A 71,859-nucleotide genomic window follows, 5' to 3' on the forward strand; every position below is an offset into this window, starting at 1 on the left:
AAAACGCTGTTATGTCCCGGGACCGGTACGTGTGCGCGTTAAGGGGTATGTCATGAAATGAGAGCATAAATAAATAAATGTGTCACGAAATATGTTTTTCGTTGCTTATTTATTTATTTCATTTTGTCCGTAACATTCCTGCAAACCGTCATGAAATACGGCTTGAAATAAAACTGTCACTTTCACTCGTCAAAGTTGAGAGGGTGGGCTCTAACATGCCTTCTAGTTACTGATTGGTGAATCGATAGCACAAGAATTAATTAGAAAAATGCTTACTACTGCCGATGAAATGGATTCTGCCGAAGATATTACGTATTTCAGAGAGAGAATTGAAGATTTATCGGAAGAAATTACAATGTTGGCGGCCCTTTTAGACTCCGATATAGATGAAACTGTTTTTGAAATTATCGAAGAACAGGTGGAATGGACTCTACTACACTCCAGTTCAGGTGACAAAGTTCCCTGCTCTGGACGTCCATCCTTTGACATTCCAGCTGAGTCAATTGAACACCTTCTGTTATGCGGTTTAAAAGTACAACAGATTGCAGATCTATATGGTGTATCGGAGAAGACGATCACAAGGCGAATGAGCCAGTTTGATATACGGTAAGCTGCAACGGCTGTATTAGTTTAGGTACTTTGAAATGGAATGCCCAAAGCAGCGCCAACTAATATTTTGAACTGAACAACTTTACCACTGATCAGAGCTGTACAGTTGTTTGAAAAAGTAGCTGCGAATATGCAATTGACTTTATACTCGTAAAACAAGGGTCAAATACTCAGTTCTAAAAGGGCCGCCAACATTGTAATTTCTTCCGATAAATCTTCAATTCTCTCTGAAATACGTAATATCTTCGGTAGAATCCATTTCATCGGCAGTAGTAAGCATTTTTCTAATTAATTCTTGTGCTATCGATTCACCAATCAGTAACTAGAAGGCGTGTTAGAGCCCACCCTCTCAACTTTGACGAGTGAAAGTGACAGTTTTATTTCAAGCCGTATTTCATGACGGTTTGCAGGAATGTTACGGATTAAAATGAAATAAATAAATAAGCAACGAAAAACATATTTCGTGACACATTTATTTATTTATGCTCTCATTTCATGACATATTTATTTATTAAGGCTGTCATTTCATGACACATTTATTTATTTATGCTCACATTTCACAGTACTTTTATTTATTTACGCATTTATTTATTTATTTCATTTTGTCCGAAATATTCCTCCATACTCACTGACCTTCATTCCTCTCCTCTCTAGAGCATATCTCCACCTCTCCGGGGTCTCCTCAACATGCTCCCTACTATCGCTACAAATCACAATGTCACCAGCAAACATCATAGTCCACGAGGATTCCTATCAAATCTCATCTGTCAACCTTTTCATCACCATTGCAAATAAGAAAGAGCTCAGAGCCAATCCCTGATGTAATCCCACCTCCACCTTGAATGCATCCATCACTCCTACCGTAGACCTCACCACAGTCACACTTCCCTCGTACATATCCTGTACAACTCTTACGTACTTCTCTGCCACTCCTGACTTCCTCATACAATACCACAGCTCCTCTCGAGGCACCCTGTCATATGCTTTCTCCAGGTCCACAAAGACGCAATGCAACACCTTCTGGCCTTCTCTAAGCTTCTCCATCAACATCCTCAGAGCAAACATTGCATCTGTGGTGCTCTTTCTTGGCATGAAACCATACTGCTGCTCACTACAAATCTGTCATAGGGTGGTAGGGATTGACAATGCCCTTCTGGGACTCTACGTTGGACTAAGTGGATCAGACTCTGGAAGAATAAATCAACTTAAAGCCTCTAAAAAAACAGAAAATGTTCACTTTTTTACATGTATAAACTAGTCAAAATTAAAGCACTTTTACATGGGTAGGAGCTGCTGAGCAGTTTAAGATCACACCTTCTCCCCTTAACTGTTCTTCAGTTCTGACCAAAACAAGATGTGTTACGAGATAATTCAAATCATTCTTATACAGTGAACTTTCACATACAAGTGCAGAGCAGTGTTCTTATGTGATGTGAGAGAGCTGCACTTTCACTCTCTTGGGATTGTTCAGCTACAAAGAAAGCACACTTTCCTACAAACAAAAGTCAGAAAAATTCAGGATCAGCTGAATGTCAACTGCCCTAACATGCACATCTCATATCTGATGTGAAAAGAAGTCTTTATACTGTAAGTGCTTGTTTCCTCTAATGCACACAGTCTGTCCCCAGCAGGGCTGCTTCTGTCTTTCAGTTCCGTCACGAATGCAGCGCCCAAAAGGGGGGCCACTTCTGAAGAAGATGCTTTTGAATTTTATTAAATCTGTAGCAGTTTTGGAAGATTAATTAGTTTTATTTGTTGTTGCTAAACCTGCTTCTGCAACTCCAACATAAAGTGTGCTTAGAAAAGAACTGTTTTTTTAAATGAACTTGTGCCTAGAATGCAACACTGCACCCCAGTGTGGTTATGTCCGTGTTCACCCTGTGATGGACGGGCACTGTTCAGGGATTACTCCTGCCTTGTGCCCTGTGCTTTTGGGACAGGCTCTGGCCTCTATTGTGACCCTGTGCAGGATTAAGTGGGCTTAGAAAATGGCATGGTATGTTATACACAACTAAACATCTACAGTATTACAATGCCTATGAAAATTATTTTCTTCTTTGAAAACTTTTAGCACATGCCCCTGCCCTGGATAAGCTTGTTAAGAGAATAGATGGATGGAAAAAATAGCAAAATAACAGGAAATAACTGAAAACCACAATGTCAAACCAAACAACTTCAAGTATTGTCTTTAGTACTAGGGTGTTATAGAGTGTTAGCCATTATGAAGGCAAGCAAAATTACACCTTTTATTGGCTAACTAAAAAGATTACTGATGTAATCAGTCTTGTCTGAAGAAGGGGCCTGAGTTGCCTCATAAGCTTGCATATTGTAATCTGTTCAGTTAGCCAATGAAAGGCGTCATTTTGCGTGGCTTCTCATTACAGTATTGTCTTTGAAATACGTAAAGTGATTATAAAAAAATATTCATCCCTTGGAAGTTTTCACATTTTTTTGTTATACAACATTGAATAACAGTGAACTTAATTTTCCTTTTTTGATATTGATCAACAGATAAAGATTCTTTAATGTCAAAGAGAAAAGAGGTCCCTATAAGTGGTTTAAATGAATTACAAACACCATCCATCCATCCATTATCCAACCCGCTATATCCTAACTACAGGGTCACAAACACGAAACATAAAATAATTTACCACGCAAGTATTTACCCCATTCAAGTCAGTATTTAGTAGATGCACTTTAGGCAGTGTCACACAAATGGACAGGAGACATAAAAAGGTTTAGGGCAGCCACCTGTATATTATGTCCTGGCTGAAAAAAGGATTGGATTTTGTGGAGTTATTCAAAGTCCAAAACAGAGCTGATGACATGTGGCAATGATGGAAGCTTTAAAGGTCCGGAAAGGGAGTGACGTCATCCTGGAAGGCGGAACCAGAAGTGACGTCATCACAGGTGCCAGAACCAGAAGTGATGTGATCATGGAGGGAGGAAACCAGAAGTTTTGCCATCACGGGCACTGGAAATAAAAGTTACGTCTTCTGGGCAGGAAGTGATGTCATCCCGGGCACCAGAACCTTGTGGAATTTCCTGTCAATGGTCTGCAGAGGATTGAAAGGAAAAGTCAGTGCACCTTGCCACCCATACACGGAATTGTCACTATTCGAGCCCTTTAGCTGCTTCCCATGCACACGTGTGTGACAGCAGCCATGACAGCCTTGAGTCTGTTCGCGCAGGTCTCCATCAGCTTTGCACAGCTGGGCACTGCCATTTTTCTTGTTTGCAGAACTACTCAAGCTCTGTCACATTGGGTAGAGATTGTGAGTGGACAGCCTACTTCAAGTCCAGCCACAGTTTCCTAATTGGATTGAGACTGGACTCTGACTCAGCCACTCCTAGGACGTTGACTTTGTTGTTTTTAAGCCATTCCTGTGTGTAGGGTTGCCGTCCTCAAAAAATTTCCAGCCCAAGGACAACTCAAAACACACATAGTTAAGCAAGAATCCAGTATACACATTGACACACAGAAAACTCTGGGTCCTTCTCAGAGATTTGGGAGCGAGAGAGAGGATATACCATTGAAGAGTGAAGGGGGAGTCCCCCTTGGAGAGTGATTAGGTAGGTTCAAAATCTGAAGAGTGCAGGGGGTGGCAATCCCTAATAGGTAAAAGCGTGCTAATTGAGGAGGTTTAAAACAAACCCAGAATACTATGTTGTTTTAAAAAAGAGAAGCAAAAAAAAGACACAACCTGCGAAAGGCCATTTCTCTTTATGGGTACCAATCAAAAATAATGCAATTGGCTGGGAAAACCACAGATCTGGCAACATTGATCGACTGAAAGCCAGAAGTCTATGTGACCATCATCATCAAGTCCTTCCATGAGAACCCTAAATACAAAGAGGACTGTTTCATTTATGTTAGGTAGAATGCCCAGAGGGGACTGGGCAGTCTCATGGTCTGGAATCCCTACAGATTTTATTTTTTTTCTCTAGCCGTCTGGAATTTTTTTTTTGTTTTTTCTGTCCACCCTGGCCATCGGATCTTACTCTTATTCTATGTTAATTAATGTTTACTTATTTTATTTTTTACTGTGTCTTTTATTTTTCTATTCTTCATTTTGTAAAGCACTTTGAGCTACATTTTTTGTATGAAAATGTGCTATATAAGTAAATGTTGTTGTTGTTGTTGTCTGTGTAGCTTTGGCTTTAGGTTTTGAGCTTTTGTCTTGCTGGAAAACAAATGTCCTCCCAAGGCACAGGTTTCTTTCAGACTGCATCATTTTCCCCACAGAAGCCTTCCAATGCTTGCTGCAGAGAAACATTCCCACAGCATGATGCGGCCACTATCATGTTTCACGGTAGGGATGGTGTGTTTTTGATGATGTGCAGTGTTTGGCTAATGCCAAAAAGTTCAATTTTGGACTCATCAGACCATATAACCTTCTTCCAGCAGACGTCAGAGTCTCCCATGAGTCATCTGGCAATTTCTAGCTGTGTTTTTAATAGTGGCATCTCTTCCATAGAGCAGTCTAGACAACAGTTGTTGTGTACACAGTCTCTCCAAACTTGGATATTTTCTGGTCTCCATCCCCTGACTTGTGCTTTTCAGTCACCTTTTCATTGGGCTGTTTGGAAGAGTTGGTTTGAGTTTATTTTGTAGGTTAGGTTGCTGTTGTCTGTGTTCTTTGTGATATGTTTGTAATGCTACAGTATGTCGAGGTCTCTCCGTAAAACCTGCTGACAAACCTAATTTAACTTTTGGGATAATAAAATAAAATAAAATGGAATTGAATTGAATTGATACTGTGTGGGATTACATTTATATGCTTTAAGTTACACGGCATTAATCAATGGCATTAAAAGGACAATTAGAATAAACAAAGGCCACCTGGGCATGCAAGATAAGACTTTGCAAGCAAACTATTGTGCAAAGTGAAAATGGGCCCCATAAGTCTGATCTGGGCGTGAGTAATCTGCTAAGATAAAATGTGGCAATGATGTGCTTTAAAAAAGGAACTTGGTGTGAGGCAAAATTTTAGAAAACCAGTAACTTTTAAATCACATACTGTATGCTGATCACAAAAGGTGTAAGCAATGTATGAATCAATCTTTTTATATGTTAAAATTGTATAACCACGAATCAGCTCATCTCATCCATCCATTCATTCATTATCCGACCCGCTATATCCTAACTACAGGGTCACAGGGGTCTGCTGGAGCCAATCCTAACCAACACAGGGCACAAGTCAGGAAAGAAACCCTGGGCAGGGCGCCAGCCCACCGCAGATCTCATCTCATGTACCCTAAAAGATATAAAAATATATGAATTGCTTTCCTCTGGAGAAACTCTGATCAGCTTGCTGAAAGGAGGTGCTCCCTCTTCAAAGAGAAAATTAAAGACACAATGAATAAGATTCCTCCTGCCTGGATCCTCACTTAAAGAAGTCCTAATTGAGTACAAGATTTCTTTCTTTAATACAAGGGGTTTGCCCCTGCTCGCTTGCTAAATGGCCTGCACTACATGCCAGCCACTTCACGCCTCCGCCGCCGCGTATGTGGATTTCACTTTCAACAATCAACAAATCTTTTAATTCTTGCGGATACGCCACTTCATTGGGAAGAAACACTATTTTTCCCTGATGGCAACATGAATTAGACGATCTACAAGTCTCTGGCTTAAAGTTTAAATCAGAACAATATATTCAATCTCTTTTTGCTGTTCTGTTATTTCACAGAGTAATAATTTCCGTTTATTTGCGCTAATATGATCTTTATTATCATTTTTTGAGACTTTCATTTTACTACTTTCATTATCTCTAACCTGCTCTGCATGTGCATTGCGCCAACGTTTTTGAATTCTTTATGACATTCTACTTTGTTATCTACTCTTTGTCTTTTATTTCAAAATCAATCAAATCAATCAAAATCTTTATTGTCATTCTAGCAATGAGATATTGTACAATGAAATTTTTATAAAAATAAAAACAAAAACAAAACACAATTACTCAAGTTACAACTAAAATAAATGAATAAAATAAGTATCCAAAATTGCCCATAACAGCAGAACAATGTTTTCCACTCATACATACATTATATTGCACTTGCCCTTTATCTAATGTTAACTTAGAGCTGTATTGTAAACATGAGAGTGTATTATATTGTAAACATGAAGGTACATTCAGTCGGATTGACCACTTAGCAGCATTCAGCATGGTGATGGCTGAAGGACAAAAACTGTTTCTCAGTCTATTTGTCTTAGTCTTTATGGATCTGAAATGTCTGCCTGAAGGCAGGCGTTCAAACAATGCATGTCCTGGGTGTGATAGGTCCTGAAGAATTTTCTTGACGTTCCTGAGACAACAGGAACTATGTAGTTCATCTAGTGAGGGGAGAGGACAGCCGACTATCCACTGGGCGACCTTAATGACCCTGTGGAGCTCTTTCTTCTGTGCTACTGTGCAGCTGGAAAACCACACACAGAGACAGTAGACCAGGATGTTCTCTGCGGTGCAGCAGTAAAAAGACACCAGCAGTTTCTCAGGGATGTTGTTCTTTCTGAGCACCCTCAGGAAGTGGAGCATCTTTTGGGCCTTTTTCACTACCTCAACAGTGAGTGTTCTTCAGACCAAGTCCTCCTTAATGGTGACTCTCAAGAACCGGAAGTCTGAGACCATCTCCACACAGTCCCCATTGATGATGAGTGGCTGGATTTTGTCTGCCTTTTTCCTGAAGTCCATGATGAGCTCCTTGGTCTTGGCTGTATTTAGGAGCAAGTTGTTATTCCGACACCATCTTGCCAGCTGCTCCACTTCATCCCTGTAGGCGGACTCATCCCCCCCAGAGATGAGCCCTACTACCATGGTATCATCAGCGAACATAACAATGGTGTTACTGTAGTGGGCAGGAATGCAATCATGAGTGTAGAGGGTATAGAGCAGGGGGCTCAGCACACAGCCCTGTGGGGAGCCAGTGCTGAGGCTGATGGGTGTGGAGAAGTAGGGGCCCACTCTAACCCTCTGAGTGTGATCACTCTGGAAGTCCTTGATCCAAAGGCAGGTGGAGTATGAAAGTCCTATGTCTGAAAGTTTGGTCACCAGTCTGTGCGGTAAGATGGTATTAAAGGCAGAGCTGAAGTCTATGAAAAGCAGCCATGCGTAGCGCCCCTGCTGCTCCAGACGGGACAGAACAGCATGGAGAACAGTGGCCACGGTGTCCTCTGTAGACCTGTTTGTTCTGTAGGCAAACTGGTGCAGATCAAGCATGGGAGGCATGAATGACATGATTTGGTTCCTGATGAGCTTCTCGAAGCACTTCATAACCACAGGGGTCAGTGCAGCTGGCCTGTAGTCATTAAGACTGGTGATGGTCTGTTTCTTGGCCACAGGCACTATGACAGAGGATTTCAGGCAGGATGGCACAGTGGACTGAGACAGAGACTGGTTGAATATCCTGGTGAAGACCCTAGCCAGTTGGTCTGCACAGTCTTTCAGCACACATCCTGAGATGTCATCAGGTCCAGCTGGCTTTCGTGGGTTGACAGCCTACAGCATCTGTCTCACCTTGTACTCCCCCACCGTGAAGATGGTGCTGTTGTTGGTATCTGGATGGGGTCTGGCAATTTCTGGTGGATCCACTTCAAACCGGGCAAAGTAGTGGTTCAGTTCCTCACATTCGCTCAGCCAAATAAATAATAATAATAAATTACCTCCCACAGCTCTGGGACTGGTCCTGTAAGTGGTCAAATCTGGACACCCATCCACACTTGCCTGCTGTTGTTGCTATCAAGTTTCCTCAATCTTCCTTTTATAGTCTGACTTGGCCTCTCGGATGCCCCTCTTTAGGTTGGCACGGGCTGTGCTGCAGAGACCCTTGTCACCAGACCTGAAGGCAGTGTTCCCATCTTTCAACAGCCTCTGGACTTCCCTGGTCATCCAGGGCTTCTGATTGGGGTAGACTCGGATATGTTTATCCACTGTGACAATGTCTGTGCAGTTCTTAATATAGCACAGTGCACTGTCACTAAACACTTCAAGGTCTGGGTATTCAAAGATGTCCCAGTTAGTCCTACTGAAACAGTCCTGCAGCTGCTCAGAGGCTCCATCTGGCCAAGTTTTAACTGTCCTTGTGCTGATAGGAGCAGTTTTCCTAAGTGGATTGTATGCTGGGATTAAAAATAGTGACGTGTGGTCAGATTGTCCCAGGTGAGGTAGCGGTGTAGCCCTGTAGCCCTGTTTAATGTTTGTATAGACTTTATCCAATGTGTTATCTCTTCTGGTGGCACACTTGACGTGCTGATGGAATTTAGGGAGAACAGGTTTTAAATCCACATGGTTAAAGTCCCCAGCAACGACATACACAGCATCAGGGTGTTTGGTTAGCTGAATGCTAATACTACAGTGTAAACGTTCAATAGCTGAGTTTGCAATAGTATCTGGTGCTATGTAAACAGCAGTAATCAAGACCACAGTAAACTCTCTAGGGAGATATATGGGTCTGCACCTAACAGTCACATACTCCAGGTTCGGGGAGCATATTTGCACACCAGTTATTATTTACGTACACACACAGCCCCCCTCCTCTGCTCTTACCGGAGTCACTGATCCTGTCATGGCGCTGTGCAGTGTAGCCTGTTAGCTGGATAGCAGAGTCCGGGATCAATGAATGAAGCCAGGATTCTGTGATCAACAGAACGCAACTGTTTTTTATGATGTTATTTGTTGCCACCTGTAGCCTCAGTTCATCAATTTTGTTGACGAGAGATCTGGCATTGGTGAGAAAAACACTGGGGAGCGGTGGTTTAACAGGCTGCCTAAGTAACCTTGCTAAACGTGCCGGCCCTGCAGCCTCGCTTCTGTTACCTACCCGCGGGGATGATAATCCACGGAGAGCTGGGACTCTTCGCTATGTCTGCCGGAATGTCGTGGGAGCTGAGAAATTCTGATGAAACACTCCCTTTCCTGTTGGCTGTGGATATTGTCAACTCAACAAAATGCAGGTAAAACAAGTAGTAGTACTAGCACACACATGCACACTAAACACTGGAATGAAGAGCACCGAGCCGCTGCTTCTGTGCGCGCCGCCATAACCGATTATTTCCGGCCCCAGGAACAGTTAAATGTCTTAGCACAAAATCTCGTCTCACGGGACATGAAAGTATCTCTCTGAGAAAGTCACGTCTCATCCCAGGCTAAAAAGTCTCATCTCATCCCAGGATTTTTTTATTATAATAGAGAGAGATGTATACAATTTATTTCTTCCACAGCATTTAACACCCAGTGTTAAGACTGTCCAGTTCCAGCTGGTGAGGGACACCAAGCTGATTGGGAATCTCAAGAGAAGTGAGGCAGATGAAGGTAGCTATGTCAGGTGGGACCACGTCCGGCCTGTTCCCATCTGTGTGGGACCCAAGACTCTGGAGGACGTGGCTGTCCCAGTTGAGGAATGAACCTGTATAGGTAGGGGAAGGCTTGTTTATTTGTTATTTTGGGGATAGGTGAGTTCGAGCCCCACCTCCATTTAATTGGGTGTTTAATGCTCCAGATAGGAAAAATGAGTGGCCTTGAGGCCTACTCTGAAGTCCTAGGGTTCAAGGCCCAAGCATATTTTAGAGGAAAAGTTCACAATTTCCTAGGTGTGGGTTCAAGGCCCAGCCTGTTAAAAGGCTGCAACCAGTGGGAGGGCAAATCCCACAGAAAAAAAGGGTAAATTACATTTTTTAAAAATTAATTAAAGGAACTTGTTGTCTTACTCAGATTAAGAAAATGCAGTATAATTGTAACAGCATTTGCAAAGCCAGTATGTGCAGGAACTGGTTTGAAGAAAAGGGGATTAGTAAAAGGAGCAGTTTACAGAAAAAGTCCTGCATAAAACCTTTAAGCTCAGTGACATGTCCAAGATTAGAGCAGAATTCTCCTAATTATAAAGCAGAAAGTATGGAAAGAGTGAAGATATTTTTAACACACTGTAATGGGGGAACTGACTAAATAAACAGATCTGAAATCGCAGTGAAATTGTGCAAGCGAAAAACGGGTACAGCAACAGAATAAGAGAATTTGAGAGGACATTTGAAAAGAATGAAAGGAGTAAAATGCTGCTTTAGTTGTTTTATAGGGTGACATATTTAAGGAAAAGTGCTTTGAGTGATTAGACGTGTTATAAGTATGCTAGATGTATCTGGAAAATGTCATTATGCCTAAGAATGATGTGTAAATGGGATTTCTTTGTCTAGAACGTACTAAACTGATCTTTCAAGCAATTGCTGAAAATATATATTGTGCTCACAAATTTCAAAATATCTCATGTAATTTTCCAGAGCTTGGAGTTAATTTGGGTTAAAAGTATGAGTTTTTGAATATATGTAATATTTGGTAAAATGAAAATGTCTCCACTTTGCTTATAAAAAGGTTTCGAAATGTGCAAAACATCTTTCCTTTAGACTGTAATCAAGTTTTAAGGAAAAATGCTTTTTTGATAATTAGAAAATACAAGGGAGACAGTTTATTTTATGAATAAAAATGCTACTGGAGTGTGTGTGTGTGAGGCTGCATATACACTGATGCCTTTGGGAAGTGCAAAATGTGCATTGAGTATAGATAATACTGGTATGTGTGTGTATATGTCAGCCTACTAATTAAATAGGTTCAAAAAGTGCATAGACAGAATATCAATGTTGCTTTAAATAATTTGAAACATCGTTGTTAGGTAATTTATGAACTATAAAGAAGGAGTAGTATGGTGGCACAATGATTATAACTGCTGCCCAGCAGTAGGAAATGTAGGTTCAAACTTGTATGTTTACTGCATAGACTTAGTATTTTCTCTCTGTGGTAGTGTAGATTCTTATTTTGATGCTCGCAGAAGTGATCGGGTTTGCATCATCACAGGGTGTTTGGTGTTTGCTTGTCCAGCTGCATTGAGATTGGATTGAAGTGAGAGTGGAGTTTGGAGGTAAACGTTTCAGCGCGTTTCCAATGCTTTTGAATTCTTGCTTTTAGGCAGTTAAATCATTCTTCTTTAGAGTTGTTTCTTTCTGCTTCTCTTGTACATTTGATTTGTTTCCAAACAGTGTTTAAGTAAATAGATGGCTTAACAAGCAGCAAATTACGGAAAAGTAAATGTAAGCGTGAGAGGCAAAGAGCGTGCAAATGCTCTAAATAGTGAGTACTGGAAATAATAAAACATGAATGAGTTTAAATGTCTTAAAAATAGTTTAAGTGACTTTGAGTATGTTATGTAGTATGTGAACGGGATCTCTGTGGCTGAAGTGTATTAAAAGAAGTACAGTAAGTCTCAAAATATGCTTGATTAAAGATAATGTGTGAAAATATGTGGTGTTACTTGAAAAGATGAAGCAATTGATAAAAGTATATTTTTTGTTCAAACTGAAAATATGATTAAGTGCAATAAAAAAGAAAGACTCCATATTTGGTCTAATGTGTGCACCACCTTCCTTTTGCCATACTTAAATGGAAGAAGGTTCTCTTGGTAATTTTGAAGTAAATTTAAAGTAAAAGGAGACATATTTTCTAAAATAGCAAGATAGCTAGCGATAAGTACTGGTCTCCAGTCTAGGTAGTATTTTAAATTAAGATATGCTTTACTAATAAGAATAGCGTGTAGATAATGAAGGGGAAAAATGTTAACTAATAAAAAAATTGACTGTGCTTTTTCTACAGAACCAACACTCTGGAAAAAATTTTTAAAAATCTCAGAAGACATCAACAAAAAGTATACTGTACATGAACAACTAGCCTTAGCAGGAAGTTACAGGTAAAAGAAATCAATGGTAATAAGCATAGATACTGTACATTATACATATACGATATCAGAACAAAAAAGCAGAAACTCCATTCTCAATAAGCAATGGTGTGATGTATCTAGATTTAGAATTATAAGGCATTTGATGCATGCCACATATTCATTTCTTTCCCCATTTACTCTTTGTTTATAAGTAATTTGTGTATTTTAAATGTGAAATACATTAAGGATGTTGAGGTTTTCATGACTACATAGCTGATGGACGGTTTGATTTCCTATAATTTGATGTCCTAATGAAACATTCCGGACACTCTGATAAAATTTTAAAGCCTACAGTAAAAATGTACATATTAATTTAATCAATTAAATAATAGCTTAAAGAAACATAACTGGGATATGTATAAAGAACCTTTCAGCTTTTAGATAACAAGTTAAAGGATGTTAATAGTGTATTTCAAGATAATTTCTGCTGATATAAATGACCTTTGAAAAACATTAAAGGACTTTATGTGGGAAATGATCAAATATATTTTAAATGAAACACCTTATTAGCACTAGACATAATGAAATATAAGTTTCTTTTGTAAATGATTTCAACTCTAAGATTACACATACTCGAAAAATATTCTGTAATGAGAAAAAAGGAAGCGTGGAGCCTATCTGTTCTAGTTTATTTTGATCTCATTTCTAAAAATAATTAGGAATTTACCAGTCCAGACTGTGGATTTCTTCCTTCAACTCCAGACGGATGGAGAAAAAAATAAAATCTGTAGGGATTCCAGACCATGAGACTGCCCAGTCCCCTCTGGGCATTCTACCTAACATAAATGAAACAGTCCTCTTTGGATTTAGGGTTCTCACGGAAGGACTTGATGATGATGGTCACGTAGACTTCTGGCTTTTGATCCATCCATCATTGTTGGAGTATCATAATGCTTTGAGTAGGTGGTGGTGGCGCAGGCCGCCACCACAAAGAAACCAGAATAAGAAACAGAAGAGAGAGTTGGGATCAGTACGGATTTTGGAGCCACCATGAATAGTTATTATGATGAATTGAACATACAGAGTATCAGTATTAAGTTAAAATGAAGTTATAAAAAGGCCATGTTAAAGTAATGTGTTTTCAGCAGTGTTTTAAAGTGCTCTACTGTATTAGCCTGGCGAATTCCTAATGGCAGGCTATTCCAGATTTTAGGTGCATAGCAGCAGAAGGCCGCCTCACCACTTCTTTTAAGTTTTGTTCTTGGAATTCTAAGGAGATACTTATTTGAGGATCTATGGTTACGATTTGGAATATAAGGTGTCAGACATTCCAATATATACGATGGGGCGAGATTATTTAAGGCTTTATAAACCATAAGCAGAATTTTAAAGTCAATTCTGAAAGACACAGGTAACCAGTGTAGTGACATCAAAACTGGAGAAATGTGCTCGGATTTTCGTTTCCTAGTTAGGATTCTAGCAGCTGCATTCTGCACTAGTTGTAAACGATTTATGTCTTTCTTGTTTAGTCCTGAGAGGAGTGCGTTACAGTAATCTAGTCGACTGAAAACAAAAGTGTGAATTAATTTCTCAGCATCTTTCAGTGATATAAGAGGTCTAAATTTAGCTATGTTTCTTAAGTGAAAAAATGCTGTCCTAGTGATCTGATTAATATGCGATTTAAAATTCAGATTACAGTCAACAATTCCCCCTAAGCTTTTTACCTCCGTCTTGACTTTTAATTCTAATGTATCCAGTTTATTTCTAATAGCCTCATTGTATCCATTATTGCCAATCACTAAGATTTCAGTTTTCTCTTTATTTAACTTGAGAAAGTTACTATTCATCCATTCTGAGATAGCAGTAAGACATTGTGCTAGTGAATCAAGAGAATCGGGGGCATCAGGTGCTATTGATAAGTACAGCTGTGTGTCATCAGCATAGCTGTGGTAGCTCACGTTATGCCCTGAGATAATCTGACCTAATGGAAGCATGTAGATTGAGAAGAGCAGCGGACCCAGGATAGAGCCTTGTGGAACACCATATCGGATATCCTGTGTCTTTGAGTTGTAATTACCACAACTAACAAAGACTAAACAAATAGTCTAAACATAGTAAAATAGACTAAACAAATATCCTGTCAATTTGTCTTTACTTAATGAAAAGTTGATCACAAAAAGAAATGTATGTGTTGAAGCCAAAACGAGAAACAAAAGCCATAGTCAAAAAATAACAGGAGCAAAAGTCAATACTGGAAAGGCGTTTCAAATCAGTTAAGGTCATAGTGAGAGATTTGAAATTGGTGTGTTATCCACAGCTTGGGTGAGGATGTGAACTCTTGGCTGACCATTTAATCTGTCACGTCAATACTCAAATGTCACAACTTCTGAGGAATTCTGAGGCAAACAACTCTGGCAGCTGCCTTATCAACAGGGGTCCCAAAATGGCAAATATCATGAAAAACAAAATGCCAACCTAGATATAATAAAATCATTTCAAATTTTATATAAATAGGGAATTTACAACACATTCAACAGCTCCCCAAAAAACAAAACAAGTTTCATATCTCAGAAATGGATCCAGATAAGACAGTAAAAGGTAAAAATAGAATCTAGTTCATAACATAAAAAATAATAAAAGTCAAATCAAAACAACAGCAGGACATGAAAGTAAAACTGAGTAATATAGCTTTCAAAACTTCACAAAAAATAGCAGGTCCAAAAGAAAAAAGTCTGAATTAGCATAAGCCTTCTTAATTCGGGGTGTTTATAAGAAATGTAATGATTTACTTCATGAGGTAGCAGTACATAATAAATAACAATAGTCATATTACAATATCTGAGATATTAAAATGTGTGCTTCAGTTTCATTATTTAAAGTCTAAATATTCTCAATTGTATTAGAAATTTGTCATTTTCACCCTCTAATAAATGCCAATGATTATTCACAGAGCTTGAAATGGTTTAAAATGGTACCCCACATGCTTATATGTTTGAAATGTGTGGAAGTGGGCCTTAGGGGACTACCAGTAGAGAATCAAACATCAAAAATATATTCATGATCAGCAACCTTGAAATAGCATGAAACGATACTCCACATGTTGATATTACCAAGGAAAGGAGTATCTGTGACCAGTCGAATCCCATCAGGGGGTTAACGCCTGGGTTCAACTGATGTTGGTATGCACAACTTCAAGTCCTTCTGATCCTTTTTGCTGAAGACACCTATTGTTTACTCTTTATCATAAGGATATAATTTCCTGCACAAAATATGGTCCAGAAATGGTCTAAAAGCTAAACATCTTGAATAACTGGACATCAAGTTGAATGGTACATCATATGTGGGGTTTTCTCATTCTGGTGAGTCAGGACAAAAAAAAAATCTGAAAGAAAAATGTACAAAGTATGTATCAGTGTATCAGTGTGCAGTGGTGGGCAGCAGTGAGGCGTCCCTGTCTTTCAGAGGGTGTTACCTTCCATAGGGAAATATCAACTATTTTTACACTTTGTTGGGCAGATGACATCTTCTGATTCTGGCCTTTCCTTGTGATGATATGGATTTCTCTTTAAATGCTTTTCAAGCTTTTGCTGCATTTCTCTGTGTAGATCTCTCTTTAAATGGGGGTTTTATTATTTGAGGAATTCCTTTTAAAAACTTAGAAAAGTATTTAAAGCCATCTTAAGACCAGTAAAAATAGTTACAATTTTACCATGAAACCATAATTGTGTTCTATGGGTGCTGCCATTTCGGGGCTCACTATGTTGACAGATGCCACAGTTTCAATATCTGGGTATCAGGATTGCATGACACTGTCTATGTAACTATTTTAAGGGTTGGGGTCTTGCACTTCCTGGTCATTTGACACTGGATAGTTACCGATGAATGAGCAAATGCATTTTGATCGTTTATTTGAGATCTATCCCTTGCTACAAATACTGACTATGAGTTTGGTTTGTTTTTTGGTTAACTTACTGTAGGAACTGGGATTGAATCCTCATTTATTTATAAATACTGCCTTCTTACAGAATCACTGATGGACAGGTGAGGTTGGCTCCTGCCATTATTTTACATGCAAAAGTAAGGACTTTGATGTGTTAATATGTCTCCTCTTTCTTTGGCATTTCTCCATTACACTTACAGTATACAAGTTGGTGGCTCCATTACACTTACAGTATACAAGTTGGTGGCAAAAATGGATCATCTTGATCTTAAAGGGTAAATCCCCTTTCATGAAGCAAGACTGCACTGCTATAAACTCCCCTGTGCTTCTAAACACCTCTTCACATTAATTGGAAAAAGACTAATAAACTCTTTTCTGTATCCCAGTAAACTGAAAAGAGAAACCCGTGTGACTCATTTCTGGAAGTGAAACGTGATTGTGAAATTAAAAGGCAGGTTTGTTTTTTTTCTTTCAAGGACCATACAATGTAACAAACTAGTCTACTGTATTATGTTTATATACAAGATCATTAGTTTGTTAATATCCACTTATTGCAGAATCTATTTTAATTCAAGTGATTGTGTTTTATTCTATTGACATCTTTCCATGGGTGCTGACGATTATGATTAGATAATCTATAAGTTGCATTTTATGACTTTAATTTTACTTTATTTTATTTTAAGTGTCAGACTGCCAAAAAACAGTCGGGATGTGAAATCTGTTAGGTGCTACTATTTCTAAATACAGTAGAGCAGAAGGGGAGTCCAGCCATAAGAACTCCCTGGTGGTAAGAACACTGGCAGTGTTAAAATCACCAGTGGTACAAGACCACCATCAACTGGGGTGGCTATGCCTAAATTTAATTGGACGATAAATAGGAAATGATTTCTCCTGAAAGCAAAATATGAAAGGAAAAAGAGTGGAACCATATAGTGAAGCTCTTCAAACAGAGGGGTGGCTCTTTGATTCTCACTGTGATGGGCAAACAGAGGGTGCTTACCCTGTGGTCTGTGTGTGAATCTCCAATAGGGCACTGTGCTGTAAAACAATGTCATCCTTTGCATGAGATGTAAAACTGAGGAAAGAAGATACTTGGGGTTCTTTCAAAAAAAGTATGGTGTTAACACAACTTGGTCATTCTTGCCTCCTAATCTTACATGTTTCTAATTGACTAACTATCTCTCTCACCACCTAATAGCTTTTGTGTGGTGAGCATACTGGCGCAAGAATGGCTGCTGTCTCATCGTCCAGCCCTTTGGAGTGCCTGTCCCCCTACATTCCAAGACATAACCTTAGATCTTCTAATAGTGGTCTTCTTATTCAGCTAAGCATAAAAGGAGTGCTAAAGTGGCCGTTTTCTATTATGCACCAAAGATCTGAAGTACTTTACTAATAGAGATACACCAGGCTAACATTGTGGATCCTTAAAAAAAAACTCCCATTTCTTTCATTTTAGTTGTGCTCCTAAAAGATTACACAGTACATGTACAGAATTATCATATTCTTCAAATGTTTGTACACTTTACTAATCTCTATAGTATTCTCTGCTTTCTTTTCTGGTTGTTCTGCGGTGGCGTTTTGTGCCACCACGACCACCTGAGATGTTCGAATGAAGGCGGATTCCCCAGCTGTGCTTGAGATCCACTGCACTGCATCTTGTGAAACAAAGCCTGGAAACAACAAGGAGTACTCAGGGACATGTATGTAAGGTGGAAAGAGCACTGGAGATGGGTGGTCTTTTGGCCTTATTACCCCTGTAGATTTTGCTTTAGTTCTCCAGCATATCTGGAGTTTTTATACTTTTCTTCTGCCCTCCTGGCCATCTGACCTTATCAACAGACTAAACTTTAGAGACTTATAAAAACAATATTATATACAGTATAAGGACTCTCTTCTTTGACTAATTCTATATATGTTATGTAAGCAAATATTGATTTATTTTGTGTTATTTTTTCATTGTCACACACTTGTGCATAGGAGGCAGCTAGAAGGACCAAAAGAAGGTAATTCCATGCCAGGCCAGGGGGTTGTGGGGTGCAATATCCCTTTCTCTTTTACCCCTGTAGACCAAACACGGGAAGTTCTACCTGGGAACGCTAACATCACTTCCGTCCCAGGCCTCGCTGACATCACTTCCTCTGACCTGCCTTAAAACCCAGTCAGCCTCCTTCTGTGAATCATTTCTGTTTCGGACTCAATCTGTACACTACTTTACCTACTATTTTCACTTTTTGCATCCTTTATTCAAGTATAGGGTTGGCTGCTCGAAACTTTTTTTACATGTCAAGGCGTATTATTTCACATCATTATTATTATTCTTACCTAATTTATTTTTTTTCTTGTAAATACTTTTTGACATTTTGTAAAGCACTTTGAGCTTCATCCTGTGTATGAAAATATGCTATAGAAATGCACTGTAAATGTTGTTGTTGCTGTGGAAACTGCACATTAATGGTAGCTGGAGTGATTCCCCACTTTCTCTGTAAAGCCCTTTGAATGAAGTAAAAAAGCAAGATACAGTATAAATGTCACAAATGAATTAACAAGTGTCATGGGGATGGCTGATGTAGGTTTCATGATTGCAGGAACAGATGGAGCCACTAGAGGGAGTTCACGGACTCCAGCCTAGCATTTCCTGTTCAGAGTGTAAAAGGTAAGAACAGGATGGAAAGTGGCCCCTACTGAGCCCTTGTGTATTCAGGTCCAGTGAGGCTATGGACGCTCCTTTATTGTCTACCTACTGTCTCCAATTTCTTGTATCGTTCTGTGACTTATCGTTTTGTTTTATAATAAAACCCTTTACTTTTGGTTACTTTGGCCTCCTTGTCAATGTTTGGGTCTGAGCTACAGTAGGTCCCCTTAAAAGTCACACAGTTTATTTCTGGCGTTTGAATTTGATCTGTTTTAGAGTTACTTTTGTTTCCTTAAGTCTCTTGAGCAGCACAACTCAATCTCATTGTCTGTGTTGCTGAACTTTGCATTGCGCTTGTTGAAGAGCACACTGCACCATGTTCTGTACATGTGACAATACTGACCCCATGACTCTATCACATTATGTAGTTACATTCCCCATTATTAGTATGGGTGGTGCAGCAGTTAGCACTGCCTTCTCAAAACTCCAGAGCCTTGATTTCAGACCATTGTCTGGATTTGTTTTTTTCTTTTGGTACTGAGGATTTCCTACCACAAGCCAAAGGTATACAGTCTTCTTTTCTTTGGTCTCTAAGGCCTTGTTCACACGGGCGTTAAAATCGAGCGTTTTTTTGCGTCAGAAGGTCCGTGAGCGGATCGAGCGCCGAGTGTTTTCTACACGTAGGAGTCAATGAGAGTGTTCACACGGGCTTTGGTGACGTGCGTTTGTCCGGCTGCGCGTTTATACGGCATCAAAAACGTTGCATGCAGCTTTTTCTTGGCGTTCAAAACCCAACGAACGCAAGGAAACCGCTTCTAGTTCGTTTTCTGCGCGTTTATTTTACGCTTCGGAGGAGCGGGGTGGGGGGGCATTTCAGCGCACACTCGACTACTGTTTCCTTACCTCAAAGTGACAAGTAGTCTCTCTTCGGGGCTAACACCAAGTCGCATATCGGTTGATCGGCGTGCAATGTGGCATTGCACCAGCTGCAGCAGACAATCAAAAGTGGAAACCGACGTCCGACTGTAATTAAAAAACTTGCGCGGAGATTTTCGCATTTCATAATAAAGCACAAAAAAAAACTTCCTTTAACCCGACGTTGTGCAGTCAGAGGATGAACCCAGTAGCGGCGGCGATTTTTTCTCTCCCTACGCCGCCGTATTACGAGTATTTTTAAAACAAGAAGATTAATATCTAACATAGCAAAATGGTCCATATTGAAAGGAGGCACCTCAAATAAAACGACAAGGGCTTTCATATCCAGTTCCCGACACTGCCTCCACAGGTTAACACACAAACTACAATTTGGGCTGCAGGCTGGCGTTAGACAGAGACAAACGAACGCCGGTGTAGAAGTCAATCGATCGCCACAACAAAATGCAACATAAACGTCTAGGACGTTCAGAGCAAGTTCGTTAATCCAAAAACTTAACGCCCGTGTGAACAAGGCCTTAGTCTTTCGACTGTAGAAGCACATCCTCCGATATCGTAATGATTCTCTTCCACTCTGTCCTGCTGCCCGCCAACCTTCTCACCTTCTGTATTGACTTTTGTGTCCAGTCTCTTATGTTGTCCATCCACTTACCTTGAAGTCAACCCCTGTTCCTTTGACCCTTTTTTTTGTTCCTTCTAGAGTCATTTTTGGCTACCATGAGCCCTCAATCCTTCCCACACGACCATAGTATGCCAGGAGTTTCTGCCTAATGTGAACTAGTGGTGTATGTGGAGCCTTTTCCAGACCTCCTTGCTTGCCACATGTTGTTTGTATGAGATATTTTGTGTTCATCTATTACCTTTCATTTTGAAGGCATTGATTCACTGTTCTGCTGCTTTGTTAGTGTCCATGTTTCACTGCAAAGGTGGCAAAAGACAGTATTACTGTTTGTATTAATCTCTTTTTGTTTTAGGTCCAATATCTTTACTTCATATAAGGTTTAGCAATTTTGTTACAGCTGCCAATTCCAGTCCTAGTCTTGACTTCATACTTTATTCATTTCACATCCTGCATCACTGGTGATGTAATTACTGAGGTCCTTAAATTGCTGAACTGCTTCAAGCTTGCTTTCCTCCACTATGATCTGCAGGCTTTCTGGTGTCTTTGTCAATGCCATGCATTTTATTTTGCTCACATTTATTTCCGACCCATGCTTTTTGACCACAGCTTCACTTACTGTTGTAATTTTCTGTAGGATTTGTTCATCTGTTGCTATTAAATTAAGTAATCTGTAAACCTTAGGGTGTTCATTTTTTGACTGCTGATCGGAGCCCCAATATCAGCCCCAAGATATACAGTACAATAGGCTAATTGGTGGGTATAAGTCGGTCCAGTATATGTGAGTGTGGCCTTTCGTGCATTGGCAGTGTTATAATTTCACCACAGTGAAAAATATTTTTCAGTATTATAAATTGACTGCGGTGGGTTGGCACCCTGCCCAGGATTGGTTCCTGACTTGTGCCCTGTGTTGGCTGGGATTGGCTCCAGCAGACCCCAGTGACCCTGTAGTTCGGATTCAGCGGGTTGGAATATGGATGGATTATAAATTGATAACTACTGGACAATTTGTAAGGTTTCTGAAACATAAGGACTTCAAATACGTCAACTAAGCACACATTCACTGCTAAACAACACTAGTAAACAGACTGACATCCATTAAACATTTTAATAGTAACCCTTTTGAAAATGTAAGAAAATTGTAGTACAAGGGACGTTCAAAAAGTTTCCACACTTTTTTTTTAACTCTATTAAGAATTTTAGAAACAAATGACATCACTTTCTACATAGTCACCTTCGTTTGCGATGCAATTTTCTCAGCGTTGTACAAACTTTTTAAAGCCCAATTAATACTTCATCCGCCATCACCATTTCCAATGAAAATATAAAAGTGCAGAAGCTTTTTGAACGTCCCTCATATCTGCCATCTCCCCCATTAACCACATGCCCAGTTATTTCTTAAACAGCTATTGTTTTCTGTTGTCATGTACCTCCAGATGAAAGGCCCATCTGCCCTTGGCCTCAGTTAACATTTATTATAGTGGTAAACTAAGTTTCTATATTTTTTAAACTAATTCACTTGCATGTATGCTAACCATGTAGAGTATGGACATGAAGCAGTGATGCAATGTTTATTGATTTACCAATGGCTGCAACATTATAGGGGAACTGTTTTATATTAAAAATAATTTCTCGAGCTCTATTTGAGCCCAATGCAGCTCCTTTAGGAGTTTTACAAATAGGTATGGCAGACACTGGGGAAATTACTTAAGAAACAGACCAATGACACTGTGCTACTAGGAACTTGGTCAGGTGGATTTCTATTGTGTGCCATCCTCTCCACATCCTCTTTTATCATAAGAAATATAAAAGGTTATCTGCCTGTTCACCTTACAGAAAGTACAACCAATATTCCCCCACCCACAAATTAGCTTACATGGTTAGATCAAATCTAAACTCTTCTAAATTCTTTCCAGTAGGGATAATTAGAGTGATAGCCACACCATTGTTTCTGTGGTGAAACACAATGATATAACTGATCTTTTTATCAAGTGCAGCTATCTCATGCTACTAAATGAGCATTCACATCAATCTAAGGTGCTGATCATTTTCTTTTCACGTCTCCTAAACTCTTGGATCTATCAATCAGTGTAACTATGTTTGTAGTAAGGCAGCAGATAGCTGTGCACTGTCAAAAAGCAGCTGGGGCTCAAAATCTCAAAGTGTTTATTTTTCAAAGACAGATCCTTCTCCCAATAAAATAAGCCTTTGAAGTTTTTCTCCTATGAAGATCTAGGACTAAGTTAGGACACTGTGTGTGAGCCTGAATCATAATTACAGCTTGACGTATACTAATGAGCCTCTGGTGACAGCGGTGCTCAACTTTAAAGCTCTAAAACGGAAAAATCTTGTAAATGTGTTACTTCACAAGCATGTTTGATGAGTGTTTGAACCTTGACCAGTGCTCAGCTAGGATTGGAGTGCCGCCTCTGGACCCTTACACCCAGTTTATATATCATCAACAACACAATGCATACTTACAGTATTATTGGACACATAGTCAAGAGATGCCTCAGTAGATTATCATCATCTCTCTTAAGTAATTAAAACTTATTAGCACTTTCAAATAAAAATAAAGTATAAAAGATTTAATGTCTTTCCATGCCTAAGCACTTTCCTACCTCAAAGGTTCAGACTTACCTCTGTAGTCATGAGCTTCTTTATGGAGTTAAAGGGTCAAGAACCCTTGGGTATATCTGATGTTATATATTATTTAAAACTGGAAAAAATCAAATTCTCACTTAGAGGATCTGTACAAAACTATTTCAAAACCTGGCAAGATCTGATAAATAACATTTTAGAATAAGCATTTAAATTGAGGAAGTGGATTCTCTCCCCTCTTTTTCAATTCTGTTTTTATTTATTTATTCAAATATTTTTACTATTATTAAAGTGCTACTCTGCTGACCTAGCTCTCTTTCCCATGGGTGGAGGTTGATTTGTTTCAAACCAGTTTTGTAAAACTTAACTTGGGATGGAATGTTTTTTAATTTTAGTAAAATAAAATATAAAAAAAGAACCCCTGGGTAGTTCCTGGGCTACGAACACTATATAATGAGCCACTGGGTGTCCTATGGAAATCCTTTGATGCCACCATCACTGCAGTTAAGCTTACCTCATCTTCTGCAAGCCTCTGTCTTATCTGGAATAACCTGACACATGGACATCTGGAGGGCTTTGGCAATAGTGTGGTCTTTTAAAGAATGGATTTCTTTTCATTTGACGCTCCCCTGCCCCTTAAAGACAAGGTGACCCCTTGTTATCCAAGGAACCTACCAAATGCCTGCCTGCCTATGCTTACCCATTTAGATATGATTAACTCTATAGTATACAGTATACCCAGCTGCCTGTGCCTACACATCTGACTGTCTGCAGCAACCTACATGTCTCTTTATTTCTGTACACCTATTTACTTATCAGTCTGTCTGCCTGTGTGTACTTGCTTTTCCACCAGGTCACCCACCTGGCCTAAATTTAATTTCTTGAGTCTAATGCTGATGGTCACATTCGCCATCTCCTCATGACCAAGTACTGGACTAAATGGGGGCACAGAAGCAGTAAAACTAGTGGGCTTCCCCCCCTGTCCTGCACTACGTGCCAGCCACATTCACCAAACAACAAATCTTTTAATTCTCGTGGATACGCTTCTTCATTGGGAAGAAACACTACTTTTTTTTTCCCTGATGGCAACATGAATTAGATGATCTACAAGTCCCCGACTTAAAGTTTAAATCCAAACAAATATATTCAATATCTTTTCGCTGTTCCGATATTTCACCGAGTAATAACTTCCATTTGTTTGCGCTAATGCGATCGTTACTATCATTTTTTTGAGACTTCTGAATTTTAGTACTTTCATTATCTCTAACCTGCTCTGCATGTGTATTGCCTTAAACATTTTTGAACCTCTTTACGACGTTCTACTTTGTCATCTACTCTTTGTCTTTTATTTCCGGCCCCGGGTGTGGTTAAATCTCTTGGCACAAAGTCCCGTCTCTTGGGCATGAAAGTATCTCTCTGAAAAAGTCTCATCTTGTCCCAGGCTAAAAAGTCTCGTCTCGTCCGAGGATTTTTTTATATAATAGAAAGATATTCTGACAGCACACACCCAGAGGTTAGAAAGGACTTACTTTTATGTCCTTCTGCTTCTGAAAAACTAATTACAAAAATCTAAGATGTAATTACATTAAAATTTGATCCAGAAACAAATATGCATTTTTACAAAGACAAAGATTTGAAAAAGGCTTTGTATCATCAACTGACATGAAAGGTGAACTTAAATTTTACCAAACTCTGTTTATACACTGCAAGCAGCTTTACTCTTCTGGCTTAAAGTTGTTGAAAAAAGAGATTTAATATTTTAAACTTAATTTAACAAGCAACCAGTATTTCAGGGTCTTCATTATATATTTAGTTTTCTAGAAGTTGTTTTCATAAGATTATAAATAAAGTAAAAAAGGTCAAGGAGAATTACTCATCGATCTAATGTTACATTTTTTCATTACTCCCTGCATTTACTCTTTACTTAGGATTTGGGAAGAATTAAACCTAAGAAGAATTAACAATTATTCATTAACATTAAAACCCAACAATGCATATTTTATTTTCTTTAATCTTGATGAAGGCTCTGCTTGATGTTGATGAATAATCTCTAAATTAAATTACCCTGAAAGTCTACAAGTATTAACCTAAATTCTTTCAAAATGTTCTGCATTACTTATCCCTTCTGTAATCCATTCTGACTCTTACATCATATAATTTAGTATACCTCTAACCATTAATCCATCAACCCATTTTTCTTGTTCTTTTGTCCAGCTCAGGGCTGCAAACAATAATTAACTATTCAGGAAGCCTCAGACAGTAAGTGGGAACCAACCCCAGAAGGACCGGCCATCTGTTTCAAATACATTCACTCACACTGGGCAGTCTGCAGTTGCCAATTTACCAATGAAAAGCTCATTTTTGTGGGATGTGTAATGACAAGAGAATCTGCAAAGTCCTCACATACAGTGACCAGGACAGAATTTTAACCCAGGACTCTAAAGCTGTGAATCAGTAGCAAAAATCACTATACTAACATGCCACTGTTGTATTTGGACTTAAATATTTCATATTTGCATAAATTGCAATTGGGGTGGCATAAAGTTACCATCTTATATGTAAACGTCTACACGTGGAAGTGTGTGTATCTGTCCGGCCTGGAATTGACAGGTGGAGTCAGGGTAAGGGCTCCGCCTCGAAGGAAACAGAAAACTCGCTTAGCCCGCTAATAACACAAGCAAGGAGAGCACATCAGCAAATCAAAACGTCATATTAAAGATAAAGTCGCTTAGCCACTAACATTGGCAAAAGAGTATGCTTTTTATTTCCCTCCCGCCGCTAATGCACAAGCGATGCGACCATGCCACCAAGAGGAGAGAGACGCACAGAGTAGTTCCTTTCAATTACCTGACATTTCTATGTTTCAATTTTTTTTCTGACAATTTCAATAGTTTCTAGGAACCCAGGCTTTTTACAGCATGGGCTTGCACAGCTAGTAACATATAATATGCAATACATATAATAAGATATACCGTATTTACGTGTGTACCACATGCGCATTTTTTCCCGAAAATTAGCATTAGAAAATCAGGTGTGCGTCAGACATGAGGAAATGTAATTCTGTAATGTTTACTTCTTCTGCTTGGGCTCGCTCACTAGCTCTAGCACTCACGCTCTCTCTCTCGTTCACTTGCTCACGCATTCGCGCTCTCTCTTGCTCGATTGCTCGTGCACTCGCACTCTCTCTCTCTTGCTCATTCGCTTGCTCACGCACTCGCGCTCTCTCTCTCTTTCGCTCGCGCACTTGCACTCTCTCTCTCTCACTCTCGCACAGTCGTGCTCTCTCTCTTTCTCACTCACGCTCTCGCGCTCTTTCTCACTCGTGCTCTCTCTCTCTAAACATTTCCTATACAATCACAACACGTGTTGTACACGGGGTAAAACGATTTTTGCGATTTTCTTTGTAAAAATTAGGGTGTGCATCTTACACGAGGGCGCATGGTACACGAGTAAATACGGTAATGTTATAACCTAAGATAAACAAAGACAAAGATTAAGAGTTGGGGATCCTTCCCATATATTGGATGTTCAAAATGAGGGTCAAAGTAGACATCTGACAAAACAAAATGGGTTCACTGTGTTTTTATGGAGTCGATCAAGGAAGTACCATTGATGGGGAGGAAATGATCAATAACAGATGTGAGGTTGAATGTAGCAGCCAGAGATGACGTCAGAAGTGGAGGGACGGAACTGAAGTCATCGGGATGAGAATGGAAGTGAGATACAGTAGTTACGCAGAGCCAGAAGTGAAGTCTTCTTTGTTGTGCGACATGGAGGTGCATATAGGAGCGTTACGTCTGGTATGAGCGTTTTTATTCTTGCTTCTTTCTGTAGACAAAAGGAGAATAAAGCAAGAATTAGTGCCCTGTTCCAATTCCCCATCTTTCATTCATTCAAGCCCCATCAAGCCCTTTGACACTAGGGGACACTATTCCACACGTGTGTGACATTGTATATATAAAAAATTGTATCTTAGAACAAAAATCAATTTGCATTAAGTATTCACCCTTTTAATATGACACATTTAAATCATTACTGAAGCAACCAATTGGCTTTAGAATTCACATAATTAGTTTAACAGACACCAGTATAAATGCACCTGTATCTGGAAGGTCCAGTATAATGGACTAACCTACACACTGAAGACAAAAACAACACACCAAGCAACTCCATAAAACGGTAACTGAGAAGCAAAATTCAGGAGATGAAGACAAGAAAATATCTGTGTCACAGAATATCCCTTGGAGTCCAGTTAAATCAGTCATTAAGAAATGTAAAGTTTATAGCACAGCTGTAAATCTGCCCAGAGTAGGCATTCCACAAAGACTGACTGGTCATGCAAGAAGACTATTGAGGGAGGCCACCAATAGACCTATGAGAAATTGAAAAATGAACAATTGACATCTGGGTATTTTACCTAGGAAGTGACAAAGAGAAAGCCACTGATAAAAGAATACACATGACATCTTGGTTAGCATTTGCCAAAAGCCAAATGGGAGACTCAAAGGCAACTGGAAGGAGGTTCTATGGTCTGATGAGACCAAAATTGAGCTTTTTGGATAGTAAGACTAAACACCATATTTGGTGTAAGCCAGACACTGCACATTATGAAAAACACACCATCATGATCATGACGAGACTTTGTGCCAAGAGATTTAACCATGCCTGGGGCTGGAAATAAAAGACAAAGAGTAGGACAGCGGCTGTACAGGCTTTTAAATATTCGAAGCACAACACAAGATGCAGATCATGCAGCACGACAGCAGCAGCAAGCCAGCAGTTGATCGAGCAAAGAGGAGGTAAATAAAACTGTATTTGTTTGCCATTGTATCACCGTTTAAGACGGGGTTTTGAAGGAGCAACCACGTCTCCTTTGGGTGCATTCAGCTCCCCTATTCACAACGCGAGTGGCAGAGATGCGAAGTGGCAAGTGTGTAGCACAGGCCAGTGGTGGAGTTGGCGAGCGAAGCGAGCAGGGGGCGAACCCCCTAGTTAGGATATACAATGGAACTGACACAGCAGAAAGGGCAGCCTCCACACACAAAGAGACCAGGTTGGGAATTAAAACCAGGCAATGAAACTAATCAGTATGCCCTAATCTATGTCTGTCTGTCTGTACGTCTGTCCGCTTTTCACGAGAGAACTATTTAACGGATTTAGATATTTTTTTTTTCTATAATTTGCTTGAACATTTCAGTTGATTTTGCGACCTTTCTCATTACGCTAAGTATCATAGCTCGCTTGTGCTAACGATTTATTTGCGCGAACCCGAGAGAGATGCAGCAGGCCTCTGGGGTTAGGGAAGGACCTCTTCACTCATGTGCCAGCCTCGGGGCATATCTTAAATCCGCTTAGCGAGCGAACGAGAGAACTACTTGATGTATTTAGGTCGTTTTCTTTTCTAGAATTTGCTTGAACATTCCGGTCGATTTTGTGACTTCTCTCATCGTGCTGAGAATCATAGTTTGCTTGCAGGAGCGATATATTCATGCTAATCTGAGACAGAGGCTGCGGGCTGTGGGGAGGGGGAAGCATGACGTCAGGTGTAAAGAAGGCTGGGCAGGGCCCTCCTCACTGTCCTCTTTCACTACTGTCCAGGCAAAGCCGCGGGGGACGGCTATTAGTATATAAATCATTGCATATTTGTTTAATACTGCATCAGCAGGAGCAGGAGCTTCACTGTCGGGCTTGCATTTGAATCAAAGAGTGCCTTATTTATTACCATGTCGACAAGGAGAGCTCAATTACCAGCTGCTATGTCAGGGTAGCCCTGATATCACCAATGGAACATTAAAGATGTAAATCAAGTATCCCAAATACTAACTAATCATCCTAACTCTTGATGATCAAATCCATATGATCGACAGTGACTTTTTATTAGCTTTGATTCTGTCAAACCAAAAACAAGAAGAAATGCAGAATGATAAGAATGAGCAAATGTCCAAAACAAGATAGCACAGTTCTCCAAACTATAACCTTCTAACTTGCTTCCCACTCTTCTTCCCACAGACCCTTCTGACCAGGTCATCTACCAAATGTAAGAGTATAAAAGGTCGCTCATACTCGAGTCAATAAACAACTAAAACGAAACACCTGCAGCAAAGGATTGTATACTACAAACACTGAAGTTTTTAGCAGACAACTACAGTCTTTGCAAGTTTCATGCAGGATGCAGCCATGAATTGATTTTACAGTGAGAAGTAATATGAACTATCATTCTGTCTATGATCAATCAACTGGAAGTGTCACAAAATAGTTTTAAAGGGAATTCAAACCCAACCCCCTCCCCGCCTCCCCCCATGGTTATGTCTGTAGCTTAATTTAATTAAATCATCTTTTTGTTTTTTTATGGTGAAGTCAAGACGTTTTCTTGAACATTTTGCTTTTGGAACCCTTTATTTAATTAGTTTATTCACCCATGTCCCATCAGAAGGCACTTTACATAACAAGCTAGGTTATAATATGGTGTCAAAGTGATAAACTCATGAGTGACATAAAATGAAGACTGCAGAGATAAGAATGCAGGGGTGACAGCCAATAGGAGGAGCTTGGAGAAAACATCAGGAATAGAAGACAATCTCCTGTAAATATACTAATTACACACCGACATTACATATTAACCTTTATAAAGTCAGCTGTTGCATGTTAAACATTGATATAAAGGGTTTTTAAACAAATTAAAACTAAATTAAAGGCACAGAAGCAGCGAAGAAGAACTGACCAGCAACAAAGAGTGGAATAATTTGCCAAACGTGAACACTGAGAGAAATGTGCAGTGGCCTTCAGCATATAGCACTACTATGGATGTCCAGTCTGGCAGTCTGCACTACAGACACCCTAAGAGAGAAGGCTGAAAGGCTTATGAGTGAAACTCCATTAATAGACGGGTGAGTACTTAGTGAGACAGGATGGTGAAAGTAGGCAATGTAATGAGTGGCTATGAGGAAGACTACGGAAACTGAAAAGTATCACTGCATTATTAAAAAATTTTTAAGTTCTGTTTTTTAATTTCATTTTAACTTTAAAAGTGTTTTCCAACTGACCCACAATTAAGGGTTGTTACACATTTGTATCAAGTGTGTTTATGATTTTCATTTCTACAACTCTATGTACATGTCATGGAGAATCCTACCTCTAATTCAAAAATCACTGTAGCTCCATACATCTCGTGACTCTGTTTCTTAGGTTTATGGCATACTGTTGTAAAATCATATTTCATATACAGTTCCAGCTCTCGAGTCATTGGTTCAAATCTCAAGCCTGAATACTCTCTGTACAGAACATAGACGTTCCATCCGCTTTGGTGTGGATTATTTTTCCTACTGTTAAGCAAGATTTTCTTGCTTGTTCCATAGAGGTGCATGTTAAGAAAATTGGTGACTCTGAGTAACTTCTTATGAGCAAGTGTCTCTGGGTCTTCCTTGTGATGGACTGGCATCGCATTCCTTGTTGGACAGGATTGAGTATCCAAACTGTACACTGGATTAAGTGGGCTTGTTAGTGGTATACAGCAAAACAACAACTCAAAAAAATGCAGCTCAGCCAAATTAAGCAAGTTACACTGGCGATCATGGCCACTGATCAGCAGCCAAAAGAAATGGATCGATTAAAGGGGATCAAGTTCTAAACTGGGCTTCAGACACATTGCATTTCATTAAATGTTTTAAATGAATTTTAACTCCTTAAACTGATATATTCATACTAAGTCTTGTTATCATCTTCTTTTACTTCCAATGAAAACTTTAAATGCAATGCTATGGAATAGAGAATGAATGTGAATTTGATCCAATATCTAGGGACAGAGAGTGGTATGTGAAAACTCTACCAAACAAAAGTGTGGCCTGTCTGTCATGCTTTCTGGTCTGCAGGCTTCATCAATGATTAACAATCATCTGAAATTGAAGAATTACATTTTAACTATGGATGGACAAAAGCAAAGGAGGTGAAAGACAAACAAATTAAAATCCAGTTTTCAACTCTTTGTATTCAGCAGGACCACTGTTCCCATTTGGAGACTTTTTTTGTGTAAGAAAGGAAAGAAGTTAATGCCATATAGATTTAACATGTGTCTTTATTTCCAGATGGCTGAAATGAATTTGCAAAATCAATTGCCTGTTATCAATTCAAAAAATGAATGCGTTCGAGTGTTAAAGGGGAATATAATCAATAAGTCGCAAGAACCTTCCCTCCTGTTTTATCCTGTTTTGGAAGTTATGTTTTTGGACATTTGTACTTTGTTTGTACCAGCAGTATGACAAATTTCTTGCTCTCCTTCTTCCTCTTCATCTCATCCCACTTCTATGTGGGTTTGATGTGCCTGACCAGCCTTCTCCAAACAGCTCAGTCCTCCTCGCCAGTCAAGCCCTTTTCCTTCGGATCCTCTTTTACTTTATCCATCCATCTCTTCTTCAGCCTCCCTTGCTTTCTCCCCAATGTACTTCCGTTCCCATCACTCTTTTGCCCACATATTCATTTTCCTTCCTCATCACGTGCCGATACCAGCTTGACATGCTTTCAGACACTTTCTTATATATCTGTCCCACTTCTGATTGCCTCATTTCTTCTCCTGTCTTTTTTCACACATCCATCTCAACATTCTCATCTCTGCTACATCTCACTTCTTCTCCAGTGTGCTCTTTACTGCCCATGTCTCAGCTCCATACATACTGTAATCAGTGCTAGAATAAATGAAATTTCATTTGACCTTAACGGATAAGCTTGATATTTTTTCAAAGTTATTTCTTCACAAACATGTTATATATACATTTGTCATGTATGTTGTGTTCCAAACTTAATCACTTTCTAAATATTAAAAAAAAAATATCTTGCCCTCACTTCCGCTTTTCATGACAGTCTATGGGGCACGGAGAAAAACCTTAAAAACGTACCAAATTCGTTCATTTTTTAAGCCAAGACAGTTGTTGAGTATAAATCTGCATCTTGTGATCACACACACATTGTAAAAAAGTTTATACATGCCATTTTTAAACAAGACAAAAATACCAAGTTCATGAGATTCTGCCATTTTAAAAGAAGACCAGCTGTGCGCGATAGCTCAGCACTTAATCTTCTTGCACAACAACCTTTGACCCCACCTCACCTCACCTGAAAGACCAAATCACAGTAAACTTTTTGTGGTTTTGTTTTGAAATGATTCCATATTTGTGTGAAAAGTTGCACACGCAAATACAAAATGTATTCTTACTGTGAGAAAAATAGTACCAGGAATGTGAAATAAAATGAGTATTTCTGATCACTTTTTGTTGTCACAAACGTCTCATAAACACCCATCCATACATCCATTTTCTAACCCGCTGAATCCGAATACAGGGTCACGGGGGTCCGCTGGAGCCAATCCCAGCCAACACAGGGCACAAGGCAGGAACCAGTCCCGGGCAGGGTGCCAACCCACCGCAGGACACACACAAACACACCCACACACCAAGCACACACTAGGGCCAATTTAGAATCTCCAATCCACCTGACCTGCATGTCTTTGGATTGTGGGAGGAAACCGGAGCGCCCGGAGGAAACCCACGCAGACACGGGGAGAACATGCAAACTCCACGCAGGGAGGACCCGGGAAGCGAACCTGGGTGTCCTAACTGCGAGGCAGCAGCGCTACCACTGCGCCACCGTGCCGCCCCTCTCATAAACACAGAAGATGTAAATCAATACTCAACAGCTGTCTTGGCTTGAAAAATGAACGTATTTAAAAAGTTTTTAAGCTTTTCATCCACGTGCCATACACTGTGCAAGAGTGGGCAAGATATATTTTTTTTAATTCATAGAAAGTGCTTAACTTTAAAACACAGTTTCACATGACAAATTAATATTTAGCCTGCTTGTTTATAATCAACTATACCTTGAAACATACTGAGCTTATCCTTTAAACAATTCACAGCTGAAACTATAAAAGCAAGGCACAGTCCCTCAATAGTGCAGGACCAGTGATACGGAGAAAGCAGAATAAACCTCTTAAATGTCTCCATTAGCTTTGATGAAATCTGTTAGTTTGATTTTAGTTCATGAGTTTTAGAATTAAAAAAATGCAATATGTTGCATTTAACAAATTGTAGCAATGTTTATAATATGCTTTAATGGAAAAATAAACATTGTTTTGTTGGTTTGTTGTAGGTAGAATAACTTTGACGTTATTGTTTCATTATTACAAAAGGCATACATTTTATTTCCATATTATCTGAATTTGATTTTTTAAAAATTTGTAAACTTTCCTGAAAGCATGTTTTCACTTTGTCCTGATGGTCTATTGAGTGTGGATTGATGGCAAATGTATCCATTTAAAATTAAATCAACAACACAAAAATGTGTGCGCAAAGTGAAGGGGTCTGAGCACTTTCCGTGTCCACTGTACACTGTATGCTACAAGATCTTTACAATGCCTCGTATCTGTGCTTCTCTTTGTGTGATTAAAAACACTATTATGTTTATCCTTAGCTAACTTCCATCTATGGCTCTGTGTTCTAAATGAAGAGCTCATTTTAAAATAGCAGCTGGTATTCCCCCTTTCAATTTCCTTCACGACTGTAAACATTTCCACCATGTCAGTATCCATTTCCTTAAATTAAAATTATTCATCTCATTTGCCCTTTACTCATAGGTCACACCTGCAGTCCTGTAACCTAGTCTAGTTGCTAATCTTTGAACTTTATCGTGGTTACATCAATCAAGAAGATGACAGCTTCTTATACTATAATTTTTTTTAATAATTAATAACAAAACACACTAATTCATTTTTTGTATTAATTCCAGGCATAATGACCTTCCTTGGCAAATCAGGAGTCTATACAACAATCAGCTCAACCAAGTTGATCTCAACACTCTGAACAAGACACACACCAACATACCGAAGATAAAAGCTGGCCGTATAGGAGCTCAGGTACTAAATATGAAGCAAGACATGGAATAACAATATTTATTTATTGATTCACTGACATTCAGGGCTGGACTAAGGAGGGTGGGGGTCAATGTGCTAAAGGTATTTTTAGGACTCTATCAATGCAAAATACTATCAATGCTGTACACATTAACTTCAAGGTCTTAGAGTCACATAGAGTGAATTAAGTGGCAATAGTTATGGTTTTAAAATGAATGGCAAAAATCTGAAAAACAAACGGATATGGGCTTACCTCCTGAAATGATGAGAGACAACGTATGCTGCAACATAGTCTATATCTTTAATTAGCCATTGCTGCACAGATGACAAATAACCATCACAAACCAAAGTTTGAAAACTCAACTATAAAACCCTATTGCTAATGTCTACAGTAGAAATATCAAATATGGCCTAAGCCATTTTGTATGTTAACACAGATGAATGCTTGCTTTCCAAAATTGGTGTTTTCTGGATTTCTCTGCTGCAAAGTCCTTGATCAGATCAGTAAAAAACAGCTTATGAACCAGATCACTTTCAACTGACATCAGAGTCAAATGATTCAGTCAGTTCAGCCTGAGCTTGCAGAAAGATCGCTCAGCACTAGCAATTGTGACAAGCAAAGCCTCAAAGCAACGTCTACATTTGAGAAGATGTCCTGCCATTTCTTTCTCTTTTTCTCTCTCTCTCTCTCTAAGACACTGCAAAAGGTATGGAGCAAAAAAAAGCCTTCAGTGCTTATGAATTCTCTGAGCTGGAAAATCTGCTAACCACTGTGCCACCATGCCTCAAAAAATAAAAGACACGGTACTAACAAAATACAACAAACATTCACAAACTTGCAGGTAGGGAAATATATATTTAAAAAGAACTTCAAAAAGCAACATCACAATAGCACAGCACAATCCTGTCTCTCTCTCTCTGCGTTCGGAGCTCCTTTCACTATTAACAATCTGTGTATTAAGGGATCAAATCAAATCAGGATCATGTTTTGGTTATGATTGGGAGTCTTTATTTACTTATTTGTTTCTTTCCTGGACCAATTTTAATAAGTATTAGGGCTACCAGAACATATATCACTATTTCATATAATTATATAATTCGAATTTATATCACAAAAAATTCTCATTTGAAGGAAAACACTTATATCCGATTTTAAATGAATGGTTCTTTTTTTTTTTTACTTTTCACAAATTTCAGTATGTTTCTCCAGAGACTCCACGGTACAATACTTCTATATTTAGTGTGAGTTTTGCACATCACTTGTTCCATGTTTTTAATATAATTATTAATTTTTAGCATTGTATATAAAATTGACAGATTTTCTACCACATTGTTCTGCTTTTTGGTGCACTATTGATTTTAAACAAGTCTCCAGCACCCTAAAAATACTTGTTGACCCTGATCCAGTTCCACTTTTACATTTAAATCGTCAAGCATTCAAAATAACTGGTTTCCTTTTTTATTAAACATACTGGAAGTGACTGCCATATTTCTGATTTTCCTTTTATTATGAAAGTTTTAAAATTGACACTGCCAAGAGCATGCTTAATGTTAGGAAAGCTACACGCATCTTTTGGTTCAACACATTTTTATAAAAGTATATAAAATAAGGGCAGAATAAAAAATTAGCATTAAAATTACAAGAGTGTAAATGGGAAAGAGAATCCCATTAGTTTAACCCTGTTATACTTTGACTACCTGCTCCTCACTTTACAAGCGTATCAACTTGGCCTGCTCTGCACACTTTATCAGCATTCCATAAGCTTTTCTTTTTTGCCTAAATTATTCATAATTTGTTTTAAAATTTACAGTTTTTACTTAGTAGCAGAAGCAGCAAAAGTTGCAGTTGATGAAAGTTTTTGACAAATAGAAAATACAATGAAGAGGGAATCATTACAGTGCAACATTTAGTACATTCAGTGACTCCATTTGTGACTCACCGTGGCTCAACTTATCTATATATATATATAATTCACTAAGGCAAGACAACCATTCACTGAGCCGCCAACAAGTAAGACACCTATGGCGCATGCATGAAGGAGCCATGCCCACCAACTCCTGGCACTTCCGAGCCACGTTGACTGTTCATAGAGGCATGTTTCTCACAGAGGTGAATTGCCATATGCAGCGTGTAAAACGGTTTGCGAGGGGTATCCCATGTAATCCTTAAAACAATCCTTTCCAACTGAGGTTAAAACACAATGAGGTAAACAGTCTTTAAAAACCGAGTTTTCGGTTACGACTCACGACCGCATGCACCATAGCAAACTGTTTTATACGCTACATACAGCAATTCGTATCCGCAACAAACATGCGTCTTCTTCACTCACGGCCAATTATATGTTGCTCTCTCCAGAGTTCCATCTTTTCATTCACTTTCTGTTGTATCCTCAAACCCTCCCTTTGTAGACAACTGTGTCTTTCCAGAAGTGTTCAACCATCAATAAATAATTATACGGCATTTGTTATGCTGCGGGTTTACTATTGTGTTGTATTTTGCTCTCTCCAGAGTTCCATCTTTTCATTCACTTACTGTTGTATTCTCACACCAACCCGTTTTAGACAACAGTGTCTTTCCAGAAGTATTTAGCATTCAATAAATAATTATGCATGAGATTGACCATGTGTCTACCCGGCGCAGAGAGGCGGGGGTAGGCCGTTGAACCCCATTCGGCCTGCAAACCGTGGAAATCCCACTAAGTGCGACTTATACGCTCCCACTGGTTGCGTCCCTACCCTTTGTGCACACCCCCCCTCCCACCTCGCTACTACTGTGGTCGGGTGTCTTGGTGGATTATATATAGTGAGGCAGCCAAAACCGCACAGAGCAATGAAACGTTTACGTGAGTCACAGGTGCATCTGGACTGTGCAAAGACGACAACGACTCCAGTGACGAGTTGAAGGTGGGCACATGAGCAGGCAGTGCATACTGAACGAGAAATCAGCAGACTAGCATGACGGAGGGAGCGAAGTGGATTTCCTTCTCCTCTCCTGCCGTTCCACACTCCGCACCTGAGCGCAGTGCACTGGCATCCCTCCGTCTGGCAAGAGAAGGCGCGATGAGGGTCCGCCAGTTTTCAGTCACGGACGATTGTGTGTTGGTTCGTTCTGTGCATTGTTACAATGTTGCTTTTCTTGCTGATTTATTACATTACCGATTTTTCAAATGTTAATTTTCTCCCTGTGCTTAAAAATCATTAAAAAACCGGCCTGATTATGCGGCGTATGGTACGCCGCGGTTGGCTAGTATAAAAGAAACATTGAAGGACATTGACTTTGTATCTTTTCACACAAAGACCAGAAAGGCACAGAGCAGAGACGAGGGGGCTAGAGGAGCTTGCAATGGACTAAAGCGAGTGTGTCTAAAGCACGGGTGTCAGACTATGGTCCTGGAGGGCCGCAGTGGCTGCAGGTTTTCATTCTATCCATCTTCTTCATTAGTGAGCTGTTTTTGCTGCTAATTCACTTTTTTTTGCCTTAGTTTTAATTAACGTGACTCAGGCCACTTAGTTGTTTCTTCTTCCTTAATTAGCAGCCAAACAATAATGAAACACAAAATGAGTCGCCACATGACTGGCTCATCTGTGGCCATCACAAAGTATTTGAAAATAAAGAAAGGAGAAGGTCTCAGTAAGGTTGACTTGCTCAGGTCACTGAAACATTTTGATGGTGTTCTTAGAAAAAAAAGAGAAAAATTAACAGTTTTGGAAACGTTTGCTGTGGCAAAATGAGAGCAGCAATATTAAATTAAATAACAGGTTTGATTAACAGCAAGGATCGGCTTCTCATTAAAAAACTGATTGGAGTTTGAAGCCCCAGTTTAGCTGGTCATCTGTTGGCTCGTTTCACATCTCACTTCTGTTTGGCTGTCATTTAATGAAGAAAGGAATCAATTCAGAGGACTGAATCCTTAAAAACAGCGCAAATAAAATGAAGGGAAAAGGAGTTAATTAGCAGTGAAAACTGGGCACTGATTAGGAAATGGGATAGAATGAAAACCTGCAGCCACTGCGGCCCACCAGGCCCGGAGTTTGACACCCCTGGTCTAAAGTGTCTTGAATTACTTCACTAGAGAGTTTGTAGCCTTGCAAAACACCAAGTGTCTCTGAAAGAAAAAAAAAAAAACAGCTGAGAAGAAGTGAATTTTCAGGAGATAATAAAGCAAACAAGGTCAGGCAAAACACTCTTTTGGGGGCACCATGTAGATCAGGGTCCTGGGCTACTGCCCCGATAAGCCCTGTCTCAATTAAAACTTACTGTCAAATAGCTAGAATTGCTGGGACCAAGTAGTTAAGGCAGTAATAATCCTGGTATTCAGGTGCACATTCTTTGTAGGCAGTAAGCCACTGAAAACATCCTACCTGTACTCTTGGTTTGGTCTTTTGAGGTGCTTTGCTAAGCCCTTGCTGCTGCCATTTCCATTCCTCTTTGTTTGAAGAAGGATTTTTAAAATCAATTGCCTTGCCAGCATGTTGAATGCATGCATTGTTGGATTTTAATTCTGGTATCATATTGGTTATGAAGATCTCTATATATTAAAACTAGCTGAATTACCCAGCGTTGCCTGGGAGGAAAATAAAAATTTTTTTTAATTGTTTGAGAAAAACATAATTAAAAAAACACAACTTTAAAAATAAAAATAAATTAACAAACAATAAACCTGATTTCGCTTTCCGGGTCCTCCCTGCGTGGAGTTTGCATGTTCTCCCCATGTCTGCGTGGGTTTTCTGTGGTGGGCTGGCACCCTGCCCAGGGTTTTTCTTTTTTTTTTTTTTTTTGTTTTCTGCCTTGCACCCTGTGTTGGCTGGGATTGGCTCCAGCAGACCCCCATGACCCTGTAGTTAGGATATAGCGGGTTAGATAATGGATGGAAGAATAAAGACTCACTAATGTGTTTGTCTTGCGGTGTTGTATGTATGTTATCATCTAGTTGATGCTTGGAACCGGCCAACTGTATTAAATTTGAAAAGCAACAGGGGCGCGGTGGTGGTCAAACATAAAGAATGCTGGCAGTCCCCTCCAGTTTTCCCTCATGTTTTTTTTAATTGTTTGAGAAAAACATAATTAAAAAAAAACAATGTTAAAAATAAAAATAAATTAAGACACAAAGACTCACTAATGTCCTTGTCTTGCGGCCTTGTATGTATGTTATCATCTAGATGACGCTTGGAACCGCCCAACTCTATTTAATTTGAAAAGCAACAGGGGCACGGTGCTGCTCAAAAATAAAGAATGCTGGCAGATGCCTGGTATATACTAACTATGTAAGCAGCACGGGATCCTAGAAAGTATTAAAATCATCAGAACTACTCTGGGCATCTCTCTTCTAGAAGGATTCATGTTGCCGAAGTGCTCACATCGTTTGTGCATCAGCAGCTAAGTTTAACTGTCTTTCTTAGGCGGTTTCCTTTTGCCGGTGTACTGGCCTCTCTTGCGTATCCTCAGAATTGGAGCCCTCACCCTGACTCTATGTCTCACTTCCGGGCCGGACAGACACACACACTTCCACGTGTAGAACTCTATTTAATTTCAAAAGCAACAGGGGTGCGGTGGTACTCAAACATAAAGAATGCTGGCAGTCGCCTCCAGTCCGCCCTCTGGTGGTCTCTCCGAGTGTCAACTGGATGATAACATGCATACAAGACAGCGAGATCACCCCCACCATACCAAGAAGGGGGGTGGGTTAGGCTTGATTTCACCCTACGGTATTTTAAGTCGACCAATGAGGAACATGTGTACCAAGTTTCATGAAAATCGCTACAGCCATTCGGAAGTGATGCTGGATCAAACATATACACAATGACTTTTTATATATATATATATATATATATATATATACTAATAAAAGGCAAAGCCCTCACTCACTGACTCATCACTAATTCTCCAACTTCCCGTGTGGGTGGAAGGCTGAAATTTGGCAGGTTCATTCCTTACAGCTTCCTTACAAAAGTTGGGCAGGTTTTATATCGAAATTCTACGCGTAATGGTCATAACTGGAAGCAGTTTTTCTCCATTTACTGTAATGGAGATGAGCTTCAACGCCGTGGGGGCGGAGTTTCATGTGACATCATCACGCCTCCCACGTAATCACGCAGTACATAGAAAACCAGGAAGAGCTCAAAAAAGCGCTTAAGAAAACATGCATTATATAATTGAGAAGGCAGCGAAACAATAAGAAGCGAGTTCTACTACTTCGAAACAAAGCACGATGTAAACCTACACTTTAAATTAAGTTCATAGACAGGCTGCCGCTGGCGTTTGTAATTTAGTGCCTGCCCATATAAGGCCGTCCGTCAGCGCAATCCAATAACAAACTGCCACGGGTAAATATTCACGGGTGAAGGACTGTGCTTATGGAGAGGAAGATGAGATGGTCAGGGTGGTGTTTGACACAAACTCAGCTAAACTGCAGAGAAAGTTTTAAGTGCCAGGACTAAGGTAACATTAAATACAGCCATGGACATAGCACGAGATGACACCAGCACAGCTGGGAAACTTCGATGCATGTACACCGAGTGGCTCACGGAACTGACGAGTGCACAGATAAAAGCAACAGTTCCAAAGAGTGCTGAACAAAACTGAATTACACAATTGAAAAGGCAGCAAAAATATGAAGCGCCTGATAAGCATATTCATAAATCCAGCTACTGCGGAAACAAAGCACACGGTGGAAAAAGTCAATGTCCCGCTAAAGGAAGACAGTGTAAAAAAAACCCGTGCATGCAGTGTGTCAGGTCTCAGATAAAGAAGAAGACGAGCTGTTTATTGATGCAGTAAGAAACGAATCCATGAATGAAACCTGTCATCTTTACAACGATTGACAAACACGGAATGTAACTTGAACACAACACATCCTACAAATACGAACCTGATTGAAAGAAATAATGATAATCAAATCCTTGATGACAGCAACACTCAGTAACACTCACAAAACAAATACTGTATATTGACAGTCATGTTACGTTATTTTTAAAATGTTCCCTTTTCTTTTTCTACCTTTTTAACACACTACTTCTCGCTGCGATACGCTGGTATATATATATATATATATGTATATATATATCCCGCTCTACATACTCGAATAATGGATACTTTATTCGCCATCAATGATTGTTTTGGTAAAGCCATACTCAGTGTATTCATTAGATGAACGGTAAAAAAGTAAGAGCGAGGGAGGATGACTCATTGAGGCATGCAGGCTGTAGTGCGCGTCAACTCTATCTGAATTGCGCGATCACATTTGAAAAAACATATCTTTTCAAGTTCTATTTAGTCCATATGTGTCAAACTCAAGGGCCGCGGGCCACATCCGGCCCGGCGTGTAATTATATCCGCCCGCGAGATCATTTTATATACAGTACTGTATTATTGTTATTAAAGCCCGAGTATATGAAGCGCTGGTAACACAATAAACTACAGATCCCATAATGCAGCGCTTCAGCTGCCTTGCATCAGGGTAACCTGAATGCAATTCAGAAGATACAGAAAACAGCATAATTAAATAAGAATCTGACACTTCAGCGGACGTTTTTACCGTGCACAATCACAAAGTGATTTCAAGTGAAGCTGCTTTTATGGGAGACACAAATGCACCAGTTCACCTTGCCCCACTTTCCCTGTTGCCAAGTACTATTAAACCAAGTCGTCACTACGGTGTTCCCAAATACGCACTTTGCTGATAAACTGAGCGCACTGCGCACTGAGTTTGCACGGCGCTTTGGTGACTTTGATGAACAAAAAAAGTCCGTCTACATGCGGCTCGAACCTTGTGCATGTTTGGTATCACATATCTGTGTGAGAAGCTCTTGTCAGTGATAAAGACTAACAAAACAGCACACAGGAGACGCCTCACTGATGAGCACCTGCAATCCATCCTGAGAATCTCCACAACACAGAACCTCACACCAAACAGAAACGAACCTGTGGCCAAAAAAAGATGCCAGGCGTCCAGCTCTAAAATGACATATGAGCAAAGACAACTGAATGATTTGACTTGTTATTGCACGTAAGAGCGGGAGTCAACCGTTTTAACAAGCAGCGTATTGCACTGATACGAAATAGCTGTGTGTGTATATATGTAGATATGTATGTATATATATATATATATATATATATATATATGTTTATATATGTGTGTGTGTATGTATGTATGTATATATATATGTATATGTGTGTATATATGTGTGTGTATATATGTAGATATATATGTATGTATATATGTGTATATGTATAGATATGTATATATATATATGTTTATGTGTGTGTGTGTGTAAATATATATATATATATGACAACAACACTCATCACTCACAACAGTGACAAAACAATTACATTGACAATCAGGTTACGTTATTTTAAAAATGTTTTCTTTTCTTTTCATTGCTTCTTTAACACACTACTTCTCCGCTGCGAAGCGCGGGTATTTTGCTAGTATATATATATATACACACTGCTCACAAAAATTAAAGGAACACTTTAAATAAACACATTAGATACATCAGATCTCAATATGAAGTTGGATATCTATACAAATAACGACAGGGCAATGTCTTAGGAACAAAAGGATGCCAAGTCTTTTAATGGAAATAAAAGTTTTCTGCCTACAGAGGGCTCAATTGTGTAGACACCCTAAAATCAGAGTGAAATGAAGATGTGGCAGGCTAGTCCATTTATTCAAAAACTTAATTTCTGCTACTCAAAATGCTTTTCAGTATCTTGTGTGGCCCCCACGAGCTTGTATGCATGCTTGACAACGTCGGGCATGCTCCTAATGAGACGACGGATGGTGTCTTGTGGCATTTCCTCCCAGATCTGTATGAGGGCATCCCTGAGCTGTTGTACAGTCTGAGGAGCAACCTGGCGGCGCCTAATGGACCGAAACATAATGTCCCACAGATGTTCTATTGGGTTTAAGTCAGGGGATCGTGAAGGCCATTCAATTGTTTCAATTCCTTCATCCTCCAGGAACTGCCTGCATACTCTTGGCACATGAAGCCGGGCATTGTCGTGCATTAGGAGGAAACCAGGACCTACTGCACCAGCGTAGGGTCTGACAATGGGTCCAAGGATTTCATTCTGATACCTAATGGCAGTCAAGATGTCTTTGTCTAGCTTGTAGAAGTCTGTGCGTCCCTCCATGGATATGCCTCCCCAGACCATCACTGACCCACCACCAAACTGGTCATGCCGAATGATGTTACAAACAGCATAACATTCTCCATGGCTTCTGCAGACCCTTCAACATCTGTCACATGTGCTCAGGGTGAACCTGCTCTCATCTGTGAAAACACAGGGTGCCATTGGTGGACCTGACAATTCTGGTATTCTATGGTAAATGCCGATCGAGCTCCACTGCGCTGGGTTGTGAGCACAGGGCCCACTAGAGGACGTTGGGCCCTCAGACCACCCTCAAGAAGTCTGTTTCTGATTGTTTGGTCAGAGACATTCACACCAGTGGCCTGCTGGAGGTCATTTTGTAGAGCTCTGGAAATGCTCATCCTGTTTGTCCTTGACCAAAGGAGCAGATACCAGTCCTGCTGATGTGTTATGGACCTTCTATGGCCCTCTCCAGCTCTCCTAGAGTAACTGCTTGTCTCCTTGAATCTCCTCCATGCCCTTGAGACTGTGCAGGGAGACACAGCAAACCTTCTGGCAATGACACGTATTGATGTGCCATCCTGGAGAAGTTGGATTTCCTGTGCAACCTCTGTAGGGTCCAGGTATCGCCTCATGCTACCAGTAGTGACACTGACGTTAGCGAAATGCAAAACTAGTGAAAAAAACAGTCAGAAAAGATGAGGAGGGAACAATGTCAGTGGCCTCCACCTGTTAAACCATTCCTGTTTTGGGGGTCATCTCATTGTTGCCCCTCTAGTGCATCTGTTTTTAATTTCATTAACACCACAGCAGCTGAAACTGATTAACAACCCCCTCTGCTACTTAACTGACCAGATTAATATCCCATAAGTTTCATTGACTTGATGCTATACTCTGATTAAAAAGTGTTCCTTTAATTTTTTTGAGCAGTATATATATAGATATAACTCCTTTGTGATATCATTATCAGTAACATTTATTTACTAGTCTTTACTCATCTATCCTTATAAATTACATCATGAAAAAAAAAAACGTAGTGCAACACTATTCACAAAGTCACCTTAATAAATTGAAGTTTATTTTGGCTAATGGCATGAAAATTTTCTTTTGCCCTTGCAGTTCTGGGCTGCATACGTGCCTTGTGGCTGTCAGTACAAGGATGCGGTGAGACAGACATTAGAACAGATTGACCTGGTACGCCGGATGACACAAAGTTATCCAGAACATCTGAAGTTTTCCACCAGCAGTCAAGGTGAGTGTACATAAAGACAGAAAATAACACCAATTAAATTACTTTCTGAACACATATATTTTGGGAGAGGAAACATCCATAAGTTGCAAGGCAATCCCCTTGTTTCCGTTAATCATGATGCCAAAGATTATTGACGTGTGACGTGTTTCATGTTGTTCAGACGTGGCAGTAAGAATATCACTGTTATTTATATATGTGACAATAAACTTGAACTTGACCTGCTCAAAACTGTTTACTGTTCACAATGCAAAATCATGTTAACTGTAAAAAGTTCTACCTTCCTACTGTAGGTGCTATTAAACAGTTTGAAATTCCAAGTGGTAATGAAGAGGCTTTGTCTTCCAGTATAAGCTAAAAAACAAAACCTTCCTCTAGTACTATTGAATATGTAATAAATTAGAAGTGGAGAATGCTATTGGTTATGATATACATGTTTTAAGTAGACAAATCAAATTCTGCACAGCTATGCCATCTGTAAACAAAACCTACATCACTTTACTTCTTACTTGCATCACACAGAACAGACACTTTTCACAACACATAATACACGGTGTATGCAAAACTAAAACGGCTGTTTCATTATGTGGATTAAGGTAATAACTTGCCATGAACCAATTTTCCACCTTGCCTTAGGCTAGAGCTGCAGTTCTAGTTAGTTAAAAGTGCAGATGCAGATGATTTTGAGGTTAAACATTATTTGGTGTATCATCAATCTCCATCACTTCCACCGCCACACTCTTCAGTGTTACTGAGACCAAGGGAAGCACTAACACCCACATGGGGCTCTTGATACATCTCCTCCAATCGTGTTCAGGCTGCCCTGTCAGACAGGGTGCTGCCAGTCAAGTACTTATCCCTGCCCAGCTTGAGAAGAGTTGTTTGCCAGCTGCTAAAATATTTTCTCAAAAACCTATTAACGTGTACAGAGTGATCCATAACACCAGTGTTATTAAAATTGAGTTTCATGGATCTAGACAATTAATTCCTGAGTCCCAGATCACTCCAGGGACCTCATTTATAAAGTGGCTCGAAATGTACATATGCAACTTTTTATGCAAACATCCAGATTTATAAAAGAAGGCACTATATTCAGTTTGTAGATGGTGGTTTTGCCAACATAAAAGGCAATTTGCAATTAGTCAGAGCAATTTACTGCACTCACATTGCAATAAAGGCACTTAGAGAGAATGCAGCTGCTTTTGTTTTGACCAGTGACACTCCATTAAAGCACAAGTTGTCTGTGATGCCAAGATGAGACTGACAAACGTCATGGCTCAGTGACCTGGATCAACCGATGATTCATTTTTTTTGAGGAAAAGTAACTTTGGCAGATGTGACGGTGCTGTACATCGTGGCAGACTTGTTGGTAAGGTAAGTGGCTGAACCCTCAGTGTTTCAGTGTTTGGCCAGTAATACTCATTGAAACTGCAATCATGTCATTAAATGTGCCAGGTAGTAGCGGCTCTCCCACTCAGATGATGATGCCTTATTCTTTTCCATATATGGATGATGTTTCAGGCTGGCATCTGAGGCACTTTCACATACACATATTTACAAGGTGATTGTGCTTTATAAAGGATTGTATAAAAATGTGCATAGTACGCTAGGTTTTATAAATCTGATTTTTTTTTCTTGGCATATGCATTTTATGCCTTTTCCTGTTTTTTGGTATGCACATATTTTCATGCCCGAATCCACGTTAAATTTCATAAATGAGGCCCAAGGACTCCCATATTTTATACTTTGTCATTAAATCAGTTAAGACTCGTATATAGAAATCAATCTATTCTTCTTATAGGAATAACATTCCATTCATTTATTCACTCTGAAATAAATGCTGGAGAAGAGAAGTGGGTAAGAGAGTAGAGTTCCCTTTTTGGTAAAGCAGGCATGGCATACGTGTCCTATGGCTACTGCTTCATATGCCACTGAAAGCAGAAGTACAGATTCTGTGTGTATGTGTACATGATTATAATGAAATTAGAAATATATACAGTACATGCACCGGTTAGGGTTCAGGTGACAGGCAGCTCTACCAGCCAATGAAGGCTGCAGCATCGTGACTACATATGTACAAGGTTTATTAGCATAGTCTATTTGTAAGGTTGTTTCTAGGTGGAAACCAGGCAGCATTAGAGGCGCATTCTTATATTCACATTTATAAGATAATTGTGATTTAAAAAGGGTAAATTGCATACGAATGTGTGAAAGCTGGGTTTTACAAATTTTGACGTTTGATTGGCATATACATTTTCCTGTTTCTTGGCGCACACATACTTTCACGTTCAAAGGGAAAAAGTTTTATAAATGACTCCCCTGGTCACTGTGTGTGTGAAGTTTTCAGATTTTCTACAGTTTTCCTCACATATTCTAAAGACACGAGAACACGTGTGTTAGATTAATTAAAAATTCTAAAATTGCTCCATGTTGACTTGGCATCCTTCCAACACTGGCCCCCATCTTGCACCAGATACTGCCAGGATGGGCTCTGAAATTCAGGGACCTTCAATTGGATAAAGAAAGTCTCAAACTCTTGCTACAGAAGCTCCCCACAGTCCCTGCTCACACCATCCCAGCAACTCTGTATAGAAAAAAAGGCCCATAAGAAATGTTTAGCAGATAGTTTGCAGTCACACATCTTGAGTGTCCTCAGCATCTTCTGACAACTGCTTGGTAAATTTGAATTAACTGTTACTTTCTACTTCCCTGACTTGCAGTTAATCTTTGGGCCCTGCCACTGAGCAGTTGATTTATTTACCTTTATAATAGCCTTTTTCTATTACTAGCTCCACCTTTGTACCTGACAACTCCTAGTAATAATGTATGAAAACAAAGGTGAATTGATGAGCCAAAAGTGTTACTAACCTCTCCACTGCTGTCTACTCCAAACCTCTCATTGTAACTCACTACATTGAACAGTTTTTTAGAAGTAACAGTTTTTGGCTTTAATATTTGTATCATCACTTGCCATTCTAAGCTTGGTCTAGTGTTCTTGTTGTACTTGTTTCATAATCCTCGCTGTGTTTGGAATTCTGTTTAACCTTATGCCTCTATTTGGATTTTACTTCGGTCCTGTGCTTTAGGAAACATTTCCATCTGTCTTCTTTACCTCCTATTACCCAATTTCCTGAGTTTTGCATTTTTGATATATAATTTTTGACTAACTTTATTTTGTCTGTTTTATAATGGGTTCATGGCCCGTATATGGTCAGCTGCATTTTGCACACTGTCCCACCATCCTGCTATTACTTACAAAGGAGCTTGGGCTTACAGACCACGTGATACACACCCCAGCTTCTGTGAGCGCACTGACCCGATGCAAATCTGACATGAAACTGAATATTAGAGGGACTTGTGTATCCCTTACGACCCTGCCCTGGATAAGCAGGTTAGAGAGATGGATGGTTGGACTCAAGTATCTGTTTCCTCTTGTTGGAGTTTTGTGGACCACTTTGTATTTGACCAGTTTTACTACCATGAGTTTATCTTCAGGAAGTACCAGGCCATAACAGCCTATTTCAACACATAAAGCATGTACTGTATTTGGACTACAGTAGTGCTGCAGTTAATGAACTATCATCATTTCTTGTAGATTATCTGAACTGAACTTTGTCAATTTTTTCTTTAAGAAATATTGCAAGCATTTCAGGAAAATAAGACAGCCAGCCTGATTGGTGTAGAAGGAGGACACTCTATTGATTCCAGCATGGCTACATTGCGTATGTTTTACCAACTTGGTGTCCGCTATCTAACCTTAACACACAGCTGTAACACCCCTTGGTAAGGTTAAAGACTTTCTTTGATCTTTCACTTTTCTGCTTTAAAATATGAAATAAGGCTTACCTACTTAAACTCATACTGAAGGTACCATAAATGGAAAAGAATATCCTGATTTTCTATTAGCTAATTTGTACATCATTAGAATGAAAGACTTTTTCCAGCCTTTTTAAAACTGAAATGTAATTCACAACTATTGTGAAATCTTCATTTTATTCACTGGGTTAAAGAAAAGTACTACAATAATTCAGTTGTATTAAAAAATGCTCTGGATGCTCATGTCCCATTCACATTAAAATAATTTTTTCTCTAATAAAAAAAGTAATTTTCATTTTGAAGGGCTGATAACTGGCAGGTGGATAATGGAGATGAAAATCCAGAAAGCAATGGTTTATCTGAATTTGGAAAAGTAAGTAAAAATGAAGAATGCAATAGTCAAAAGTTAAACCCTGTACTGCAGATATATGAAGGTCCTGTATGGTTCATTTCTATTTGTTTTGTTCTGTAACAAAAATTGGAAAAGCAAATATCTAATGATCTGCTTATTTCATTTTCCACATTGTCTACCAGTTAGGGTTCCTGGTTTTACTTAGTCAGCCACTGGCTCAGCTTCAGCTGTTTGGAATGTGGGCATTTTCTTTAAAGACTTGGCTCATCTAATGTTTCATCCTCACTTGACAGACAGTGTGGCGTAGTGTCTAAAAAAAATAAATCTATATACATAAAATTCTTTTCGTGTTTGAAACGGAAATTACGTATGACCACGCGAAACAGAAATTACGTATGACCATAGAACATATTATAATACAGGAACTAATCACTTCGTTTGTGGACGCCATTTTTATATCATCTTTACGAATTGTTATTATTTGTGTGAGAGTTATTCTACTGATATTGAAAAGAAGTAAACACAAACACGCCGATCTATCCCATTGAAGTGCGCCCTGCGTCGCCCTCCACTCTGGACTCCAGCGCTGAGCTGTCCGCCACCAGGCACGTTCTGACAGAGAAGTTTTATTTATTCGTCCACGTGACTGTCGTGGAAACTGCCACATTATAACTTTTTTTAATTGGCAGTAATTGATAGTAGAAGAGAAGAGGAAAACTTTCTACTTTTTAACTGCGCCGAGCTGTAAACAATATGAAGACGACACCGCCTTCAGCGGCGAGGGGTCGTGAGAACAAAGTGGACCCTGGGAGGTGCGGAATGTCGGGCTGCTCCACCAGGTCGAGAGCTTCGCAGTTTCAGGCAGCGTCCTCTCTTCTCGCACTGTTTGTGACACTTCGAATCCCCCTTGGCTCCTGGGAGAGTGGAAATCTTTCTAAATGAGTGTGATCGGCGCCATCGAAGCAAAACTCTCTTTGTAAATTGCGCTGCACGACTACTTACTGTCCCTTAATGTGATTTCAGGTCAATAAAACTCCACAACATTCAAGGTTGCTTTTGTGATGAATTTTTTTAAGACGATGGAGGGTTTACATCTAAGAAGATGTACTGACCTATTCATGTTAAGTTTTGGACTTGGGAATTGTTTGGACCTTCTTCCCGTTAAGCACGGAAGGGCAGCGTCCACATTTCTCAGAATAATTTTTCTCTTAAATCACAGGCACGTAGTGCAAGGTTGTCAGGCAGAAATTTGCAGGATCGCATAGAAAATGTAATTTCTATACCACAGTGGTCGTGTAGCGCCTTAACAAGGGATCTGCTACCGAGAGATCATCCAAATACATTTAAGCTGCTGTTAGTGCTACTTACCTGTTGTGTTATAGCACCTTTAAAATGTACTTTACCCAAAAGCACTCCAGTACTGCTCAATGTATCTTTACTTCTTACATGTTAATGTTTTACTGTTTAATAATTTATATACTACATTTTATTTTTTTCCCTTGCACTCAGTGAGTGAAGCCACTGGGTAATCAGCTAGTGTATAATAATAAAGAATAAAAAGTAGTATTCCTGAAGGTGTGTCTCAAACAGGCTGCTTTGTGTTGTACAGAATCTGATTAAGGAAATGAACAGGATAGGAATGATAATTGATCTGGCACACGTGTCACAGAAGGTGATGAAGGACGTTCTTGACATCTCAGAGGCTCCAGTCATTTTTAGCCATTCTTCAGCTTACAAAATTTGTCCAAGCAAGCGTAATGTACCAGATGATATTCTTATAAAAGTGGTAAGTGAGATATTTTAAATATTTTTGTTAATCTTTTGCTTTTCTATAAATAATTAAACCAGAAAAGGCAGAAAGCTGCCTTTAAAAACCTTGTAAACTAAACTGAGCTGCCATGCAACAAACTCATCTTGTGATTGCTCTTGCTTACAACCTTCCTGTTTAAAAGACACTTCCTATCCAGCATGTTTTATACCAGCTGTCTTCCCAGTTCATATTGAAAAAGCCCATCTGGCCCATGCTGGTTGCCCATGGGCCTTCAAAAATGAAATTAACTCATCTGAACACTACAGTAGTCTACCATAATGGCAGCTGCACTTTCTGACAATCATCTTTTTGATCATGGTTGTTTTTTTTTAATTCAGAATTATATTGACCATCCACAGAATAATACTCTGCATTTATTTCTCTTTAAACAATACACTATTGTAATCTACAGATGTATAATAAGAAGTTCACAGCTTACCACAAATCTGCATCTGTTAATACAGTATACAATATAACTTAGTCATCAAGACAAAGAAATTGTTGTCTTAGTAAATAAATGTGGGAACAAAAATGAGAATGTTATTTGACTTAACCCAAGGCAAATGTTTTTTCTGATAAATGACTTGCAAAATATTCTGAAAAAATTGAATACTGCACGATAAGGCATTAACTTTTTAACATTATATGTTATATATTATTCAGGCAGAAAAAAAAGGCATCGTAATGGTGAACTTCTACAATAATTATGTCACCTGCAATAAGATAGCCAATCTTTCAGATGTAGCAGGTCAGTAATATATTAAACTAAGGTCCATACATATTGTATTATTTCTTTAAAGCATTTTAGTAATGTATTATGCATTTCTTGCCTATACTTAGTAAACCTGCCAACAGTCATTCAGATTTATACGCACTAAGCAAATTATGAGGAACACCTCAGCACCTGTTTATCCATGCAATTATCTAATCAGTCAATTACCTGGAAGCAGAGCAATGCATGGAATCATGCAGATGTAGTTCAAGAGCTTCATTTTCACAACAAACATCATAAAAGGAAAATTATGTGATCTCAGTGATTTTGACTGTATCATGACTGTGTCATGACTGTCAGTGCCAGACGGGCTGGTTTGAGGATTTCTGTAACTGCTGATTTCCTGTGATTTTCATGCACAACAGTCTCTTGAGTTTACTCAGAATGGTGCGAAAAACAAAAACCATCCAGCGAGCAGCAGTTCTGTGGACAGGAATGCCTTGTTGATAGAACAGGTGAGGGGAGAATATCCAGAATAGTTTGAGCTGACAGAAAGGCTACTGTATCTCTGACAGCCATTTTGTAAAACTGTGGTGAGCAGAAAAGCATCTGAGAATGCTCAACACGTTGAACCTTGAGGTGGAAGGGCTACAACAGCAGAAGACCACTTCAGCTTCCACTCCAGTCAGACAAGAACAGAAAGCTTAGGCTGCAGTGGGTACATTAAAACTGGACAGCTGAAGACTGTAAAAACATAGCCTAGTCTGATGAATCTCAGATTCTGCTGAGGCACGCAAATGGTAGGGTTAGAACTTGGCATGAATCCATGCACTCAACCTGCCTTATGTCAACAGACCAGCCTGGTAGTGGTGCAATGGTAAGGGGTATGTTTTCTTGGCACATTTTGAGCTATTCAATACCAATCAGTCATCGCTTCTATGCCACAGCCTATTTGACTGAGTATTGTTTCCAACCATCTGTATCCTTTCATGGCCTCAATTTACCCATCTTCAAATGGTTACTTTAAGAATATTGATACATCATGCCACAAAGCAAATGTTGTCTTAAACTGGTTTCATGAACATGACAATGAGTTCAGTGTTCTTCAGTGGCCTTTGCAGTCACTGGATCTGAAACCCACTAGAAGACCTTTGGGATGTGGCAGAAAAGAGAGATTCACAGCATGAATGCACTGTTGTCAAGTCTGCAGAAATTGCATGATGCAACCATGTCAGCATAGACCAGAATCTCAAAATGGAACCCATTTTACAAGCAATTGAGAGTGTTTGGAAAGCTAAAGGCTGCCATACCCAGAATTAGTATGTAAGAATCCTAAGAATTTGCTGAGTGAGTGTATTCTCCTCTTCTGTACAAGCTCATTAGGATATTTCAGATGGCACAAGACAATTCCAAATTTTCTGATGACTATAAAAGATAAAGATGTATGATGTAGTGTTCTTAATTCAACAAAAAGGACTGAAGATTAACAACATATGATACTCAAACAAGCTAAGTGTAACAAAGCAAAGAATGGATTCCAAGTCGTGTGACATCATTTACTGTATATACTTCAGACAAAATGGTGCATGTAAAAGCATTTCTGTGAAGTTTTTATTTAACCATTGCTTACTAACCATTTTTATCCCACCAACTTTTAACATATTTCTGTAGATCACTTTGATCACATCAAACATGTGGGTGGTGCTGCCATCGTTGGTTTTGGAGGAGATTATGATGGTGTTAGTAGGTGAGGGAAAATCCTTTTTATGCTCCTTATACTTCTCATCAAATCTTGACCTCAACATAGTTAAAGATATACAGTAGAATTGCTGTAAATGTTCATACTTCATAATCCTTTCATTTATTAGTCAGTCCATTTATCAATGTTCTGAGACTGATTTTCTAGCATCACTTCCAAGGCAGGAACCATCCCTAAATGGAATGCCTGTCTATAATGAACACATTCCTATTTATACAAGACAAACAGAAATTCACCACTAAAACCTAAATGGCACATTTTTGGGATGCTTAAATAAGGCCAAGTATCCAGAGAAAGAAAGATTCACAGAGACACTCCATCAGACCAGAAATCAAAAATGGTGGAACAATAAGGCAGATGTAACTACAGTGACATCCAATATACATTGTAAACTGTATGCAGTCATTTGCAATAAATATGTATTTAAGTTTTGCCATGGCTAAATATACTGCATCACATCCCTGGAAGACCAAAGTACTCTTTTAACCTTATTGTTGCTTGTCGTAACAAGGGTTCCTCAAGGGCTAGAAGATGTATCAAAATACCCTGACCTGGTGGCTGAACTTCTTAACCGTGGATGGACTGACAAAGAAGTGAAAGAAGCACTTGGGGAAAATTTGCTAAGAGTCTTCAAAAAAGTGGAAGAGGTACTGTAAGTCATAATGAGTCATGCCAATGGAAGTTAAGTGGGGAGACAAACTCCCTGCACCCAGGCCAGTTGAACCATATGCAGCTAATCGGCACCTGTAATGGGAACTCTTTCCATGTTGTACTGCTTGTTCATCTTTACATATAAAGGAGAGTTGGGATTCGAGAGACTGTGTTTGTGTGTTTGTGGAGTGATGGAGAGTTAAGGCGGGTGGGAGAGTCACGTGATCATCTCCCCTCCCATTCACGTCACTTCATTTCGCTCCAAGCTGAGCTCCGCAGCTGACGCGGTCTTTCCGTTCTTTTTCCTTAGTGTTTAGTCCTCTCACCTTTACTGATTTATATAAAGGAGAGTTGGGATCCGAGAGACTGTGTTTGTGGAGGGATTGAGAGTTAAGGCGGGTGGGGGAGTCACATGATCATCTCCCCTCCCATTCACTTTATTTCATTCACTTCATTTCACTCCGAGCTGAGCTCTGCAGCTGACGCTGTCTTGCCGTTCTTTTTCCTTAGTGTTTAGTCCTCTCTCCTTTACTGATTTACTGTTTACTAGACCCAGTACTTACTGAATAGTATTTTTTCCTTTAGTGTTTAGTAGACGCATTGTGCCGGTGTTCCCGGCGGTGTTGCGGTTTACTGTTACTTTCTACTTCGTTTTTGTACTTTAGTGTTTAGTAGACTTTTACTTTATCTCATTTACTGTTGTTTTTTACTGTTGTTCTCGGTGCCGTTGCCCTTTTTTACTTTATCTAATTTAGCGTTTGGTAGACTTTTACTTCATCTCATTTACTGTTGTTCCTGGCGGTGTTGTCGTTTTTCCCGTTTCTATTTTTTATGTAGCATGTTCACGAATTAGTTATAGAGAAAATTTATATATTTTGGCTCCAGGAGGACAAACCAAAAATGTTGTATAAAAAGAAGCTCTATAAGTCGCATGCAGATACATAATTATTCCAACTACAGCTACTAGAGCGAAGTGCATGTGGTCTGCTAGTCTACTACTAAACTAAAAAGAGTCTAGGAGTTTGGAATTCATGTTTATGTTTATGAATGTTTAAACTCTCAAAAGCTGGATGTGAAGTTATCAATGAAACCGGTTGTATGCTTACAACGCTTGACAGATGCCGAATGTCACTTCAACACAAGTCCTGCAAATACTGTCGTAATTGAAACAAACCATGAAACTCAAACCGATTATTACAGCAGCAATTCAGGCTGTGAAATTTGAAACAAGATTACTGTTCACATGGTCAGCTGTACGTTGCATGCTCAAGAGTAAGCTCAGCGCACAGCTTGGTCATATTACAACTGGAGGGCCGAACTGACAACATGGTATACAAAGAGATCCTTAACAAATAATTATTGGCATATTTTCCTCAGTTTAAAAAGGTTTCATTTTCTTCTTAATAAAATTTTAAGGCAGTACTGCCATGTAAGCACGGGTATTTTGCTAGTGTTCAATAAACAGCATTTAAAACTGCATGTTTTTTTCTGAACTGGTGATATATTTTTTGTTTTAATTTGAAGTAAATTTCTATTACAGATGCCCCTGGTGGAGGGTCTGGTTTTATTCCTTGGTCTAATTATACACCTTATTTTTTGGTTATCAATTAATTTAAGGTTTGTATCAAGACTAAATTTACTGGATGCCCCACAACAGGGATTATTGGTAACAGCTTCAGAAAAATAACAGGTGGGGTAAACAACAGCCTGTGATTTAAGATCACATGACTGCGGCCTGGATGGTGTTCTGATGAGTCAACCAGACAGTTTTGCTGCCATACTTTGGGATAATACATAAGATCCCCTCCAGTTAGGATGAAGACCATCTCTTCTGAAAAATCCAGGCCTTTCCCAAAAATCATCCCAATTGTTCACAAACGCTATGCTTTTATTTGCACACCAGGTTTCTAGCCAGCAGTGAAAGGGAATGCAATCTGCTATAAATCACATCCCCTCTATATAATCTTGGTAAGGGACCAGATACAATTAAATTCCGACATTTTCTTTTAGCTTTGGTGCATAGAGAGATGAAGTTCCGCTTTAATACCTCAGATTGCTGTAAATAAATATCATTAGTGCTGACGTGCAGCAATAAGGTAAGATACTTCATCGTCGGCGACACGGTCCAATGCGGCCTCTATGCCAGAAATCTTGGCCCCTGCGAGGCACTTAACATTAACTGCTGGTTTAACATAGTTTGGAATTCTAACATTCCGCACTATGGAATCGCCAATTATGAGCACTTTATTATTCTCAGTTTCCACAGGCGCTTCAGTTTTAATTGCATTTTTTCCCATGGTGTCCTCATGTATGTGATTCCCCCTTAAGATGAAAGAATTCTGCAGGATCTATTTTACCTGGATTAGGTCTCCTAGCAGCCTCCTCTGTTTGAGACTAAACAGTTTTAATTCACTGAGTCGACACATCCTAGGATACACCTGGTTGCTCTCCTCTGCACAGCTTCAAGTGCTGCTATGTCTTTCTTGTACTATCGTGACCAGAACAGCACACAATACTCAAGATGTGGTGCATACTAGTGCATTATATATTCTAATGTCCCTTGATATAAATTCAACAGTTTTTACAATATAACCTTACATTTTATTTGCCTTTTTAATTGCTTCTTTACATTTCTTAGATGATGAAAATATTGTATATAGTTCAGAAAGTCACACAGTGCCCGAAATAAAAAAAGAAGTGGTCAGATATCAAAGTTGGCGTGAAAAGGCGAGTTTCAGCCAACAGTCTGTTATTTCTGTTTCAGATAATGTTACAAAAGCTGACCCCCGTAACAAGGACGCGACTCCAGGCGGTGATGGTGCTGCAGTGCCCAGCATATCTTCAGGAGCTGGCTGCACACACACACCTCTGCCTCAGAAACCACTGGGTGGCCACATGGCTGTGTGCTGATGGACTGTTCTTGAGTCACAAAATTCAATAGTGCACTAATTAGTGAACTAAGGAATATAAGGGCTATAATATGTGATACTGACCACAAATTAAATGAACTGATTAAAAAATAAATGCTGCATCATCTGATTACCTGTTTTTACATTCTTCTAATTACCATCAAATGAAGTTGTAACACTGTCCGATTCAGGCAAATCACAATTGTGTGCCACATTATGCATCACGCTACATGCTTGCACAATGCAACACACTTTCTGTGGACTATAGAGCAGCACATTAATAGAGTGGAAATGCTTCCTATTTACATAAGCAAATTCATTCTCTGAAGGCATCTTTATAGTGTAGCTTTGATGCCAAGTGCCACAACAGATAGATTCTCTGCTCTTAACCTGGCTCTTTGAGGTGACTATCCTTAAAAGGACTGCTTGCCTGTTGCCGCATTAGTTGGAAAAATCACCAGCGACTTTGCGGAGTTGCCGTTTTTATAGGCTCTCCTGCTATACATGATGTAATGCCAGGCAGAAAAAAAAGGCATCGTAATGGTGAACTTCTACAATAATTATGTCACCTGCAATAAGATAGCCAATCTTTCCGATGTAGCAGGTCAGTAATATGCATGACTTTACGTCAAGTTTAGTTTTTATACATCACAAAGTGAGGGTGGAAACGGGCATACGCAACATTTTTGTGCATATGCACCATTTACACATGAGGCCCCAGATCTTTTTGAATTCTTTTTAATGCCTCCTCAGTGTCTGCCATTCATCCAATTTTAGTGTCATCTGCGAATTTCACATTTTTACTAACTATACCAAAATCTATGTAATAAATATAAATCAGAAAAAGTAATGGTCCAAACACAGGCCACTAAGGGACTCCTCTGATGGCCTCACTCCACGTGAATCATTCTACTTTTATAGAAGCTAAGATAACTACATGAATGTCTTGCAGGTTTATCCTTCCAAGTGAGCAGCAGTAAACTGCATATTCTATCTTTGAGAATGCCAAAGGCAGAGCACACCATGATTAATACAAACAACACGGTGCAGACAGAGTTCGATGACTGACTGGCAGTTTATTGCATTCCATATGATTATTAGTAGTAGTAGTACAGTGTATTATATAAAAATGTATAAGATTATTTCAGCTTATAAACAAACTACCTTTCCAAATACCTTTTGTGTGCTTTATATCCTCAGCCTCCATTTCCCTTATTTATTTTATTTAATTTAAAATAATTATTTTAATTTCTGGCATGACAAATAGCTACATTATATTTAGGCATTTTCTGTGTTTTTGACTACACCAGGGCATTTTTGAGTGCAAAAACAAAACAAAGTCTACCACCTTTTGAAGCCCACCACCCCATTCCATTTCCTATTTATTTCTATTTCCACATACAGTGAAATGTAGGCAAGTGAAGCCTCCCATGGAAGAAAATGTGCAAGGCAGAAATTGGCTCAGAATGAAACATGGTATATATCAAAACAACAGGCCATCTTCTGGAAAAAAAGACATGAACACAGCATGAACTATTACAAAAACTACATGAAGGAGACTATTCTGTTCAGTGTAAAAAAGTACTTATACAAAGTAATCAATAACATCAATAATTACAGAAATCTTTTTATTGTTACGTGTTTTCTAGTTAAAAAATTCAGCTTCTACCAGTTGAAATAAAAGAAAATATATGTAATACTTTTTGCTTTGAAGCATTTCATATAAAGGGAACATGCAATAGTTTATCATTAGAAGGAACTACTGACAACTAAACTCACTTTTGACATGTAAATCCCAAATGAACAACAACTTACACCAATATGATTACTGCATATGGACTGCAAACTCTCCCTCATGCAAATCCACTAACCTATAGTACAGTATATTACTATGCTCAATTTAATAATCTAATAATTTGGTTAATATTTCACAGTTTTATAGCTAAATATTTTACCATTGTGTGGTAAAAACAATAAAGTCTAAGCAGGGAAATGACAGTCAGACTGTAAAGTGTACAGTGCTGAAAGCGCTGCTCATGTATATGGCGAGTCATCCGCACAGACAAATTTTTCAGAATGTCCCAAAAAATATTAAAAAGAAAGACAAGGATATACTGCATCACTTAACTCTAAAAATATACATTCTCTTCATACTGTGGGATTTTGAAATAATGTTAACACTTTCCCCTTTGATCATATTTCTCTTGTATTTATGTATGATCTCTGTTACTGCATGTTCCTCATTTCTTGAAAAATTACAAAAATGCTTCTAACAAGTCCTAACCACATGTTTTCCTGATTTTCATTTTAAGGTGCGTGATCAGATGTCTAAAACCCTTCCCAATGATATCCCAATTCCATATGAAGAGGTAAATAATCCCTGCAGGACCAGTTATGGATACCAGATTAATAATGGGGCTGAAGTTTTCAAATTAACCTTTTATCCACTTATGATTTTTTCCATTGCACTACAATATTAACCTCTATAATGGTCATTTTTAAAATGTATTTTTACTTTAATTTACCCTGTAATAATACTTGGCCAAATATGTGTACATAGTTCATAACTGTTTCTGTGACTGTGGTTAGTAGGGCCCATGGAGTCAAGCTTTATTTGTTATATTTCATGAGCAGTAGGGTGTTGTACAGTACTGTGTTAGCCATTATGGATGCAATAAGAAGTCAAGCAAAATTACACTTTTTATTGGCTGAATGAACAGATTCAGTTAGCCAATAAAAGGTGTAATTTTGCTTGACTTCTCATAAAATTTCATCAATAATCGTGTTGCTCCCTTTCATTTATACCTACAATTTTGGGAATAAAGATTTTAAACCTAATTATCTATACTAATAAAAGGCAAAGCCCTCACTGACTGACTGACTCACTGACTGACTCACTCACTCATCACTAACTCTCCAACTTCCCGTATAGGTGGAAGGCTGAAATTTGGCAGGCTCATTCCTTACAGCTCACTTACAAAAGTTAGGCAGGTTTCATTTAGAAATTCTACGCATAACAGTCATAACTGGAACCTATTTATGTACATATATAACGGCCATAGCCTGCAGCTCGGTCGCCAATCCAATAGAAACACTCTGCCGCTAAATATTCAGACGAAGATTAGATGGTCAGGGTGGTGTTTGGCACAAACTCAGCTAAACTGCGAGAGAAACTTTTAAGTGCCGGGTCTTAGCTAACTCTTCAAACTGGATTGCAACATACAGTATGTTAATAGTTTCATCGATATGCATATTATTTTGACTCACAGAATCGTCCAGACTTATATCTCTATATAAGCTCTCTTATATGTTTTTGAATGTTTTTTTTTTTTTTGCTTCAATGTTATGTATTATAGCAGGGGTTCTCAATCACAGTCCTGGAGGGCCGCAGTGGCTGCAGGTTTTTGCTCCAACCAAATTGCTTAATAAGAAGCACTTATTACTAAAGTAACACTTCTGCTTCACTTTAGTTGTCTCGCTCGTTACGATTCTGAACCCTTTATTCAGTCTTAAACAGCTGTATTCTTGATTTTTAATTGCTCCTAATTAACAATAACATGAAAATGACAAAAGAGACCAGCATTTCTCCATTTAGCTTGTTACCATTTACACCTGTGTGTATTTATCATGCACTATTGGGTTTTATTAAATACTTGGAAGGAATGTGAAGAGAAAAAAAGTGAAGGACTGAAAATTACTCATCCATTTTAGCCTTCAAATCATTTGGATGATATCCTTAGAAAGTGGAAGAAACTCTAGGATATGAGAATTACCTGACATAGCAGTGTAAAAGCACTAACAAGCCATGAAATTAAATTATTGGCAAGAATTGGTTTCTAATTAAGCAACCAGGTTATAACAAAAACTGCAGCCACTGTGGCCCTCCAGGACTGTTATTGAAGACCCCTGTATTACAGTCATATTCGGGTTATTTTAGACTCAATACTTTCCTCAGTCCTTCCATCCATTTTCAAAATGCAGTTTAGCATGTCACTGGGAACCATAGTCTATCCTGGCACATCTGTTGTGGACCTCCTGCCATCTGTAAATACTGTATATTGTACTGCTTGGCCATTCTCAATAATTCATTTTCCTTATGTGAACTTTGCAAGCTCTGATAAAATAAAATATTCCATCATATTACTGTTCTGATCAATTTATATAGTGTGTAAGAAATTACATTATCAAATGAACAAATGTATACTGCAGTTCTTATTCTTAAGGTTACAAAGTAAATAAATACAGAGAAAGAAAAACTTGGCATGTGTTTAATTATTAAAATATGGAGGATTATTTAACATATCTATTGATATGAAGACCAAGGAAGTTTGGTAAAAATTATATACTCACAAGTAAGGGTGCCATATTTACAATATTTTGAATGGTTCACAGTATATACAGGATTCGTCTTAAAAATCTAAAAATATCTAAAATGAAGTCCATCTGACTTAACTTATATCAAAACAATTACTGGTGTCTTTTTAAAACTTGAGATCAAGCAAGATTTATTTTTTTATTTTTGAGACCAGCAAAGCTGTCAGCATACAGGTATGAAGCACACAGCCAGCACCAGTTAGACATCGGGAAAGAAGAACACACGAGGTGGCATATTGTGAACAGAACAAGTTGCATATATAGAGACAGAGTGCTGCATGTACAGAGTACTAAACATGTCAAATTGTTGCCAGCTGGTTACATTGTATTCACATTTGGGTAGCAACATACAATACATGCAAGTGTAAATGTGATTCAGTAACATGCTAGCATTTCAGTAAAGTTGTAGTCAAAGCATATGTCTTTTTTCTAAAAGGCACCTCATTCATTGTGAAATATCATGTTCCATCAGTCCTTACATTTTCACAAAGATAGTCAGAAAGTAACAGAATGCTCACTCTCCACCACATGCAACTTTTTTGCAACAAGTAACAAAGGCGGCTTTCTGATATGCTAAAAGGTGGTAAAAAATGATATACAAAAATTTTTCCTGGCTTACAAATGTCTACCAATGTCTCATTTCTACCAGTGTACCATGCAGCAATCCTCACAAATTTGAAAAATGATTTATATTTATTTAATATTTGGTATTGTTCATCTTGTTATAATGTAGCTTGTACTATAATCTCTATATAATATAAAGTAAGCCAATTTTTGTCCTTCTAGTAATTACACTCTGTTGGGAGTATTCAGAATTAACATTTGTGATGCATCTATTGAAATGTATTTTATAATGCACATAGTAATAGAATGCATTGCATTTTTCTTTCCAACATATGGAACATTGCAAACGTGGGTTACAATCTGTTTAGTAATTTCAGCCTTTTTTATATCACATCATTTTTTAATTTAAAATTCCCTTTATTAGGTTATATTGTTGCTTGTAAACATCATCTCTTGGAACAACAAAAAAATGTAATTCATTTTAGTACACACAACAAATACCTAAGAATTGATGTGTCTAGAATCTGTCATGAGTGATGTTGTAGATATTGTTTACTACGGTTACATAAATGTTCAATTCATCTCGATTAGATGATGCTTCTGCACAGATTTTGATTTTTTGACAGGTCAAGCACATATCACATTTTTTTTCTTGCTGTGTAGACTCTAAAAACAAATTGGGTCTAACAGGGACTGATATTTATATTCCAATCTTCTTCTTTTGGCTGCTCCCATCAGGGTTCGCCACAGCGGATCATCTTCTTCCATATCTTTCTGTCCTCTGCATCTTGTTCTGTTACACCCATCATCTGCATCTCCTCTCTCATCACATCCATAAACCTTCTCTTAGGCCTTCCTCTTTATCTCTTCCCTGGCAGCTTTGTCCTTAGCATCCTTCTCCCAATATACTCAGAATCTCTCCTCTGCACATGTCCAAACCAGCACAATCTCACCTCTCTGACTTTGACTCCCAACTGTCCAACTTGAGCTGACCCTCTAATGTACTAATTTCTAATCCTATCCATCCTCGTCACACCCAATGCGGTTCATCGATTTTATCCCCCTGTAGTTACTACAGTCCTGCACATCCTCCTTATTCCTAAATATTGGCACCAGTACACTTCTTCTACACTCCTCAGGCATCCTTTCAATTTCCAAGATTCCATTAAACAATCTGGTTAAAAACTCCACTGCCATCTCTCCTAAACACCTCCATGTTTCCACAGGTATGTCATCTGGACCAACAGCTTTTCCATTCTTCATCCTCTTCATAGCTGTTCTTACTTCCTCCTTGCTAATCCATTGCACTTCCTAATTCACTATCGCCACATCATCCAACCTCTTCTCTCTCTCGTTCTCTTCATTCATCAGCCTCTCAAAGTACTTTTTCCATCTGCTCAACACACTCTCCTCGCTTGTGAGTATGTTTCCATCTTTATCCTTTATTACCCTAACCTACTGCAAATCTTTCCCAGCTCGGTCCCTCTGTCTAGCCAATCGGTACAGGTCCTTTTCTCTCTCTATAGTGTCCAACCTCTCATACAACTCATCATATGCCTTTTCTTTAGCCTTCACCACTTCTCTCTACACATTGTGCCTTACCTCCTTGTACTCTTGTCTACTTTCTGCATCTCTCTGACTATCCCACTTCTTCTTTGCCTTCCTCTTCCTCTGTATACTCTCCTGTACTTCCCCATTCCACCACCAGGTTTCCTTTTCCTCCTTCCTCTTTCCAGATGTCACACCAAGCATCCTTCTTGCTGTCACCCTTACTACATCTGCTGTAGTTTCCCAACTGTCTGGTAATTCTTCACTACCGCCAAGTGCCTGTGTCACCTTCTCCCTAAACTCAACCTTGCAGTCTTCCTTTTTCAACTTCCACGATTTGATCCTTGGCTCTGCCCTCACTCTCTTCCTCTTCTTGATCTACAACGTCATCCTACAGACCATCACCCTATGCTGCTTAACTACATTTTCCCCTGCCACCACTTTGCAGTCTTAATCTCCTTCAGATTGTCTCTTCTGCATAGGATTTAATCTACCTGTGTGCATCTTCCTCCACTCTTGTACGTAACCCTATGTTCCTCCCTTTTCTTAAAATACATATTCACAAGAGCCATGTCCATCCTTTTGGCAAAATCTACTATACTTTGACATTCTTCATTCCTCTCTTTGACACCATACCTACCCATCACCTCCTCATCTTCTCTGTTTCCTTCACCAACATGTCCATTGAAATCCACTCCAATCACCGCTTTCTGTCCCTTGGGTACACTGTTCATCACTTCATCCAACTCACTCCAAAAATCTTCTTTCTCATCCATTGCACACCCAACTTGTGGGGCATATGCACTAACAACATTCATCATCACACCTCCAATTTCATATAATCATTACTCTGTCTGACAATCTTTTCACCTCCAAAACACTCTTGACATGCTGTTCGTTCAGAATAACCCCTACTCCATTTCTCCTCCTTTCCACACCATGATAGAACAATTTGAATCCACCTCCGATCCACCTGGCCTTGCTCCCCTTCCATTTAGTCTTGTGCACGCACAATATATCAGCCTTCCTTCTCTCCATCATATGTGCTAACTCTAACCCTTACCAGTCATACTACCAACATTCAAAGTTCCTACCCTCTGTTCCACTCTCTTTACCTTCCTCCACTCCTCCTGCCTCCAGACATGTCTTCCCCCATTCCTCTCCTTCTTTTTCTTCGGCCAACAGTAGCCCAATTTCCGCCAGCACCCTGTTGGCTAACAATACTGGTGGCAGTCATTGTTAACCCAGGGCTTGACCGATCCAGTATGGAAATTTGTATTGTTGTCTGCATATTGATTTGGCAAAATTTTACACCGGACCCTTCCTGACGTAACCCTCCCCATTTATCTGGGCTTGGGACTGGCATGAAGAAACGCACTTGTGGCTGGGTTGATATTTATATTCCAATGTGGATCTCAATTCCCATATGGCCTCAAAATTTGAAGCTGTACTTAGATATAGTTTTTTAAGCAGTAATAGTTTTTAATCCTACTTCACTATCTGTACAACCTGGCTCATAAGCATCATCAACTTGTGCCTGAAGTGAAAATGGATGAAACTGATTGATAATAGAGTGGCTGGGATAAAGAATGATGATACAATTATCTGCAGTCATGACTGAGAAGGACTATGGATTTAAGTGGTTCTATCTACAGTACCAAGCAAAAATGAAAAGCTTTAAGGGCAAGAAAAGTTTTTCTCATGTCTTTTTAGCTCTACTAACAGATATGATGTCACTAGTCTATGCTATTGTTTAGTTGAATATGTGGGAAAAAAAACAGATATGAAAGAAAGAAGAAAAATGTAAATGTACTTTTAGTCCTGAATTGTAAACATACTTACATTTATATAGTAGTCTACAGGTGCCGGTCATAAAATTAGAATATCATGACAAAGTTGATTTATTTCAGTAATTCCATTCAAAAAGTGAAACTTGTATATTAGATTCATTCATTACACACAGACTGATGTATTTCAAATGTTTATTTCTTTTAATTTTGATGATTATAACTGAAAGTCCCAAATTCAGTATCTCGGAAAATTTGAATATTGTCAAAAGGTTCAATATTGAAGACACCTGGTGCCACACTCTAATCAGATAATTAACTCAAAACACCTGCAAAAGCCTTTAAATAGTATCTCAGTCTAGTTCTGTAGGCTACACAATCATGGGGAAGACTGCTGACTTGACATTTGTCCAAACGACGACCATTGACACCTTGCACAAGGAGGGCAAGACACAAAAGGTCATTGCTAAAGAGGCTGGCTGTTCATAGAGCTCTGTGTCCAAGGACATTAATAGAGAGGCGAAGGGAAGGACAAGATGTGGTAGAAAAAAACTGTACAAGCAATAGGGAAAACCGCACCCTGGAGAGGATTGTGAAACAAAACCCATTCAAAACTGTGGGGGAGATTCACAAAGAGTGGACTGCAGCTGGAGTCAGTGCTTCAAGAACCACCACGCACAGACGTATGCAAGACATGGGTTTCAGCTGTTGCATTCCTTGTGTCAAGCCACTATTGAACAAGAGACAGCGTCAGAAGCGTTTCGCCTGAGCTAAAGACAAAACTGCTGCTGAGTGGTCCAAAGTTATGTTCTCTGATGAAAGTAAATTTTGCATTTCCTTTGGAAATCAAGGTCCCAGAGCCTGGAGGAGGAGAGGAGAGGCACAGAATCCACGTTGTTTGAGGTCCAGTGTAAAGTTTCCACAGTCAGTGATGGTTTGGGGTGCCATGTCATCTGCTGGTGTTGGTCCATTGTGTTTTCTGAGGTCCAAGTTCAACGCAGCCATCTACCAGGAAGTTTTAGAGCACTTCATGCTTCCTGCTGCTGACGAACTTTATGGAGATGCAGATTTCATTTTCCAACAGGACCTGGCACCTGCACACAGTGCCAAAGCTACCAGTACCTGGTTTAAGGACCATGGTATCCCTGTTCTTGATTGGCCAGCAAACTCGCCTGACCTTAACCACATAGAAAATCTATGGGGTATTGTGAAGAGGAAGATGCAATACGCCAGACCCAACAATTCAGAAGAGCTGAAGGCCACTATTAGAGCAACATGGGCTCTCATAACACCTGAGCAGTGCCATAGACTGATCGACTCCATGCCACTATTTCTATGTCTTCTCCCAGAACTATAACAGGTGAACATACAGATTTCTATCTCTTAAAATCAAATATCATTTCTTTGGTCTTTTTTACATTCAGAGTGAGAGAGTTTTTATTGCACCAGTTTACCATCCAGTCCATTTGATTTCGATAGTGGCTTTCATCCTCCCCTGATATACATCCTATGAGCATGGTGTCATCTACATACTTGATAATGGAGCAGTGTTCATTGTTCTGTCTCAAGTCATTTGTGTATAGAGTAAACAGTAATGGTGATAAGACACACCCCTGCGGACTTCCTGCATTTGAATGAATGACTATTGAAAAAGTGTCCTGAACTTTAACTGTCTGTGAACGGTTTAAAAGAGAGTTCTGAATCCATAGTTTAATAAATGGGTTTACATTCATACTGTTCAATTTCCCAATCAGTATATGAGGCTGTATGGTATTGAACGTTGAAAAAAAATCCAAAAATAGTGCTCTGACATATGAACCAGGCGAATTAGGAAAGGTGTAGATTTGATGTAAGATAACAAGCAGAGCATCTTACACACTTCTGTTTGTGCAATAAGCAAATTGACTGTTGTCTTGAAAAGACTGTCTCTGTCATTAAAATGTTTTTCACCAAATGTTCAAAGCATTTCATTGGAACAGATGTAAGTGCCACTGGTCTGTTGTCATTTAAACAGTTTGGCCTAGAAACCTTAGATACAGGGGTAATGATTGATTGTTTCCACAGATTAGTTACAATACAACAGGTCAGAGACCAGTTATAAAGCAAATGAAAAACTGGAGAGAGCTGCTTAGAGCAAGACTTTAAGAGCCAACCTGATATGCTGTCTGGTCCCACTGCACTGTTTGTTTTGGCCTGCCGCAAGCTTTTCTCCACTTCAGTTAAACTGAACCCCATCACAGCAGAATTCCTGGTGTTTTTATAAAGCATCTCCTTTATTTCTGTATTTTGGATGCTAATATCACTTGTTTCAAATCTGGCAAAAAAGTTACTCAGTTTATCTGCTAAAAGCTTGTGGTCTTTGTCAGCTGAAAAATTCACGTTCTTTTTAGAGTCCAGTCCTAGAATTGTTTTAAGTCCCTTCCAGACCTGCTTTGGATTATTATCATTAAACCACCTCTTGAGTTTTCCCCCATACCTCTTTTTATTTTGTTTAATTACCCTGTTAATCCTTTGCTGTAAAATTTGCTTACCTTCTGTCTTATTTTCTTGATGTGCATGTTGCTTTTCCAATAGTAATGCTTTAGCAGTTATTGTATACTATACCATATCTACCAAATAATCAATTTTTTGTATTTTATTCCAGTTTATACTCATTTGTATTTGATTTAGATGTTTTTGAAGAATATGTCCATCATAAAACAAAAAATATAAAGATTGTCTAGTACTTTAAGTAATGAATATCGCAACACATTTAGATCCAGTTAACTTCTCACTCAGGGCTACCTTAGCTTGGACTTTTGGAGTTTGATATAATAAAGTAATTAAATCTTAAGATAAGAAGTTAAAAAGAAAATTACTTATGTATTTCTTCAACCATTATTTCATCCTCAAGATATGAAAGGTAAAGTCATTAAATCATTTGCAATGTGAGAACTTAAGGAAAAGCAAAATCTTGTCAGTACTAAGATGGTGTGGAACATGACCCGGACACAGACACGTTTGAATCATCCCACACACATTTATTATACTTTCTACTATATACAATTAAGTGCTCACAAACCCCTAGTCCCCCAAAGTCCTGGCCTCTTCATAATGCTTCACTCTCTTCAGGCCGCCTCCTTGCCTTCTCCACCAAGCTCTGTCCTTCTCCTCACCCGACTCCAGCCATCATATGGAGGGAGTTGGCCCCTTTTATACGCACCCGGATGTGCTCCAGGTGCTTCCCTGCAATCATCCACCGGCACTCCCCAGTGTGGCGGAAGTGCCGGCTGCGTATCCGGAAGCACTCTGGGTGTCCCTGCTTGTCTTCCCCCAGGCACTTCTGGGTGTGGCGGAAGTGCCGAGGTCCAGGGCTCCCCCCTGGCAGTGACCACGGGCCCCTACAGGGTAGAGCTTCAAAGCTCTGTACCCATGGCCCCCTAAGGAACCAGGGTGGTCGCCCCACGTGGTCTGAGTTGGACGTAAGCCTTCTTCCGGTCCTCCTGGGCGTCCCGGCCAGGTCGCCACCCCAGCCATCTCCGACAATTGTCAAGAAAACTTCACTGTATGTAAAACCTCCTTTGATGGTGATTGAACACCATGTACTTTAGGCTGCTATACCCCCCACTGAGCAATGGAAATAGTCACTGTTAAAGCATTACAAAACTCACAATGACCCCATTGTTTCCTCTGCAAATAATATGTGAAAGAAGTCAACTCAACAGTGAACAACAAAACAATCCTACCGACCTTTCAGCCAACAGATCTGCACATGAAGAGAAAGTGATCTGAAACAGGAACTACTTTGGTCAATTGTCATACAACAAATGTGGAAGTAAACCAATGTTTTAAGCATCACACATATCTAATCTTGAAATGACAGGATTTAAAAATTTACTGTATTTAATGTAGCAAACAACCGAGTATCCTGAAACTATACATTATTGCTACACAAGACAAGAGTTGTATTTTGGACAGACTTGAGTCGACAATGTGTTAGGATTTTTCATTGTCAAACTGCAATAATCCCTTCATAGTTAAAGATTTCTACTCATGTTAATTGTAGAGCATTTAAAAATTCTGAGTTTACCTACAACACATGTATGAATTTATGACATATAATTACTACGTTTATAAAAAAAAATGAATGGCTAAATACTTAAACTGAACTACTGCTCTGGCGAGAGCATAACTCAAGATGTTTCTTTTGCTTTTCCCATATCAAATAATTTAATCTAAACTCACCCATATGGTCATTTATACTCACTTTCCTATTATTTTTACAAAAAAATACTTCAGGTTAAGATCCGAAATATCTACATATATGTGCATGCTGATGACCATTTTAAGACTACTGTACAAAATAATCAGCAATTTAAATAGCTCTGCAGACATATATGGTACTGTATATTATCCTGTTTTTAAATACAGACATCTTACATGTATATGTTCATATAAAGGCATTTACTGAAAGCCAGATGCTATATAAAACCGGGGGATAATTACAAAGCTACACTAGAATGACCTAAGAAAAGTAACAAAAAAATAGGTTGAAGGTCAGGCAACATATTCATTTGCAAACCAGCTAGCAGCATATATCTTTCATATATTTTTCATGGTAAAACTGTCGGTTGCTTTTATGGAACACACCAGAAATGTTACAAGCACTGGATGATAAAAAATATAATTAAAAAAAAACACAACTTGACAGTTTCATTTTTGCTTTGTGGTGTACTAATAAGTTTTTACATGCAGAATATTTGACAACGAAAACAAAAAAGTCAATTAAATGAATATTATTATTAGGTTAATTTAATATATTACCACTCCAACATTGTTACAATAAGAAAAATGCAAGATGAAAATATAGTTAACAAAAACAAATATTAAATGACAAACAAATAATACTACAGATTTTTCATGATAAAACTGTCGGGAGCACACCAGAAAAATTCGGACCGTCAACTGGATGATAACATACATACAAGACCGCAAGATTGTTACAGTCTGCTTTATATATAAGATACACACACATACAGTACATGTACTGTATACTTGCATACATACTGACCTGAGAGACACATGGTCCTCAGGTGGTCGAAACTTGTCTAAGGAGGGTGGGGATACCTGGAGAAGTCGACATGAAAGCAGCTCTGTGATCGCCTTAACTTTAATCGAATTAAAACTTGTCTAACTCCTCTATACTCTTCCTCTTCAGTGTTACAGCCCAGAAGCACACCACTATTTCACTCTTGCACCCCTCTACTCGCTCATTCACTTTGTGCTGTTTGTGCACACCGTCCTGCTTGTTCTTGTCAGTATTCATGCCGCAGCCACCCCATGTGACTCCTGCGCTCCGTCATCAATTCTGAGCTGATCCATCATTCCAGCACAGTTCACACTCAAACTTGCCTCTCGCACTCCTTCCATCCTTTTTCCCCCCGAGACATCCTCCTCTCATTCAGATGTTCCATTTGTATAATGCACCTTCTAATCATTACAGTATTATTCTTTCATAATTTAAAAAAAATAAATACATGAAAATGCCGCCCTGACCAAAGCACTTTGCATTAGTACTTTTTAACACGTCAAACAGACCACATTAATAGCAAAAAATATAAACACATATATATACAAACCGGATTCCAAAAAAGTTGGGACACTAAACAAATTGTGAATAAAAACTGAATGCAATGATGTGGAGATGGCAAATGTCAATATTTTATTTGTAATAGAACGTAGATGACAGATCAAACGTTTAATCCGAGTAAATGTATCATTTTAAAGGAAAAATATGTTGATTCAAAATTTCACGGTGTCAACAAATCCCAAAAAGTTGGGACAAGTAGCAATAAGAGGCTGGAAAAAGTAAATTTGAGCATAACGAAGAGCTGGAAGACCAATAAACACTAATTAGGTCAATTGGCAACATGATTGGGTATAAAAAGAGCTTCTCAGAGTGGCAGTGTCTCTCAGAAGCCAAGATGGGTAGAGGATCACCAATTCCCACAATGTTGCGCAGAAAGATAGTGGAGCAATATCAGAAAGGTGTTACCCAGCGAAAATTGCAAAGACTTTGCATCTATCATCATCAACTGTGCATAACATCATCCAAGATTCAGAGAATCTGGAACAATCTCTGTGCGTAAGGGTCAAGGCCGTAAAACCATACTGGATGCCCGTGATCTCTGGGCCCTTAAACGACACTGCACCACAAACAGGAATGCTACTGTAAAGGAAATCACAGAATGGGCTCAGGAATACTTCCAGAAACCATTGTCAGTGAACACAATCCACGTGCCATCCGCCGTTGCCAGCTGAAACTCTACAGTGCAAAGAAGAAGCCATTTCTAAGCAAGATCCACAAGTTCAGGCGTTTCACTGGGCCAGGGATCATTTAAAATGGAGTGTGGCAAAATGGAAGACTGTTCTGTGGTCAGACGAGTCACGATTCAAGTTCTTTTGGAAATCTGGGACGCCATGTCATCCGGACCAAAGAGGACAAGGACAACCCAAGTTGTTATCAACGCTCAGTTCAGAAGCCTGCATCTCTGATGGTATGGGGTTGCATGAGTGCGTGTGGCATGGGCAGCTTGCATGTCTGGAAAGGCACCATCAATGCAGAAAAATATATTCAGGTTCTAGAACAACATATGCTCCCATCCAGACGTCATCTCTTTCAGGGAAGACCCTGCATTTTTCAACAAGATAATGCCAGACCACATTCTGCATCAATCACAACATCATGGCTGCGTAGGAGAAGGATCCGGTACTGAAATGGCCAGTCTGCAGTCCAGATCTTTCACCTATAGAGAACATTTGGCGCATCATAAAGAGGAAGGTGCGACAAAGAAGGCCCAAGACGATTGAACAGTTAGAGGCCTGTATTAGACAAGAATGGGAGAGCATTCCTATTTCTAAACTTGAGAAACTGGTCTCCTCGGTCCCCAGACGCCTGTTGAGTGTTGTAAGAAGAAGGGGAGATGCCACACAGTGGTGAAAATGGCCTTGTCCCAACTTTTTGGGATTTGTTGACACCATGAAATTCTGAATCAACATATTTTTCCCTTAAAATGATACATTTTCTCAGTTTAAACTTTTGTTCCGTGATTTATGTTCTATTCTGAATAAAATATTAGAAGTTGGCACCTCCACATCATTGTATTCAGTTTTTATTCACGATTTGTATAGTGTCCCAACTTTTTTGGAATCCGGTTTGTATAACAATTACACACACACACACACACACACATATATATATATATATACTATATATATATATATATACTGTGTATATATATATATATATATATATATATATATATAT

The 71,859-nt window shown here is 39.1% G+C and overlaps 1 protein-coding gene across 1 annotated transcript; it reads left to right on the top strand.

Annotated features, from left to right (window-relative positions):
• Nucleotides 1-29,762: 29,762 nt before the first annotated feature.
• On the top strand, nt 29,763-58,760 carry dpep1 (dipeptidase 1). The gene is made up of 10 exons (XM_039762388.1): nt 29,763-29,915; nt 33,802-33,928; nt 44,142-44,274; nt 47,904-48,054; nt 48,391-48,460; nt 50,049-50,225; nt 50,913-50,997; nt 52,633-52,708; nt 53,232-53,367; nt 58,593-58,760. Exons 1-10 carry the CDS (start codon nt 29,797-29,799, stop codon nt 58,758-58,760), a joined length of 1,242 nt encoding a protein of 413 aa, XP_039618322.1. The 5' UTR covers nt 29,763-29,796.
• Nucleotides 58,761-71,859: the final 13,099 nt, after the last annotated feature.

This window comes from Polypterus senegalus, chromosome 9 (genome assembly GCF_016835505.1).
Source record: "Polypterus senegalus isolate Bchr_013 chromosome 9, ASM1683550v1, whole genome shotgun sequence".
Lineage (NCBI taxonomy): Eukaryota > Metazoa > Chordata > Cladistia > Polypteriformes > Polypteridae > Polypterus > Polypterus senegalus.

Coding starts and splice junctions, on each gene's coding strand:
- dpep1 (XM_039762388.1), top strand. CDS start 29,797: ATGTGCAGTGGCCTTCAGCATATAGCACTACTATGGATGTCCAGTCTG. Junction 44,275..47,903: donor GTTTTCCACCAGCAGTCAAG/GTGAGTGTACAT, acceptor TTTTTCTTTAAG/AAATATTGCAAGCATTTCAG. Junction 48,461..50,048: donor GTTTATCTGAATTTGGAAAA/GTAAGTAAAAAT, acceptor TGTGTTGTACAG/AATCTGATTAAGGAAATGAA.